Source organism: Haliotis asinina, chromosome 8, assembly GCF_037392515.1.
Source record: "Haliotis asinina isolate JCU_RB_2024 chromosome 8, JCU_Hal_asi_v2, whole genome shotgun sequence".
NCBI lineage: Eukaryota > Metazoa > Mollusca > Gastropoda > Lepetellida > Haliotidae > Haliotis > Haliotis asinina.
The window spans coordinates 65,374,354-65,446,442 of record NC_090287.1 but is presented as its reverse complement, the minus strand read 5'-3'; the positions used below and the strand labels follow the sequence as shown (position 1 = coordinate 65,446,442).

Here is a 72,089-nt window from a genome sequence, read left to right as displayed (position 1 = left end):
TCGGTGGATCCGTAAACCAAAAAATATGAAATCTAACGCCTCAACAGTACTGGTGGTGAAATATGGTGGACACCGGGGTGAAGACCTTCTTTCCCAGTACTCTCTCGTCATGATGATTATAGCGTAATAGTACCACTACACCTATATAGACACAATAATAATACGCCAACTGGCAGTATGTAAGTCACTGACTCGTCATTCATTACATTTGTTTACTGATCAGGCGTTTAGTCTGCTATGCTCTGCATATTCTAATGACGCAGGTGAAATAAGAGAAAACGTAATGATGGATAACTTGATGACGTTTGAACTTTATGGGCAGTAATGATACGCCTCAGTATAGGAATACCCAGACTTGGCTGAAGCTTAAAAACGTCGTTTCCACGACGTTTTAGAAACGGCGACACTTGAAATCAGTCGGACAGGTTCAGCCCCTACGGGCCCCTCAGTGTTTCCCTAGCAAAGGTCGAGCAGTACATCATATACTACCCATCAAAAGTTGAGCTTCACTTAAAGCACACACTATATGTTATGTATACATATTTGGTTACACCGAAAATGAATTTCTCCACTATCTTAGGGACTTCAACTGCACACTTTCTGCAGATGAACTGCACGAGGACCAAGCATCAAATTGACAAGCATGTGCAAATATCGTGCATAACAACAGTTGCATTTGGGTGTAAAATTTCGTTAAGAATTCACCATTTTTCACTGATTTTCATCATTTACTCATCTCGTGACAATAATCTTTTCAAAAGTATGAATTTGTCTTACAATAGGACAGTTCATGTGTAAACATTATCTTAAAACAGCATGGAAAATTGCAAAATGTAATTTAGAACAGTTGACTCAAGAAAGTGGCTACATTTGCACTAGTGAGTGTAATCTTTTGAAGGGTTGTATATATTTAACAGATGGGGTCATGCATAGTACAAGTCGACCACGTCATTAGAAATCAATGATCAGCTGCATCTATACAGAGTGCTGGAGACAAGTATGTCATTAAACATTTGATGGGGCTATTACAGTCATTCTGCAATACACCAATGCTTCTTCATACACATATGACCAGAAACACTTTCTGCGTCCCGATGATATAGATATAGATATAGGATATTTATATAGCGCACATATCCACGCACTAGTGCATGCTCAAGGCGCTGGTATTTTTCCCTCGATCACTGGATGTCAATCTCAATAGCACATAGTATTTCAATCTCAACTCCCTTGAGAGGTTACAACTCTTGCTGCCACTTGGCGCACCGAGTTTATTGTGGCTCTCTCATCCTAACGAGATACCCATTCACAGCTGGGTGGACTGGGGCACATAGACACAGTACTTTGTCCAAGTTCCATGCACGTTGCTGTACCCGCAACTAGCTGTCTGCACGTATTCATGTGGCCACCATCTGGTCATATACCAACGGATTCGTGGGTTCTTTTAAGTGCACAGGTGTGTGTACTGTACACTATGGGTTGTGACAACACTGATAGAGTCTGCACACAAAGTTGACTCTAAGGTTTTTACACCCGGTCATAGGTGGGCTCGATCCCGACACCTCAACCTCGCTGGATCACTCGCCTTAGCCTGCTCGCCCACCATGAACAGTTGAATAGTATATGTACGCATTAGCGACCCGCTCAGACGCGCCATCATCGCCTCCCTAGACTGTCGTGACTTCCTTACCTTTACATAGAAGTGCAGCATTTGCAGCACCATATGAAGTCACTATCCGGTATACCTATAGCAGCACCCCTAAAGGGCCCCTCAACAAATACAGTGCTGGTTTTGAAGACATAATATACGAGGTGCGACCACAACATATGAAACCTGATGAAAACTTAAATGACAGTATAGAATGTATACAGAAGAAAGACATAGATTGGGTTTTCCAGATGCCAAGACGACCATGGCCTTATCCCAATAAAGGCCTTCATCACTGTCGCACGCCCATGTGTGTAAAAAGCAATGAATCTGCCCTCAAGCTTTGATCTCCTACAAACAATATGGTCCATGAAGTTCTACAACATACAATGGTTATAAACACACACTCTACACAACGTGTTAGGCGCATATGTACTCGTAATACTGACATGTATGACTAGTAATACTTTTGTATGATCTGTCATCAATACTCAGGCTCTGATTAACGCTATACTGGCTCTCAATATCTATGTTAACATCACTTCATTGACACAGTAATATTGCCACTCCTGGCAAAAATGCAAAGTTACACAATGAACTTACCTCAACGTATCGCATTTTACCTGAAACCTGGCCGTCGTCTTGCGGGAAGACGATATTGCTGAGACGCTTTACTGAAGATTTCATTGGGGCTGTGCGCAAGTGCAAAGAAACCATGTACTTCCGGTCTCATGTCCCACATTCAATCCATTTCGCCACCATTTTACAGCACATTTGCTTCTATAAATACTTTGATTATTTCCCTCCTAAATTCTAAATTTTCTAGAACAGTCCCGGGATCCGCCACATCTGACATCACATCTCCGTCCATTTATAGTATTCTCTCCCTAATGCTGCGATCATTTTCATTTTTGAAAGGTTCAGTGCAACAAAGATAAAATGGCCGTTTTTGTAACACGACAAAGAATAGTGACACGACAACAGCCCAGTCATAAGAATGCAGGTAGGCCCGTTCTTTGGTTTTATGACCGATACATCTATAAATTCTTGCAATCAAATTTTCCGTTAACATTTTTCGAAACTGTAAATGAACAATATTAACATTTACTAATAACTGGCGTTCTGGGATAGGTAATGATTCCCTGAAACTGGGTCAACTGCACCAGGAGCAGCTACTCGGTGAGATCGCTGTAGTCCAAGAAGTTCTTGAGAACATGAGGCAGTTTTAGCTGCCTTATCTTGTTGGTGATGATCTTCCCCGTCCCTAACTCTGCCCTGATCTGCTTCCGACAAAGATGAAGCAGGGACTGTGGCGCCTGGAGTTGCTCTTGGACACTGGACAGGAAGGTCTTGCTCATGGACGCTAACTTATCCGACTCAGACAGATGAGATCGTAGAACATTGCCAGCCTCCTCGCAATATGTACTGATTAGCCAGACGATGACTTGAAGTTTTTGTTTGTGCAGAGCGTGCTCAATTGCGTTGCATGGGCCACAGGAATTACTGAGCGTGGATCTCATGTTGAACCTACAGTTTGATCTCAGCAATAACTTCAGATTTTCCATGGAAGACTGGTCGACAGCGAACCACAGCGGCAATGTTCCTGCATCGTCCTCAATATCCGGGTCGGCTCCGTAATCCAACAGCATTGAGAGCAAAAGGGGGTGGTTGTAGAAGACTGCCTCGTTGAGCGCCGTCATGCCGTGAAGGCCACGATAGGTTGTCTTGCAACCCGCCTGCAGCAGCTGCCGGGCAGTCGTCACCTGCTTGGTGTGCACGGAACTGATGAGTGGCGTTATTCCATCATTGTTCTGGGCGTTGATGTCAAAGCCTCTAGTGATCAGTTCTTGACAGCAGTCCTCGTTTCCACCAGCGGCAGCATAGTGTAACAGACTGTGGCCATTGTTTGGTCTTTTGTGGAGATCTGCACCGCTGGTTATCAGATACTTCATAACCTGTACATGCCCCTTGAGCGCAGCTATGTGTACTGGCGTACATCCCAGAGAGTCTTGACTATCGATGCTCGCTCCTGCGTTCAAAAGAAGACTACAACACTTGAGTTTGCCTCGTTCTGCCGCCAGGTGGAGGGCGATACGCTTGTTGTAAGCCACCATATTGACATTGCACTTCCAATCTATGAGCATAGCCACAACATCATCGTGACCATTCATGGCAGCCATCATGAGAGGCGTGAAGCGGCGGATGTCCTGGGCGTCTATCTCTGCTCCGTTCTGCAGGAGTATCCCGCAGCAGACGCTGTCGCCATGCTGAGCGGCGTAGTGGAGGGCGGTGGCAGCACTGTGGCTCATGCGGTTCACGTCACACTTGTTGGACAGAAACAACTTCAACAGCTCCACATAGCCCTTCTCGGCTGCACATATCAAGGGAGTATTGCCAAATGTATCTTCTTCCTCTAAATCTGCCTTGGCACTCACTAAAAACCTGCAAACACTCAAATGTCCATTTTCTGTTGCACAGTGTAGGGCGGTTCTTTCGTGGTATCCTCTCCGTCTGACAGAGGCGTGGAAGGCAAGCAGTCGCTTCACGACAGGCAAGTGGCCATTCATAGCTGCGAGGATGAGTGGAGTGTCCTCTTGCGTGTTTCTTGCATTGATATCTGCATTGGCATTGATAAGGCATTGCACACAGTCAACATGTCCGTCTGCCGAGGCGTTGTGTAGCGGTGTGTTCCCCAACGGTCCACTAGGAGACGAGGCATTGCAGTGCCACTGCAGCAGCTGTTCAACAATGGGAGCTGAGCCCAGTTTGGCTGCCACTGCTAGAGGTGTGAAGTGGTCAGCATCCCGAATCTCGGTTGGAACCCCAAACCTCAAGATGGCGGCCACGCATCTCGGACACTCCTGGTTGATAACACTGAAGAGTTCTTGGCGCAGCCCCTCCTCACTGATGCCACTGTTGATGACGGAGGCAACCAGTCGACAGTCATGTTGTTCCACATCACTGAAGGCACTGGAAGAGAAGCTGGAGGTCAGACGGGTAAGGTTATGTATATGTATAAGCGTCTACAGGGGTACCCACGGAGGATCTATATAGACTCAAATACCTGCGTGGGCTGCGTGTAAAGGGGTACCCACGGAGGAACTATTTAGACTGGAACGCCTACATGGGAGGCGTGTAAAGGGGTACCCACGGAGGATCTATTTAGACTCAAATACCTGCATTGGCTGCGTGTAAAGAGGTACCAACGGAGGATCTATTTAGACTTGAATGCCTACATGGGCTGCGTGTAAAGGGGTACCCACTGAGGATCTATTTAGACTGGAACACCTACATGGGCTGCGTGTACAGGGGTACCCACGGAGGATCTATTTAGATTAGAATGCCTGCATGGGCGGCGTGTAAAGGGGTACCCACGGAGGATCTATTTAGACTCAAACACCTGCATGGGCTGCGTGTAAAGGGGTACCCACGGAAGATCTATTTAGACTGGAATACCTACATGGGAGGCGTGTAAAGGGGTACCCACGGAGGATCTATTTAGACTCAAATACCTTCATTGGCGACGTGTAAAGGGGTACCCACGGAGGATCTATTTAGACTGGAATACCTACATGGGCTGCTTGTAAAGGGGTACCCACGGAGGATCTATATAGACTCAAATACCTGCGTGGGCTGCGTGTAAAGGGGTACCTACGGAGGAACTATTTAGACTGGAACGCCTACATGGGAGGCGTGTAAAGGGGTACCCACGGAGGATCTATTTAGACTCAAATACCTGCATTGGCTGCGTGTAAAGGGGTACCAACGGAGGATCTATTTAGACTTGAATGCCTACATGGACTGCGTGTAAAGGGGTACCCACTGAGGATCTATTTAGACTGGAATACCTACATGGGCTGCGTGTACAGGGGTACCCACGGAGGATCTATTTAGATTAGAATGCCTGCATGGGCGGCGTGTAAAGGGGTACCCACGGAGGATCTATTTAGACTCAAACACCTGCATGGGCTGCGTGTAAAGGGGTACCCACGGATGATTTATTTAGACTGGAATACCTACATGGGAGGCGTGTAAAGGGGTACCCACGGAGGATCTATTTAGACTGGAATACCTTCATTGGCGACGTGTAAAGGGGTACCCACGGAGGATCTATTTAGACTGGACTACCTACATGGGCTGCGTGTAAAGGGGTACCCACGGAGGATCTATTTTGACTAGAATGCCTGCATGGGCGGCGTCCACAGGTGTACACTGGAGGCACTATTTAGACTGGACTACCTACATGGGCTGCGTGTAAAGGGGTACCCACGGAGGATCTATTTAGATTTGAATGCCTACATGGGCGGCGTGTAAAGGGGTACCCACGGAGGATCTATTTAGACTAGAATGCCTGCATGGGCGGCGTCCACAGGTGTACACTGGAGGCACTATTTAGACTGGACTACCTACATGGGCTGCGTGTACAGGGGTACCCACGGAAGATCTATTTAGACTAGAATGCCTGCATGGGCGGCGTCCACAGGTGTACACTGGAGGCACTATTTAGACTGAACTACCTACATGGGCGGCGTGTAAAGGGGTACCCACGGAGGATCTATTTAGACTTGAATGCCTACATGGGCGGCGTGTAAAGGGGTACCCACGGAGGATCTATTTAGACTAGAATGCCTGCATGGGCGGCGTCCACAGGTGTACACTGGAGGCACTATTTAGACTGGACTACCTACATGGGCTGCGTGTACAGGGGTACCCACGGAAGATCTATTTACACTAGAATGCCTGCATGGGCGGCGTCCACAGGTGTACACTGGAGGCACTATTTAGACTGGACTACCTACATGGGCTGCGTGTAAAGGGGTACCCACGGAGGATCTATTTAGACTGGAATACCTACATGGGAGGCGTGTAAAGGGGTACCCACGGAGGATCTATTTAGACTGGAATACCTTCATTGGCGACGTGTAAAGGGGTACCCACGGAGGATCTATTTAGACTGGAATACCTACATGGGCTGCGTGTAAAGGGATACCCACGGAGGATCTATTTAGATTAGAATGCCTGCATGGGCGGCTTCCACAGGTGTACAGTGGAAGCACTATTTAGACTGGACTACCTACATGGGCTGCGTGTAAAGGGGTACCCACGGAGGATCTATTTAGACTGGAATGCCTGCATGGGCGGCGTCCACAGGTGTACACTGGAGGCACTATTTAGACTGGAATACCTACATGGGCTGCGTGTACAGGGGTACCCACGGAAGATCTATTTAGACTAGAATGCCTGCATGGGCGGCGTCCACAGGTGTACACTGGAAGCACTATTTAGACTGAACTACCTACATGGGCGGCGTGTAAAGGGGTACCCACGGAGGATCTATTTAGACTGGAATGCCTACATGGGCGGCGTGTAAAGGGGTACCCACGGAGGATCTATTTAGACTCAAACACCTACATGGGCTGCGTGTAAAGGGGTACCCACGGAGGATCTATTTAGACTGGAATACCTACATGGGCTGCGTGTAAAGGGGTACCCACGGAGGATCTATTTAGACTCAAACACCTGCAAGGGCTGCGTGTAAAGGGGTACCCACGGAGGATCTATTTAGACTGGAATACCTACATGGGCTGCGTGTACAGGGGTACCCACGGAGGATCTATTTAGACTAGAATGCCTGCATGGGCGGCGTCCACAGGTGTACACTGGAGGCACTATTTAGACTGGAATACCTACATGGGCTGCGTGTACAGGGGTACCCACGGAGGATCTATTTAGACTAGAATGCCTGCATGGGCGACGTCCACAGGTGTACACTGGAGGCACTATTTAGACTGGACTACCTCCATGGGCGGCGTGTAAAGGGGTACCCACGGAGGATCTATTTAGACTTGAATGCCTACATGGGCGGCGTGTAAAGGGGTACCCACGGAGGATCTATTTAGACTAGAATGCCTGCATGGGCGACGTCCACAGGTGTACACTGGAGGCACTATTTAGACTGGACTACCTACATGGGCTGCGTGTACAGGGGTACCCACGGAAGATCTATTTAGACTAGAATGCCTGCATGGGCGGCGTCCACAGGTGTACACTGGAGGCACTATTTAGACTGGACTACCTACATGGGCTGCGTGTAAAGGGGTACCCACGGAGGATCTATTTAGACTTGAATGCCTACATGGGCGGCGTGTAAAGGGGTACCCACGGAAGATCTATTTAGACTCAAACGCCTGCAAGGGCTGCGTGTAAAGGGGTACCCACGGAGGATCTATTTAGACTGGAATACCTACATGGGCAGCGTGTAAAGGGGTACCCACGGAGGATCTCTTTAGACTAGAATGCCTGCATGGGCGGCGTCCACAGGTGTACACTGGAGGCACTATTTAGACTGGAATACCTACATGGGCTGCGTGTACAGGGGTACCCACGGAGGATCTATTTAGACTAGGCTGCCTGCATGGGCGACGTCCACAGGTGTACACTGGAGGCACTATTTAGACTGGACTACCTCCATGGGCGGCGTGTAAAGGGGTACCCACGGAGGATCTATTTAGACTTGAATGCCTACATGGGCGGCGTGTAAAGGGGTACCCACGGAGGATCTATTTAGACTAGAATGCCTGCATGGGCGACGTCCACAGGTGTACACTGGAGGCACTATTTAGACTGGAATACCTACATGGGCTGCGTGTAAAGGGGTACCCACGGAGGATCTATTTAGACTGGACTACCTACATGGGCTGCGTGTAAAGGGGTACCCACGGAGGATCTATTTAGACTGGAATACCTACATGGGCGGCGTGTAAAGGGGTACCACGGAGGATCTATTTAGACTGGAATACCTACATGGGCTGCGTGTAAAGGGGTACCCACGGAGGATCTATTTAGACAGGAATATCTACATGGGCTGCGTGTAAAGGGGTACCACGGAGGATCTATTTAGACTGGAATACCTACATGGGAGGCGTGTAAAGGGGTACCCACGGAAGATCTATTTAGACTGGAATACCTACATGGGAGGTGTCTACAGGTGTACATTGGAGGCACTATTTAGACTGGAATACCTACATGGGCAGCGTGTAAAGGGGTACCCACGGAAGATCTATTTAGACTCAAATACCTGCATGGGCGAAGTGTAAAGGGGTACCCACGGAGGATCTATTTAGACTGGAATACCTACATGGGCTGCGTGTAAAGGGGTACCCACGGAGGATCTATTTAGACTGGAATACCTACATGGGCAGCGTGTAAAGGGGTACCCACGGAGGATCTATTTAGACTGGAATACCTACATGGGAGGCGTCTACAGGTGTACATTGGAGGCACTATTTAGACTGGAATACCTACATGGGCAGCGTGTAAAGGGGTACCCACGGAAGATCTATTTAGACTGGAATACCTACATGGGAGGCGTCTACAGGTGTACATTGGAGGCACTATTTAGACTCAAATACCTGCATGGGCGACGTGTAAAGGGGTACCCACGGAGGATCTATTTAGATTGGAATACCTACATGGGAGGCGTCTACAGGTGTACATTGGAGGCACTATTTAGACTGGAATACCTACATGGGCAGCGTGTAAAGGGGTACCCACGGAAGATCTATTTAGACTGGAATACCTACATGGGAGGCGTCTACAGGTGTACATTGGAGGCACTATTTAGACTGGAATACCTACATGGGCTGCTTGTAAAGGGGTACCCACAGAGGCACTATTTAGACTGGAATGCCTACATACGCGGCCTCTACAGGGGCACCCAGGGAGAACTGTTTAGCCTGGAATGCGTACATGTGCGGCGTCTAAAAATCATATCCCTCTTACCAGGACTTTTACAGTAACAAATTACAGAGCAGTGTCTGATACCACTTTCCTATCACTCTGTTTCCCGCTATCACACATACTCGCATGATGTCCGTGTCCCTGCTGTCCTTATGTGGATCAAGGCCGACTCTAACACTATATCTAGATGCGGGAATATGACGGACGCGTCGTGTCTCGCTTCAACATAAAGTATCTAGATTTTAACACCACACGATGTGTCATGAGTCAAACTAGTTCCCTGCCATGCACTATTACAATACAGAACATTGCTGTTGTTGTCACACATGATTGTCATATTCACAAATACTTACCAGACATTAAATAATATTAATCATATGGGTTCTTTCTTCGACACAGTCCGCCACTAAACGGAACAAAATTTTGTTTGTTTGCTGAATGTAGGCTATACGTCGGTCGTCTTTTTATAACCGAGTCTCCACCAGACCGATCTCTTTACGGCAAGAATGGGTTACTAAAGACAATTCAAACCCGCATGGGTTTCATCAAGGGGTACACGGGATGGATGTGATGCAAGGATGCACACATAGATGTCCGGGCGCATATTTTATAGTAAATTGTAGATATAAATGAGAGAAGGTGTCAGGACAAAAGAGTAATATGTATATATGTGTGTGAGTGAGTGAGTTTAGTTTTACGCCGCACCCAGCAATATTCGAGCTAAATGGCGGCGGTCTGTAAATAATCGAGTCTGGACCAGACATTTCAGTGATCAAGAACAAGAGCATCGATCTGCGCAATTGGAACCCGATGACATGTGTAAACCAAGTGAGCTAGTGTGACCACCCGATCCCGTTAGGCGCCTCTTACGACAAGCAGAGTAAGTTTTTACGGCAAGCATGGGTTGCTGAAGGCCTTTTCTACCCTGGGACCTTCACTTTTGTGTGTGTGCGTGCGTGCGTGCGTGCGTGCGTGCGTGCATGTGTGGATCCCTGTACATGTACATAAACCGACATACAAACATATGGATTATATATTCGTATATAAATACAAAACTAAACAAGTCTTCTTTTCATCAATGAGAAACACGTCCCTGTGATGAAACGTTCGGAACGCTGAACTATTTACAAGCGGTGCGTACATAACATTTAACTATTTAACATATATACGCACACACATTCAACACCAAATGTCTACAGATCTTACCTCATACTGTCAGTAAACGTATCGAATGAACTGTCAAGAATCTCCCATACACCGAGAGTGTCACTCTACGTATGTACATGTAATGCTTGAAGCACGCGACCTCATCTAATATTTTTTTTAAAAATCGCTCTGTGGGATGGGTACGTGTAGCTGTGTGTACGGCGGAGTGGTGCAGACGGCGAGTCAACGCTGACAACGGCCTCCATCCATCCACCGTCTCACGCAGATGTAAGCATGTCTAGGACGATGCATTATTCAGGTCGAGAAGTATTTCCCCGTAATCCAGTGCGAGAAGGTATCACGATGCTTTAATGACAGGATACAGGGATGATATATCAATATTTATCGGACTGTTATCAAAATGACGCGACTAAAATATGTAGTAGCTAAATTTACACACGCACATTCCTGAGTAGAAGTCTGTGGGAGCTGAGATGGTAAACAGGCTGATATAAATAGCATTTCGTCTGGAGTAAACAACACTGACCCGGACTGAGAACACGGCTCGGCCATTGCTATACACGATGAAAATATCAGTTAAAGGCTGATGTTGCACAGTTTCGAGCACAGCGTGCTGCGTGTACACTCACCTCATTTTGACACACAAATGGAAGATTCACTGTCACTGCACATTATGTGCATTTCCAGTCAGGTCGAGCGTGTCACTGTAAACACCAGCCGAATCACGGTTCCTCGTCATAATGAGATCATGTGATCAACGCGATTAAGGGGGCATAACTTCATGGATTTTATTGTCAGTGCAGCAGTCTGTCCGTTGTTCGTGTTGGTAGCACATAAGAGGATGCTGACCCCGTTTTCATGAATCCTGAAAACCAGATAAAAAAATTCCACTCGTTTTATTCCCCTCCGAGTCCTCTGAAACATACTGATGAGCACGACTTTCAACACTTCAGAATTAGGTAACCTGAGCTTATGAAACTTCAAACACTTACAACCAAAGCACAACTTTTAGAGCTGGTTAAATGTAAAACTTGTCTGACCCCGCAAAAAATACTAATTTACTCATTTACTTTATTTTTACGAGCGAATTAGCCATGATTTACTATTCTGGATATGATGAACATCTTCATAAACATGTCTAAATTTTAACCTGACGCCAAGCAGGCGGATTTGAGAATTCGGCAGTCCGTGTTGAAAATAACCCGTCCAGAGCGGTTGAGCAGGCATGTATTTCATCCGATGAACCGAGTCTGAATGTCGATCACAGAGGACACTCTTCCTAGGCCAGGAATGGGTAGCAATTTCAAGTTACAAATAGCTGCAAAAGTTTTTTCAATGCGAAGGAATTGCTACGTACACCATTTTTTAAAAAAAGATAGTTGAACCCTCGTATACGTGTTTAGAGCAATTTTATTTGCGTCCCACTAGTCACATCAAGTTATTCCATAGTATGTCATACCACAACATGAACTCCGAATCCCGCATACCTGCAGGGAAGGACAGCCTTAACGCAATCAAAATGTCGCACTATATTTTTGAACACCATTATGAATCTTATATCCGACTGAATGCTACAATATCTTATGCCTTCGTTAATTATAGCCTTTGTATATAGTCTGTGGTACAGACCCTGAAGTATATATATCCAAGAAAGCCCACGCAAGTCTGGAAAATGTGCCAAGTCTAGATTTCCATAGCTTCAGAAAATGAGGAAAGTCTTAGGGCTCCATTTCATTATACTATTTTTTTTACTATGAACGTTTCTTCAGTAAAATATGTTCATTTCACAGACTAACTGTTAGTCTACCTTTGTGTACTGCCAGTTATCATTCATTTCTTATTTAAGTAATGCACTTCGAAATATGTCACTTTTAGCAGGTCAGTGTCGTGTACGGTTTTATTGCTTAATATTGTCAAATTTTTACATCATCTCAAGTATTTATTATTATAAGCATTAGTGTTCATTCACAAATGAAGGCTTGATCACTTAAAATAGGTTAAAAAAACTTAATCAGTTCGACGTTTGGTTGTTTGTGCTCTTGACATATGTACATCAGAAATAATATATCACTTTTTATATTGCGACCAACAAGTGATTACTGGTTTATTACCTCCCTTGAAGGAAGTTTTGGAGTTATCCCCCCTTTTCGACCAGACGTTTAATTTGTTTATTCAGATTATTTTTTTACGCGTTAGCGCTCCAATATACTTCGTAGTAGATCTCATCAAGCCAGATTAACTGTAAGTTTGATGTTATTTTCTTCTCTTTCTTTTATGTTAAATCATTTACTTTTTGTTAGTTACCTTTCGTCTCTACCCAGCATTGCGACACGTATAAACGTAGGGTTATAGATAGCCAATAACACTAGACATGAGTAACAGTTATATCCTTGTGTTATGGTTGTCATGCTCTTAAAACATCCAGCATGTCGTTTCGTTTATAGTAAAACATGTGAAAAAAAAATCTTTTAAAACATCACTGTATTGTAGACACAAGCCATCATTCAAGAGTTCACAATGCCTCAACACTGCTCGATACAGACCGAGTGAGCCCTACCCTCCGAAAACCTTGGTCCGACGATAGTTAAACTGTGTGTGTATACGTTATCATACATGGAATATATATTGATCAGTTTATTTTCTAGAACACGGACTGATTTTTTGTTAAAACAAATATGCTGATGAATCCCTGAAATGTTACGTTTCAAAAAGAAAAACCCTTCAATGTTCGTGTGAAATATCCTGCGGCCTGTATATGATTTAGGTGCAGAGGGTGGCAGTTCGTTTCTTTCTCATGAAAACATTTCATAGGAGTGAAATTGTTTGCTCATAGTCAGAAGACTGACAAGCACACAATATGTGTCATTTGTCCAGACTCAATACATTGTGATGCCTGTGTGGTGGCTTTCCGCTATGCAGACAATATGGAAAAAGTTAGAGAGGCAATATTATCTTAATAACTCATAAATAATATTATCTGTCGATTTCTTATCCGTGAATACGACACGCAACATTAACATGTGTATATAATTTTCCACATGCAACATCAAAGCTTTGCAATAGAGTCAATCAGAATATGTGAAACAAAACAAAACTGAAGTAGGTGTATATGAATCCACGTGTCAAAATTATGACTTTATAGACATAGCTTACAACTGGAAATCCCACTAAAGAACCAATGTCTCCAACAACTGAATTATTCACATCGCTATTTAGACTATTATGTCTATGTTGTAGGAACCAGTTGAAGGAAGCAGTTTGAGTGTTTGGACTTGATGCTGGTCATCAGGCATGCTGGCATGCAACATCTCCCAATTTATGAATCAGTTGTTGAGGTTGTATCTACAAGCATCCTATAATTAATTTGTGAACATATGTTCAGCAAATGTGCAGGGCTTAAGTTAGTAAAAGCTTTGTTTTAACTAGATTATTTTTCAAACATAGTTGTGTATGGTGGGATAAGTGGCAAGACAATATATCCCGATACCAGTTATATGAGGCAGACTCTGTATCATGAATGTATTGGCATGGTACCTGAGAGAGAGAGAGAGAGGGGAGAGAGAGAGAGGGGAGAGAGAGAGAGAGAGAGAGAGTGAGTGAGTTTGGTTTAACGCCGCTTTTAGCAATATTCCAGCGATATCACGGCGGGGGACACAAGAAAATGGGCTTCACACATTATTGTACCCATATGGGGAATCGAACCCGGGTTTTCGGCGTGACGAGCGAACGCTTTAACCATTAGGCTACCCCACCGCCCCAGAGAGAGAGAGAGAGAGAGAGAGAGAGAGAGAGAGAGAGAGAGAGAGAGAGAGAGAGAGAGAGAGAGAGAGAGAGAGAGAGAGAGAGAGAGAGAGAGAGAGAGAGAGAGAGAGAGAGAGAGAGAGATGCCACAATAGTGGCGATACCATACCCATCCCAGGACTTGACAAATTCTAAAAACTGAAGAGATATGGTCAAACTTCCCCATATACATATTCTGAAGTATCACCTACATATATTTGTGTGGATGTACTGGCATCATATATTTGAAACTACTCCAATCATTATGTTTCTTTAATACCTTATACTGTTTGCACTAGGTTGTACAAGCTTTGTTGCTGTCGTTTCCTCTTGCTGAGGTTGACACCTCCAGTTGCAATATAGCTGTTGACATTAAAGCCAAGAAAAAGGTTAATCCCGACAATGACAGACAGGTGTTTTATGTTCGGGGTAAGTCCGTTTACATCACACATCCAGGACAATGGGCCTGTCATGTACAACATTTTTTCCAGACCTCTAGTAATTGATGAATGTAAATATAAATTCATGGTACAATCAAAACAAAACTGACTCATAACTTAATTTTTCAGTTTCAAGCAGTCAAGACTTGGATTTGCAGACTCTTTTCAAAGGTATTATGTTACTGTTTCACACAAGTAGAATTTACCTACTTAAATTCGAAGTCCCGGTAGTAATACAAAATTCAAGGTGCAGAAATGCTGTTTTATTATGGTGAACAATTTTCAGGTCAAGTTTTCATCCCTATTCACCATGTCCTCTATGGACCATATAGAAACACAGACTGACGTGCAATGCCATGAATCTTTGTTGTGATAGAGAAGGCCCTGACACGATTTGCGGAGGTCCTGCTGTACATGCAGTTTGGGACAGAGGAGGGTCACTTGTCAGTACAGCGCCCCTGTCGGGAGGAATCAGGCAGCTATGTACACGATGTCTTCAGGCTTGAACAAACAGATCTTGGAGACATAACCCTCAAATGTCAGCATTCTTCTCAACAAACAGACTTCGTGGAAACACCACCCCGTATCGTGATACATTTCAGGGTATGTATGTCAGTCCTGAATAGATGGAACGTAACCGGTTGTTGCCTGTGAATGTCACAGTTTCCAGCAAGCCATGATTGTAGTAAGAAGTGAAGAACATGGTCGGTTGGTCAGAATCACTGATCTGGTTGATGCATGTCAGTGTACACCAAACCTGCTTAGATGGATGTCCATCACTCGACTGAATGCTCCAGACTCGACCATTTACAGACTCGGGGCATATTGCTGAACTGTTTGCTAACCAACAAACAATAACATTATTTTTGTTCCAGTAAAACTGATGAGATATTTGGTATATCTTTAACCATTACGGGTACATTTTCTTCTGTGATTATAAGTCTGTTCCACATGGATACTTACTTACAAATCATTGACATAAGTTTTAAATCTATTTGTGTTTCATGCACATATATTTCAGATTGTTCAGAGTGAAAGCCACATCATGTCAGAGGGACAACTTATACACAGGTTCTTACACAAAATGAAATTACTACACGGAAAGGTTTGCTCTAATTTGATATTTCTAAATACACAAGAATTACAACCCTTGATTGTTTGTTTATAAACTGTAGCCAAACACATCAACGGTTCACTCATGATTGGAGTTAACTGGCACGTCTGAAATAACTATAATCTCCTGCAACAGGTGAGTCATGGAGATGAGTGAGTCTGGTAGATACAGTACAAGAATATGGTTAAACAGTAGCCAGATGTTGTTATAGATAGTTAGGGTATAAAAGGGTTAAATTTTCAATATATTTTCATATTTTAACAAATTACATGCGTGTTGAAATTGTCTGGTTCCGTTTTTGTTTGCGTCAGTAATATCTGTTTTAGCTGGACACTACGTTTTCCATGAGAGTTTGTGGAGCAGTATGTCAAACCGATTTCAGGTAAGGCTTCAGGTGTATAACTGGTATATAGAAGCAATACTTTAGACTGTGAACGTCTATGTTTTGCGTAACTGACGCAATTCTTTCCTTGGCTTACACAGTCAGTTGTAAGGTTTATGATGCATCGAAAAATTATTTTATTTCGAAATAGAAATGATTCCATATAGACGAGTCGCTAAAAGATTTCATATTTATCCCATAATCAGTCGTTAGATATATTTGAAATTCATATTGTACTTCTGAAATTAAATTAAACGACAAATATTTTTAAAGAATATTTCAACTACGCATGAGAGATTCGACAAAATCAAATATTTCTCTTCCTTCATGTTGACAGTGCGAGGAATTTCGTGCAAGTCAAAGGCATATCTTTGGTTGATGACTTAAGATTCTTCTTCGGGTGGGTTTTCATTGTATATACTTCTTATCACCACGTATGAAGGTACACCTTACCCAATCCAGTCAGCATGAACTACGATCTGGTTAGCAATGTCTTCAGCAGCCTGTGCTCATGGTTAAAAACGCAACTAATGTTGTCGGGATACATGCGACTGATGCATGTGATCGTATCCTAATTATGTTAATCGATTAACTGATACTACTTTTGTGGGCTGAGTGCCGGCTTCTTTGTGCAAGTATTTGGTCATAAGTTTGTCCTACAACAAATCTTATCCCTCTTAATGTTCCAGCAAGGGCTGTCTGAAGTCTATGTGTTGTGGAACTGCGTGTGGCTTCATGGGAAGAAGCGTTGCAGCTGGACTGAACTTTGGAGGCCCTCTCTCTTCCTTCCGCCTCTCTGTGTCCACCCTGGCATGCTTCTACCCGGTCACAGAGCGTTACCCGCAGCACACGGGCTCCCATGGCATGAAAGGCCAGGTCTTCGTATCTTTTAGCACAAAAGCCATAGAGTCCTGTTGAATTAGTTTTGACCTCAACAATTGTATTGCTTGTAAGAGTTCCTTTGGTATTTGAATGGGAATCCAGCGAGTTTGCATAACAGTTGAAAACAACTTGAGTGAGTGAGTGAGTGGGTTAGAGCTTACAGTCCTTCAAACAGTCTTTCAGTTGTAACCTAGTGAGCAAAAAGAAAGTCAACACGCTTATTAATGATCCATAAAATCAAAGCAAAACATATGTTTGTAAGTTATAGTATATTTGACGAAGCCAGCATTTGGGACAATGCACCAACAGTGTCTTTCAGAAACATGTTATGTAATGGACAGTGGGGTAGGAATAGCACAATTCACTGACTCAACAAAAGTCAGTCATGAAATGTTTCAGTCATTTCAAGTCTCTGGTCAAGCACACACATCCTTCGTAAAGGTAAGGCGTGTGATAACACCACATTCGGAATCCTCTTCCTGTGTATCATCACCCGTGGTCTGCCTGATTGTGGCCTCTCTTGGATGCTGCCTGTAACGCTGAACAGCCTGATGATGGCGCCCATCTGTCCCATACCTGTTGTCCTCTCTCTTTTGCGCTGTTCGCCCTGGCATAATTTCTGTGATTTTCTGTCAGCTGAGATGTATGGCCACCGATGCGCTGCCTTTTTATACCAGTTCTCGACAAGCATTTTGCATCTCCCAGATGCACGTTTAGCCATTTGTTTCCAACTCGCTTGCTTCTACACAGCCAACTTGCTGCGTTTGGGCGCATGATTAGTCAGTGTGTGGGCGAAACGTTTCGGGCTAAAGGGATTTTATTAACTTGAACTTTTACAAAAATTCAGAATAAAGAGTGTTCACCTTTTTGCACATTACTTTATGTCAGATTCTTTCAGCCCACGAACATGGTGCTCACAAAACTAGAACCGTCAGGTAGGTAGAAGAACCTACAATCACAGTCATAGGTGTCTGATGTACCAATAGTACACAACTCTGAACAGGGACTTGCAACACCCAAAGTGTCTGGGCAGTGATAGTTGTTTCTTCTCAGACCATATACATGTATTCCTTGATTAATCCAGATCAATTTTTATGGTCCACTCCTGACCCCACTACTCCTGAGCAGTAAACATCAGGAGATGTTGGAGCTGCAGAAACTTACAGATTGGAGTACAGTGTCGTTGCGTGTGACAAGTACAGAACAAAGGATGCAGAGTAGGTCGTACATAATTATTCTAGAAACCATAGTGTTCGTGGGAAAGACTCCCTAAGAAGCGACACTTTCATTTCTAGGAAGGTTTATCAGACTGATCAGATAAAAGTATCATCAAGGTTCATCAAGTCCCATAGATTATCTCAGTGGTTTGAAGGCAATATTGGGTTGGATGTCGAGCCTCTTTCCACTCATTCCCCAAAGTCAAATACTGTTCGTAGTGAAAGTGAAATACTGTTCAGGGCACTTGTTAGCCCAACACACATAAACTTTGAAAACTGGAATTACCTCATCATATGTTAGGGGCATGATACCAAGTTAGGGGTCAGTCATTGCTTCAGTCGTCATGGAGAATGCCAGCAGGCTGAGTGGCTCAACTATCTGGAAGTCTGGCATTGGTACCTTCTTCAACATCCGACATTATTTGTTCGCTGGTTCGAACTCATTTCTGTGCTCATCTCACAGTTGGAGTGCTCTTAAGTGGTCTCTAACTGTATAACTAGGACATACAACCTCTCTGTTTTCTTTGTTGACTGTTATATTTAACCTTTCTCATTGTGCATACAACTCTTATGTCTATGTTCCTTTCCAACAAACAGATTATTTTGAGAAAGTGTTGGAATGTGAATAATTTATATTATATCAATTGGTGTTATTATGACACTGTTTGTCTGGCTTGATTTGTAGATTGTCACGTGTCTCTTCTACATAGGTGATATGACTGCTACTGCAACACTGATGAATGAGCGCTACATGCCACCCTGGGCCGCCGGAGCCACAACCTTCCTCTTGTGTCTGGCTGTCATTGTCTCCGACCCTCGTGCAGAAGACGACACAAACAGAAATCGAGGTACGGAAGTAGCAGAAAATAGGATATATGTCAAGAAAAGATAATGTAATAAAGAGCATGTATACAGCAGTTATGTAAACTGTATACAAAGGGGCACATGTACAGGTGGGCAGCGAACATGTACACTGTTTACAAACGGAGGTATTAGACTGTATGTACACTGACACATACACTCTGTACAAATAAGCATATGCACTGGTATACACGAGCATATACACTGTTATTGACGAGCATATAGACTGAATACATATAAGCATATACATTGTATACAAATGTGATTGGCATGGGCTCTAATCATCCAGCCCATGTGCTAGATTGATCAGTGACATTCTGTAGGGCGAGATCAACATGTGCTGCGTTTCAGCCAGGGAGATTTCCATGACAAACGTAATGCCACAACAGAGTGAAAACACTCTTATCCTCTTAGCTGAAGAATGCCAACCTCTGATTCAGGAGCAGAGTATATGTCAGTGTAGAACCACGTATGTGAAACGACTACCACTAAAAAGGATGAGAGACCTAGACAAAGAGCAGATTGTAGTCAATCCATTTGGCATCATACCAGCTAGTGTCGCTCAAGCCAGAAACTGTATTGATATTCTGGGTCTACGGGATAAAATTGAACCATGTGAATAATTCTCTCCGTTCTAGCAATTGCAGCCAGCTGTTGTTAATTCCCTAACGAGCCAACTGTTGCACCTCATAATGCTGTGATCGATGTTTACTTGCTTTGCATAGAGCTTTATGCCGTTATAATATCTCTATGTTGTCTTTATACTCTGACGCATTATTGTATATTTAGTACTGTTAAATGAGTAATGGGCCCCATGTTGTTGTTCCAGATACCATCCACTTTAGACGTGGTTTTAGGGAATTGTTAATTGCCAATATTTATTCTGTTTCCAGCAAGATCAGTATCCGACTTGTATTGTCCATATATGGGAGAGATGCGCTGTCACTAAAGCATATAGGGCGAATCTCACACTTTGGCAACACATTTAGCACACAAGAGCAATTATAACTGCTGTATATTCGTGTATTCTAGATAATATTATTGGGTAACTACAGGTTTCTCCAAATGTAATTCACCTGATTATACCAATAGCTGATGCAGTGTATTTTATACTTAAATCTTTAATGACATTTCCAAGTACCTGTAAAGTTCAGCTCGTAGCTCCGAGTCGCCCCTTAAAGAAGAAAGCGTGGCCTGACAAAGGTAATTTTCTACAGGATGGTCCTTTTATGATGCAAAACGGTACTTTCTGAATGTGATAATTACAGAGATCATCAAACATCTTCAAGGTGACGCCAACTTGCTTCCACATCTGTACCCAGCCATAGGTGAAAGTCTGCACTCATCCCTACAGCACATCTTTGTTAACAGAGTTACTGAATACGAGAAGATGGTAATAGGTTCTAGGAATGAGAAGTCTGTATATATGATTATATGATCAATATTTTTATTGTCAAATAGAGACCTTGCTTGAAAACGGTATAAATATCTATACCGAAACGTATTTCTTAAACTTTCTGTGAGTATTAAATGTGACTTTTCCGGATGTTCCTTTGAGTACATGTACTTGAAAGTCACACAGCACAGGATCAAATTATGTTCAGTTGATACACATCAACATAAAGGGTAGGCTTTTTGGAACAGATAGGTTTTCAGATATGATCGGAATGCTGAGTATGATGGTGCAGTTCTAAGAGTTTGGGGAAGGCTGTTCCATTCCGTGGCTGCAGAAAACACAAAGTATCTTTGGCCAAACCTGACGGTTCTGACTCTGGGTACACATCAAGTAATTAAATATTTAAGACAAGCACCTTCCTGCAAATATGGGTTTTGTCCAGCCCATTTCCGTGATCTTCCAAATTCTTGGTGTACATTTCAGCACGAGAAGACGTACATCCAGTCAATCCAGATGATAACATCTGCCATTTGTGATGTCTTCAATCACAGCACAAATGTCAGCTTCAGAAATGAAATGAGCCATTTGTTACAGGTTTGTTGGGCAAGCAACTTCAATTGGTGTTGGTGTATAAGATTTGTAAATGCCATACAATACACACAAATATACTGAGTAGAGAAGCTTGAAGCCACTTACGCCGTGTTGTTGAACCACGTCCCATTTATCTGGTAGAAGACATTAGATGTTAAATTATATTTCATATATTTCTTTCAAATATCAGGTGGACACCAGTCAGGCTCTGGCGAAGGCGCTCAGGATACGACTTCAAGAAATAGCCCATGTATCAGATGCCCAGACCAAGGAGGTTAGATACAACCTGACAGATGTTCGATTCCTTGAATAAGTGGAAACTGCTGTTCACTCAGAATGCATTCATAAGTACATACAATGACATATGATGGTGTTTACAAGTTAAAAAATAGGTCACGAGGAACTTATTATCCTGATGGCTTTGTAATGCAGTAATGACAAAACAAGTTACTTAACAGCTGAAGCAATATGAAAACGCATCTCAGACAAACCAGTGGTTGACATTAGGAGGGATGGGTGTGTTTGAAGCGCCCTGACTCGATGTCTGTAGTTCGGCTGAGTTCACGGCGTGATGCCCTCAGAGATCCACACGTTCTGCCAACAACATTGGGGTGCTATCCCCCGGGTGAGGAAGGCTTTCTATTGGTGGGTTACATTTGCAAAACAGCAGTTGCATCGTCATTTGCATAATTCTTACCGGCGTGTTCTTCACTGTTATCGAATTTGACAGTATTAAGCTTGTTGAAGGATGGCACAGAGGCCATGAGTCAGTTAACCAAGTCTGACCGTTTTAGTGGCCTCTTACAATCATAGGTTAAAGGGGTCTTCTGTCATTATATGTGGTCAGTGGGAAATGAATCATACCGATGAATGCACTAAATACATAGATGATTTCTATAATATATAAGTGGTTTAGGATTGCATGGTTCCCTGTGTAGGCCGTGACTGATGATGCAGACACAGACATAGATGAATGGGGAGAAGCTACCATTCCCAGACATGTCGACACTACAGGTGCTACAGGTGACCTCGAGGACCCTTCAGACGCCATGGCAACCTCACGGGTATCATTCCAGTTTCATCTTATGGTACTAATGTCAGGTCTCAAACTATACACTCATTTCTCATCTGCTTAAACCACAAGCATGAAATGTCCCGAATTCATCAAAACGTTTGTACTGTGTGGCTACAGGCGCGGGGGTGTAGCAGGCAAGCCTGCACTAGCCACCGGGCCTGTACAAACTTCATTCCCTATTTTGAAGGTAAGGTAATGGATTCTTATGTCTCCGTTCACGATTATTGCACATATATATTGCATTTAGTGAATTACGTGGGTGGTTGCATATTGGATTGTACAGTTAGGCTGATTTTATTGTCCACCAGATGCCAAGTCACACTTTAACATTGTTCACCCACTAAGATACACCTTGCAGACTCTGTTTGGACAAGTCATTCTCCCCTCGCCCAAATATCACTCAGTTTAACAAGAACAGACTTATTTTTTACCTTTGAGAGAAAAAACGCAGCTTATATATTTGAGCTTTACTCTAATGTCCACGTGATCTTTTACCTCTACATGTGTACTTCTGGAATCTGAATCTGAAGTTGAGAACGTTTGCGTCATATCTGGTTTCAGGTTCTGTGGAATCTGCCTTCAAGACAGCAAGAAAACCTTGACCAAAATACGGCCCAAGATGTTTACCACTTGGATGAAGGCGATATCAGCCGTTCCCATACACCAGCCCACCAGGACATCAGTTTTAATGTGAACCCAAGATCGCCCAGCATGATGAGTGACCAGATGCACTCACAAATGAGTTGGGATATTCAGGATACAGATATTTTTGAAGATGACGCACGATCATGGGCTCTCACAAGCAGAGTTCAGAATACAAATCAGGCCTCAATGCAAGAGCCAGATTTGTACCTAGGTAAGATAAACCAGGGTGAACACATAGATATACATAGACACAAAGATGACTTTCATATTTCAGTGAAATGTTTGGGATATGAACTGTTGCGTCTCTGATTTAGAGAACCAAAGGGAAGATGATGTTCTGCTTGTTCCATGGATGTCCACCGCCACACTCACACACCCTGGCAGACCAAAGGATAACCCGCAATCGGTAAGGAAACCTGTTTTGAAAGATAACTTATATCCTTCAGCGAGAATGGGTTAAGCATTAAGATACATTACTGATAACTGAGATGGATAACTGACACTGTCACATATATATGTCATAATATTAGAAGTTCAAATCTAAAGACATCAGCCTAGTTAAAAATCCAGTTCTGGTTCCTCGTACCCCATGTCTTTAAGAACTGGCTGATCACAGTATGTGCTCCACTCAGTGCCTGTCGCTGTACCCCGCCAAGGTTGTGAATACAATTAATTAGTAAATTAGTAGCCAGTCTACGTAAACTTAGCCCTAGCGTTATTCGTTACACTTCTACCTTGTGAATTTACTTACACTGAATTAGTAGTGTTTGTGTTTTCATGCCTAGTGTACCTCTCAAAGAGTGTCATTATTCCTACAGCAGTTCAACACAACATTTGCCCATTCACTTTAATCATCAATACAAAACCCAAGGACCATCTAATTATTATTAGCCATTTTCTGAATTTAGAAAAGGCCACAGCCCTTGTGTCAATAGTGAAATTCAAAAGTTTAATGGGCCATTTTTCATTCTAATGTGCAATATGGCCCATGGCCCCTGCCTTTTCTAATCCCTGACAACATATTGGTGTTACTTTGTTCCAGACTGACGACTGGTTGAATGAAGTAATGATGGACGTTGCAGACTGGCTCTGACTAAACCAGATACACTGTTCACCCCAGTCTGAACGTTGTTAAGTAACACAGTTTAGTTTGGTTTGCTGGCAAAGTGTCTACGATTTTTATTAATACATTGTATTTACTAGAAATGTACCAGTGACATTGATGGTGACAGTTTATCATTTACAAGTTGAAATAAAATGTTATCATTCTGACCTCTTCTGCTTCATGGCAAGTTACCTCCATCTCTTCTCTGTCTTAGATGAAGCTGCAACTGAGCATTAGGCGCCCAAGAGGGCTGGTGAATAGATATTGTTAACAAACTGACTCCCCTCGAGCTCTGTCCTGTCTGGTATAATATATGCAGAAAAGATCAGTCACCCCAACACTTCCCTCCACTGGCTTCCCCTATACATTAGTGAGTGAATCAGTTGATGATGCTGCAGCCTGTAACATCAGTTCATTCACGTCTCAGCCCGTCCTGTTAACGTGGCAGAGTCAGACCTGATGTAAGTCTTGCACACATGTGCCTCCAATCTCCAGGGCTTTGAGTGTGTCTACATTGTGTTATTCTGCATGGTGAATTATGTTGCATTTCTGCATTAAACCAAGCATTTATCAGAGAGTGTAGCCTCTTAAAATGTCATTTCATGAATCCAAATAACAAACATGACACACTTTCGAGCAGATTGACACCTTGCAAAGTAACCTAATATTCTGAAGGGCGTTCAGAAAGACAAGGGAGATAACTCCATCAGTCATTACAAACAAATCCTTTGTCAATGCCCTGACAATGAACAATCAGTCTGTGTCGCTGTGAATGTTTATCCGAGAATAACAAAACAATGAGATATACATGAGCTCTCTGTTAATGCAGCCATCCTGTGCCATGTCTCTTCAGTTTCAAGGCTGACTGTAACACTTGTATCCTATCGTCTATATCTTGCAAACTCATTTCCTGAAAAAATCCAAACAGATCATCGTATCTCATTATAACCACATTAAATTCAGATCTAATACTCCAATATGATACCTCTTTGCATGAAGATATTCTGACCTCACACCTGCTATGTGTATACTCAGATAATCAGACAGACGTACTGTTCAGATAAGGATATGATACAATGTCAATGACTGTGAGTTTACTGATATGATTATTTTGTAATCACTACAACAACAGCAATCATGTTACTCAGTCTGAACCACACACATAAGACCTTGTGTATACAGAAATCTAAAAAATTACCTTGATGTATGAGCTGGTTGATAATTATACATTTCGCTAACTGGCAGTAGTAGAAGACAAACAACCATGCTTCACAGTGAAATCATGCTTCACACTTATAAGTGTTCACCAATTCCAGCTTATTTCTACTCTTATAAGTGTTCACCAATTCCAGCTTATTTCTACACTTATAAGTGTTCACCAATTCCAGCTTATTTCTACACTTATAAGTGTTCACCAATTCCAGCTTATTTCTACTCATAAGTGTTCACCAATTCCAGCTTATTTCTACTCTTTTATAATGAATTTCCTATGTTTGCAGTACAGATACTTGCACCTGGCCTGATACAAGTTCTACATTTTATAGCAACACATGGCAATATCTGATTCATTTGGAACTAGTATATAACCAAATCTTGCACCTCGGAAAACGGAGGATGAAATTCAGAATAGGTCATAATCCAGCCTTCTGTCTGGTTTCTATTCATCTTATATTTCCTAACTGTTGGTATTATAACTTAGGGTTCTAGAAGTGACAACACTGGAGGGTGTAAAAGACATCAGTGATTGTTTTTCTCAAATACGTACCTGAAGAGGGTCCTTCACCACAGCAGGTACTTCTTTCTGTCTTTTTGGCCCTGGCTGTTTGTGAAAAACACCATGGATTAATCAGATACCAATCACACGTGTGTATGTAATACTATATGGCAAGATCACAACAGTTTGTGACAAACACCATGGATTATTCAGATACTAATCATATATATGTATGTTTAAATTTATGACCAGATCACAGATGTTTGTGACAAACACCATGGATTATTCAGATACTAATCATATATATGTAAGTTTAAATTTATGACCAGATCACAGATGTTTGTGACAAACACCATGGATTATTCAGATACCAATCCCACGTGTATGTGTAATAATGAATGGCCAGACCAGTTTGTGACAAACGCCATGGATTATTCAGATACCAATCACATGTGTATGTGTGATACTAAATGGCCAGATCACAGCTGTTTGTGACAAACATCGGGGATTATTCAGATACCAATCACACGTGTGTATGTATGACTACATTACAAGGTCACAGTTGTGTGTGACAAACACCATGGATTATTCAGATACCAATCACACGTCTGTATGTAACACCATATCACCAGATCACAACTGTGTGTGGTAACCAACCAGGTTAATATAAATGGTAGTTGGCAAGGCTATGTGTGTAATTAACAGAGACATAAAATCCAATGGGTTTTGTAGCTAAGCCAGATAGAAACCCTGCTACATCCTAATAGGTGTGAAACAAGGCATCCAAATATGAACCCGTTGTGTACATGTTTACTCAGCCAATATGCTGGATATTTGTCTATCGGCTACTGATTGTTCTAACCCTACTCACACCATGACAATGCATCACACCATCCAGAGTGACACAAGCTCTCCACTATCGAGAAGCTAACTGTATAAGAAATTGGGGGTCATTCATGAATAGTCTATTAAACAACTTACGACATTTTGAAAATATTCTGGTGACAATCCTTCAAGGAATAATATCCGGTCCTCAAGTGCTTTTAGTCTTGTGTAGACATCCAACTTTGACCCATCTAAACAATCACAAGAACACAAGTATATACATCCCTGTCCATTGTCTGATCCTGATCTCATCATGTGCAAAGGAATGTAATATTGTCATTATATTGACTGCTTTGCCCACCTGCCTGTGGAAGATGTTGACTACTGCTTGGCATCTGCGCTAATCTTTGTACATGTATCTGCTAGAGTAAGATTAATGAGATTCAAATAGTTTTACCAGTAAAAGGTAACTTCAGGTGAGCTTCAATATTCCTCATCCTTTCTTCAAATCCATGTGACTGGGACTTAAGGTTCAGATCAAACCTCTGTCTGGGTCCTTCCGGAATTAATCTTGTCTGTGGTCCATATGGATTGACAACTCGGGATATCTTGATATGACTTTTACACCCTGCACGTGGCACGAACACTGCATCTGTTCTGGCACACGAAGACTCCACCTCTGCAACAATAGTTAAAACAAAGTAAACATTTGTTCTTTAAAGCTGCGCTTGAAGTCCTATGATTGCAATGCTTAAATAAACAAGTCAAGACCAGACTTCCAGTGATTGACATCAGGAGTATCCATCTACAGCAATGGGTTCTTGTGACATGCATCAACTGAGTCAATAAGACTGACCAGCAATTCCCCATTTGTCAACTCCAACTGGTGCTATTTCTTTGATTGACTGATATCAAAACATAGTCAGTTCTGTTAAACAGATTTACACAGCCCCTAAGTTGTGCTTCGAATCCCTGGTGGTATTATTGCAACTCCATACTAATTTGCATCGAGTGCGGGGTGACATCATGTGATTTATTATCACCAGTGATCTTGCTCCAGGATATGATCTGACTGGTGGACATATTTTGATGTGCGTAGAAGGCCAACTCTAGCCCGCATCTTCATGAAATGATAATTTTTTTCTTGACATAGCTTGAAGGTGTGTAATGCACATGAACCTCTGCTAAATAAAGCAATAACATATGAAGGGCACAGTGCCAAACACAGCACACCATGCTGTATACACCAGGGGAGGTAAGCGGAACTGACAACTGTTCTGATGACAGTTGGAGGTTGACCTGGGCATTTTGTAATGTATTAGTGAGGGTTCTTCTGTAAGGTGAATCTTCTCTGAAAAGAAAACTTATCAATGTCTTACCTGTGTCGGGGGTGAGGACGCTACAGAATTCACGATTATTTTGCTGGTTCACCTCACTCTGCTTCTTCTCTATAAATGCATTGATCCTCCTGTCAACCTGGGCACAACAATAGGACACACTCAGTTCATTCACAACTGTAGAGTGAGACCCTCATTAAAGAATTTATTTCCATCAAACATGTCTTCATGTCTTGAATAAGAAGACACAACAGCGTAATTAGAAAATGTGTTTGTGGAACATTTTGTCGTTAATCTTAAATTTGGCCTTTGGAATAATGAGTTTTGTTCCTAAATTCAAGTCAATTGACCTCAAAATGTAATCTATTGAGCAGGACACCCACTTCTTTCAAGCCCAGCACACTAACCTCTTCTTTGGATGCCTTGATTTGCACATTATAGGGGCTGATTGTTGTTGCTGGCAGTTTGTAAGTCTTTCTACAGTCACTCTGGGGAAGTGAGGCTGATTCTGACATATCTGAAGTAGTGTCTGTAACCATGGGAACAACTGGTGTATCTGTGAGCTCCAGTCCTGGACTTTCAAGAACTGATGTTGCCATTTCAATATCTTTGTTGACCTCTTCTGTTTTATCTTCCTTATTCTGTTTTATCTTTTTTGCCAGATGTGCATGGACTGCCTGAAAATAATAAAGTCAAACTTAGGCTATCATCGATTTTTCATGCATTGTAATGTGTGATATAGGCGTTGTACCATTATGTAACAGATTGAAGTAAGCCAATATCTAAACATGTTGAACACATATTTGGACATTGTAAGATAATAACCGGCTAATTGTTTTTTGCCATCATTTTTTTCAATGATGGAAGATGTAGATATACCAAGGTATGAGTGTGGATGGTTTGATGCAGGAGAAAAACCCTGTGATGCTGTGCTCCTAATTTGTAGTGTAACTTTGGTACTGTCATTACATAACATCTCATGCAAATAAACACAATATTCCTGGGTTCTTTTATTTAAGACACATCAGACATGAATACAGTAGTTCCTGTCCAAGTCCTAGAGGGAACAATTCTTGTCATAGAATCGAACTAGCCAGCTCTGCCTAGGGCTTGTAAACAGAGTGTCTGATAATGAAAATCTTGTCTAGGATAAATGCAAAACCTGAAGCTGTCCAATGAGCTTCCCCATAGACAGCATTATGTCCTCCACCGACAACTGTTGGACTTGGGACACTTTCAATAAATTCTTCATGTCAAAATCATCACTGACGCCGGCCTGGAAGCAGAAATGATAACCTGCAGTCAACCAGTTGTGGAAAAGGGCATTACAACATTAGATATCTTGGTGTGGAGTCATAGTACCATGTGTTGTCTCCAATTAAACTAAAACAGTAAACTCAGCATCTTCACCTACAGCATGATGAAGCATATATTACGACACCTACCCCGCTGGTGCTACTGTCAGCTTAGCAACTGTATTGTAAATTTGTACTTATGTGTAAAACATTGCAAAAGAAGTATGAGATAAACGAACGTATGTCCCTCCCCCCCCCCCCCCCCCCCCCGATTTTTTAGAGGAAATGAGATATGTATACAGTCTACAGTGTGATTTCTCACAGCTACGATGAAAAAACCCCGATTAATCAGCTAATTCAATTTGTTGTATAACTTCAACAATTCACTACGAAACCTTGAGCACCGTCTTCAAGAACACGGACAAACACTCAAACACTTCTTCCAAGTCACCCATGTTGAAAAGTCCAAGGGAAGTAACTCTTGTCAACGCTGGATTAAGCGATGACCACACAATAAAACATAGATTGTGTGACGAAACTTGTCATCAAGTGGTTAGCTATTAACTTAACGGCCAAGACCGTGGACCCCAGAAACGTTTTGTTTCCAAGTCACATTATAATCTCGTTTTACTACATACAACACGAGAATTGATAAACATTGGCATTATCGTTATCAACTTGAAATCTTAAAATGAAATCGCTCTTTAATTTATATTAAAACCCCGTATTTTCAGGAGTTATTTCCTTCATCTGTCATAATCAATATCATCATTGCTTGATTTGTATATTTCATGAACATGGGAGACAAACAGCATCATGAGCACAGTGGCCATGCTTGGGCTAAACAGTATAATTTGTAATTCTAGCTATTCCTATTCCTATGTTTGACCAGAGACCATATAATATTATATGGTCTCTGGTTTGACACGTGAATGTCCCGGGTCTTCAGCAACCCATGCTTGACACAAAAGGTGACTATGCTTGTTGTAAGAGGCGACTAACGGGATCGGGTGGTCAGGCTTTCTGACTTGGTTGACACATGCTATCGGTTCACAATTGCGGAGATCGATGCTCATATTGTTGATCAGTGTATTAACTGGTCCAGACTTGATTATTTACAGAAAACCGCCATATAGCTGGGATGTTGCTGAGTGCGGCCTAAAACTAAACTCACTCACTCACCACCATGCATATTTGTAGGGGGACGTGGAAATAAGGAAATAACTATGTATACAGTTTGACAACGTCAACGCTGACAACAGCGTCAACATAAGCTTCATCACGGGATCCTGCTACTTCACATCGATCAATGTGACTGAATACCATTGGGCCCACATTGTTTCCTGAGTGAACTGTGGTCCCATTCTGGACCAGATGACGTTGACTGTTACCCATGCTGTCGATCACTGGGCCGATTATGGCTTGGGTGTTATCGGCCACAACGTCAAACAACATTCCCTCGTTTACAACCTCGACGATAAAGAACATGAAGTGAACAGGTTACGATGTTGTTCCCACAGTGATATAATGGACATACAGTGGCATAATATCGTGGACATACAGTGGTATGATATCATGGACATACAGTGGCATGATATCGTGGACATACAGTGGCATAATATCGTGGACATACAGTGGCATGATATCGTGGACATACAGTGGCGTGGCATGATATCGTGGACATACAGTGGCGTGATATCGTGGACATACAGTGGCATGATATCGTGGACATACAGTGGCATGATATCGTGGACATACAGTGGCGTGGCATGATATCGTGGACATACAGTGGCATGATATCGTGGACATACAGTGGAATCCGCGTATTACTGACTGGTCGATGACCAAGTTATCGGTCCGGATTGTAAAGCAGTCTGAATTAGACCACTTTGTCCGCCAATATGTTTACTGCCACGATGAATTACCTCCCTTTGTTAACGACAAGCAACAACTTGAAACGTATACTCAATATACCATTATACTTTCACTGGAAAATGTCTGTTAACATGAACTGTTTCTGTCTCCGTAAATTTCCACGTCATGTTTACTGTCATAAACCAGTGTGACCATAAGTTACAGAGATATGGAGTGTTACTTTAGTCAGTTACGGCCGAATTATACAAAGCATTGTTCTCTCAGCAAGGTGATTGTCGGGACTTATTTTACTCAGCTGCGACCGGACTACAAAGCATTGTTCCCACAGCTAATTAAGAGAGTCTGGATTATGAAGCACAGTTTTGCCGTCACTCAGAGAGTAATTCGGATTCGGAGAAAACCTTGTCGGTAGCCCTGTGAATGTCGCCAATGTTTCCTTCGTTAACCTTCGCTTACATAACAGTTGTGAACGGTCTGGGAACCAGTGCCCAGAGTACAAGTTCCGATGGATCTCCACCAAAGTGGAGACTTAACGTAACATATACCTTGGACATATCGAGGATGCTCATTTAATTGCTGGTGGTGAAATGAGGCACACGTAGTTCTGATAATTGTTGACTGTTAGATTGATAAATATATATCAACAAAGTTCTATAGGAGACCCGTGAAGGTCCGGTTTAGAATATTGATCTTCAGAAACCCATGCTTGTCGTAAGAGGCGACAAATGCGCCCGGGTTATCAGGCTCGCTGACTTGGTAGACACATGTAATCTTACTCCAGTTACATGTCGATGCTCATAGTGTTGACTGTAGTGCAAGGTCCAGACTCGATTTCTTACGGAAAACCGCCATATAGCTGGAATATTCCTGAGTGCGGCGTAAAACTCAACTCACTCACTCACTCACTCACTCTATAGTTGAAGGCTGTTTGTTCTGTCTCACATGAATGCACACCTGTCAATCTATGAATCAGTCTTAGTGAACTAAAATAGGATTCCATTTAAACCTTTCAGAGGAAAATGACTTGATCAATAGTACCTCGAACATACGTGGGTGGCACACGTGCCACGTGTATATCACACTGTGTGATGACGACCCGCTGGGTGAGAGTTGGCAGCCCAGGTGTGAGAGATGTTGTGCGAGACGTTTGATGCTGTTACTGATATCGTTACAATAACGAACGACACGTTTGAGAGTAAACAACAGGTATTTCCTACTTGCCATATCTGGACCTGTACATGCCGATATGGTGTCACGGAAATGAATCATTGTGATAAGCTGTAATCATATGCACTCTTTCCTTTATACGATGAAATATTTGTAGATTCGATTTTTCAGTGTCGTTGTCGTATACCCACTCAACTTGCAGCATTACCGTATATCCCAAAATGCAGTGTTCCAGAAATATTCTTTAAAGTCATGCAGTATTCCAGCACCATTCAGCGATATTCTAGCAGTATTTCAGCACCATTCAGCGATATTCTAGCAGTATTCCAGCACCATTCAGCAATATTCTAGCAGTATTCCAGCACCATTCAGCGATATTCTAGCAGTATTCCAGCACCATTCAGCGATATTCTAGCAGTATTTCAGCACCATTCAGCGATATTCTAGCAGTATTTCAGCACCATTCAGCGATATTCTAGCAGTATTTCAGCACCATTCAGCAATACGAACACAAGGCATGTGCTTTTCAAGAACTGATAACAGGTTTAGCGTGGCGAGCGTCTAACTTTGCCAAATTTTCATCAGAGAGCTCCAACCGCTGCAACTATTCGAACTCTTGGCACTCTTGACAGTGATAGCTATTATCGACAAAATGAAGCCGGTGTTCCTTGGAAGATTATGCAGAAACAGTCATACATGTGCCTTTAGAAAGGTGTTCTAGTGTAAGTGCGCTCAATATATAACAGCCAGTTATGCAAATGAATCTAACACCGCGATGATCCACTCAATGTAGCAATGTGACTTTTGTAATAAAATCGGTCATTTCATGAAAACTAACCAGAATCCGTCCAAGAAGGCATGGGCCAAACCAACACAGGCCAAGATAACAGGGCATGCAGCTGCTCATTAACACAGGTGGTCCACCTCGCGAGTTGCTGGTCCTCTCGAGTTGCTGGTCTGTAGTAGTCACCGCGCGAGGTGCTGGTCTGTAGTGGTCACCGCGCGAGTTGCCGGTCAATAGTGGTCATCGTGCGAGTTTCTGGTCCACCTCTCGAGTTGCTAGTCTGTAGTGGTCACCGCACGAGTTGCTGGTCCACATCGCGAGTTGCTGGTCTGTAGTAGTCACGGCGCTAGTTGCTTGTCCACCTATCGAGTTGCTGGTCTGTAATGGTCACCACGCGAGTTGCTGGTCTATAGTGGTCACCGCGCGAGTTGCTGGTCTGTAGTGGTCACCGCGAGAGTTGCTGGTCTATAGTGGTCACCGTGCGAGTTGCTGGTCCACCTCTCGAGTTGCTAGTCTGTAGTGGTCACCGCACGAGTTGCTGGTCCACATCGCGAGTTGCTGGTCTGTAGTAGTCACGGCGCTAGTAGCTGGTCTGCAGTGGTCACCGCGCTAGTTGCTTGTCCACCCATCGAGTTGCTGGTCTGTAATGGTCACCACGCGAGTTGCTGGTCTATAGTGGTCACCGCGCTAGTTGCTTGTCCACCTATCGAGTTGCTGGTCTGCAGTGGTCACCACGCGAGTTGCTGGTCTATAGTGGTCACCGCGCGAGTTGCTGGTCCACCTCTCAAGTTGCTGGTCTGTAGTGGTCACCGCGAGAGTTGCTGGTCTGTAGTGGTCACCGTGCTTGTTGCTGGTCTGTAGTGGTCACCGCGCGAGTTGCTGGTCTGCAGTGGTCACCGCTCTAGCTGCTGGTCCACCTCTCGAGTTGCTGGTCGGTAGTGGTCACCTCTCGAGTTGCTGGTCTGTAGTGGTCACCTCTCGAGTTGCTGGTATGTAGTGGTCACCGCGCTTGTTGCAGGTCTGTAGTGGTCCGCGCGCGAGTTGCTGGTGTATAGTGGTCCACGCGCGAGTTGCTGGTCTCATCCAACTGTACATGATAAAGATCTGTTTTTCTGAGTGATCATAAACTATCCGAGGGAAGTTGACCAGCAAAGTTGCAACTTTGTAGAGAGAATAACGAATCATGCGAATTGCTTGTTTTTGTATTTAGTGCTATGGCATTTTATGTTTTTAAAAAAAGTAATGTAATGAAAGTGTGTGTTTCTAAAACAAAACTCTTTTGGACCTTGGACTTAAAATGGCAGTTTGTCTCACAGTCATTGAACCATACTATATTCCCTGCTTCCAAGCCTTCTCTGAAATGCTAAAGACTTAAATTAAGAAAGTCTATCAAAATTATATATATTTAGAGAGTAAGCTTTAATCTATTAGAATGGTAAAGGATACAAACTTGATCTCGTCACTATATGGCTGGAGTAGTGCTGGTGTGACATAAAACCCAACTCAACTCATCCACACGCAAGCCTTGTGGGGCCTGTTTCACTGCAACTCAACTCATCCACACGCCAGCCTTGTGGGGCCTGTTTCACTACAACACAACTCATCCACACGCCAGCCTTGTGGGGCCTGTTTCACTACAACTTCACTACAACTCAACTCATCCACACGCCAGCCTTGTGGTGCCTGTTTCACTACAACTCAACTCATCCACACGCCAGTCTTGTGGGGCCTGTTTCACTACAACTTCACTACAACTCAACTCATCCACACGCAAGCCTTGTGGGGCCTGTTTCACTACAACTCAACTCATCCACACGCCAGTCTTGTGGGGCCTGTTTCACTACAACTTCACTACAACTCAACTCATCCACACGCAAGCCTTGTGGGGCCTGTTTCACTACAACTCAACTCATCCACACGCCAGCCCTGACGGGCCTGTTTCACTACGACGAAGTGTTTATGTCAGATTCGATACTGAAGTAGACCTGGCTAGACACGAATCTTCATATACAGTGATAACGGGATGGAATACGTACGTCACTTTAATACGTAGGTTTATGTTTTGATGATATACAAAAGTCAGGTCTTTGACAAATATCAGAATTTGAAGAAATGTGAACAACGTAAAGTGATCACTGAAGTGGACTGACGAGTTCAGCGGGTGGCAATGGTATTCCCGTGTGTTATATCACACTTCTACACATGCTTACTAACTGTCATGATATCATTATGTGACCGCGTCTTCGTCCCCGCCTGCAGTGTGCACTGTTCCACCGACGTCGGGGCTAGACCGGTTAAGCCCTGCGTACAGAGGCGTGTCTGTCTAATCCTGAGTGTTGTGCCATATATGGAATGCGCGAGCCCACTGTTGTTCTAAGTGACGCGCGGATGCCGGCTTCCTATTGCCGGCTATTTGCCGTTACTTCTGTGGAATGTCACAACCAGTCACTATTACTGACAAAACAATACCATTATTTTCCTATCAACAAGCAGCCAAAGCCGTATATCCAACTGCTACGGACCTTACACTAACGTACCCGGCCATTACGTCATAACAGTGATATCAGGATAAAGCCATCACTAAGACGCCCGAGTTACTCTGTTCAACACAACTTTTGAAAGAGAGAAATCTTTTCGCTGCATTCAGAGCGTTAAGAGCACACGAGGTTCACCAAAACTATATATCCATCTGCAATTGCCAGACGATGTCAAACCCTGGCAAGCGACGAGTTATCAACAGGAACAGAACGCTGAAGGTGACCGTGGTCGGAGACAGTCAAGTAGGCAAGACGTGTTTGTTGCTGACCTACGTGACCAAGAAGTACCCAGCATGCGTCCCGGCGTCGTTCGAGTGGCATCTTGGTGAGTAGACGGAGATCCAGTCTGACTTGGGATCACACCTGAAACTACTGATCTAATGATTATGCGTCATTCAGTAGACGCACACTCAGTCTAAGGCTCTCTGGACACTGTACATATAGAGAGGGATACCCAGTCTGACATGGGACCACATCAGTTGCTCCCTCAGTGGCTAATATACCCCGAGTAGAAGCGTACCCAGTTTTAGGATGCCACACCCAATACGTATATAGGAACAACTTCGCTGGTACGGAGATATATATATATATGAAACAGGACACACAAGGCTGGCGTGTGGATATATATATATATATGAAACACTAGTTATTTGACTAGAAGACCCTAGTTGTCAGATGCTGGTCCGATGTGTAGTTCGGAGCACGGCTTCCCCTTTGCACCAATTGATCGATCAGATATTGTTGCATATATATTCATGAATGCTGTATAGAAGCATGGTACGTAGCTATGATATTATGATTGTGGAATCTTATCTTGGTATATGACTGTGGTATATGAGCGTTGTGTAAGACTGTGGTATATGACTGTAGTGTATGACAGTGGTATATGATCGTGGTGCACGGCTGTAGTGTATGACCGTGGTATATGACCGTGGTATATGATCGTGGTGCACGGCTGTAGTGTATGACCGTGGTATATGACCGTGGTATATGATCGTGGTGCACGGCTGTAGTGTATGACCGTGGTATATGACCGTGGTGTATGTCTGTAGTGTATGACCGTGCATATGGCGATGGTATATCATCTTGGTATATGAACTGTTGCATATGATAGTGGTATATTGGTGTGGTGTATAATATGATATGTGGTATATGGTCGTGGTATATGACTGTTGTATCAGGTTGTGATATATATGACCGTGGAATATGGCTATGGTATACGATCGCGGTGTATGACTGTGGTATACGACCGTGGTACTTGGCTATGGAATATGATCGTGGTATATGGCTTGGGTATATGACTGCAGTGTATTGCTGTGGAATATGACCAGTTTATATGGTTATGGTGTATGATCGCGGTATATGTCTATGGTGCATGGCCGTGGTATATGGCCGTGGTATATGTCTATGGAATATGATCACGGTTTATAACAGTGGCATATGGTCGTAGTATATGCTGTGGTATATGGCTGTAGTATGGGCTATGTTCCCTTGAAATCGGAACAGAAACGGCTTTGTGTGAGCATTTGTTGACTGTAGTCAATACTTCGCCATATCCAAGCCAGGCCCGGATGTTATATGACGAGTGTTGATGTGTGATGCATGCTACTAGAATGTCCCATTTAGACGTCACTCGGTCATTTCCCTTTGCCAACACACAATCTACACGCTGCTTAGCATCTCTCATCCAGTCGATGGCTGACAGAGGTGTCGATCCATCACATCGCTTGTATAAAGATTCTCCTTTCACAAAACAGCTCATATGAGACCAACATGATTATGTAGTAGGTCGCTATGTACATTAACAATCCTTAACCACCTACATCGAATGATACATTAATATGTTGTGTTGTAATGACCAGTTCTAAATTGACAGCCGCCTGCTGATTCTGTGACATTTCCACTGTAGTCGATGCTGCTCGCCCTGTTTACATTGCCCTAGAACAGAATACAGCAGCCGACATATTCTCCATTAGATCAAGCAGTTAGGGTTTCGACAAAACCAGATTCCCCTCCCTTACACATTTTAGTGCCCTCGGGATTTGAAAACAAGGACACCAGTGTTAGCGAACAAAATCAATTCAGCGGACCTGCCCTTTTCGATATGAAAAACGTCATTTTGGTTCTTATACATCTTTTATACTTTTTGTTGACACAGTTGAACATAACGTTTGGGAAACTCTCTTTTTATGGAGCTAAGTTTAAAGCGTGTTGACAAGAATGGTTTTATTTATCTGATTTCTCATGTCCGCCAAGTTAGCATGTCCACTGTTCATATTATATCGTGTGATTACACATTGTGTAATACTTTGTCGCATTAAACACTGCATAGGCAATGTATCTTCACAACATCAATACATATCAACAATCCCTTAGCTTAGTCTTTAGACTTTCATGGTTTATTTCTCAGTTTATATGGCTTATGGTAATGTTCCCCTCAAATATATAAAACATGACATTTTTGACCAACAACGTTCATTAATTACTATTAATTGCTGAAATGTGTGAGAGGTGACGAATGCCAACCGCTGTTACCCTTATGTCACTTCTGTTCCAGCGGGCACCGGTTTCAGCCAGAGCACCTACCCTAACATCCAGGTTGACGGACAACGTTACGATCTTGACTTTACCGACACTTTGGGACTGGTCAGTACCTCGGACATTGGTTCAATGCTGTGTTATACACATGATACACCAAGAGTGGTGTTTTGTGTTCGCAGGATGGTGTGGAGTGTGTACAATCACTGCCCCGACATCTTCAAGGGAGGGCCTGCATATGTGTATCTGCATGTGTCACAGAACGGGTGTCAGTTTCTCTTGTCTGCACAGCTCGTGCAGTCCTCACATGCTTTTGTTTATTTTGACAAAGAAAAGAAATACGCAGTTGATTTTTTCAAACTGTTCAAGGAAACATGTCTTTTATGTGGTATTACATTACTGGAAAAGGTTAGGTCCGTCTCATGACTCGTCCTTCTGAAGTAATATTAGAGAACGTCATCAGTGGACTGCCACCGATCCCGCAGTGTGATGACATTGGCGTCCCTGGTTTTCAGTGGACTGCCACCGATCCCCCAGTGTGATGACACTGGCGTCCCTAGTCATCAGTGGACTGCCACTGATCCAGCAGTGTGATGACATTGGCGTCCATCGTAATGACTGACTGTTGTTCTATGCCGCGCACTGTCAGCTGCATATGATCGATTCATGACCACCGTATCAGTCCACAGAGTCGAACCACCCTATCCTCATTCTAGTCTGCGATTACGGCTAGCACAAGGACGAAAGGATATACAGAAGCATCTTTACTTTGGTTGCCGTCGTTACATGATCAATTCTTTCTTTTAAAAAATTAAGATAATATTCTCGTAAGAAACGTCAAAAATGTTTTAAAATTTATGTAGGGGCCTATTCGAAGCATTTGTTCCAATCTTAAACGTATTCTCTTAACTATATTATTTTGATAGATACAAATAATTCCATCAAAACTGAAATGTCAATTGTGCTATAAAACTGCAGAACGTGACAGGTTCGATTCATACAGGACAAACTTTGCAGTAAGAGTGGAGGGAAACAACGTGGTTTCGGAACTATCAGACAGACTGGAAACAGTCTATGTAGGCATTGAACTCTTTGGTTCTACTTTAATTAGTGTTTCTCCTTTGTTTCAGGACAGTTCCTTGTCCCTGCGGTTGCTGAAGTATATGACCACTGATGTGTTCGTCGTCTGCTTCGACATTTCCTGTCCTGAATCTTTTGAAAATGTGCGGGAAAAATGGATGCCTGAAATCAGGACTGCCCAGCCCGAGATCCCAATAATCATTGTTGGTACCAAACTAGATCTACGGAACAATTCAGATGTAAAGTCGGGTTTAGCCGAGGTCGGGAAAAAACCTGTTCTGCACGAGGAAGGTCAGAGGTTAGCACGTGAGTTGAAGGTCGTGGACTATGTCGAGTGTTCGTCTCTCAATAACGACGGCGTCAGATCAGTGTTTCTGACAGCTGCGCACGCAGCATGTATGGCAAAGAAGAGCCGAGTTGGTGGATGTGAGAGTGCGAAAGATGAAGAATGCTGCACATGTGTCATACTATGAAAGGGATCGTACGCAGGTATTCTTCTTCAGAAGGAACATATTCTACAGCAACATTCCGTAGCCCTTCCTGTGGAAGTCGCTTACGTCACCCTGCGCTACTCATCCAATGGCGTGCTAACACAACTAGATGATCCAGACTTTCTTGTTTAGGATCGGTTTCTGGGCTTGCTGCAAGAAGCTGTCCCAGTTAAACATCTAAGAGCGATAATCCACATTGTCGAATTTCATAACTAAAGTAGGTAATATCCTACGTACAGCCAATCATTTGGATGCGATGCTACAGTAGCATGCAAAGTACTAAACACCGTGTAAATAGTGTCTACAAATCTTGTGGGTTCGTCTTTCGGTTGACACTTACAGTGAAACTATTCCCATTGCTTCCGCGATCCCAACCCCTTGATTTCATCAACCAGTTTAATTTTAAGACACTAGGTCCAACGGACCAATAAGCTAGGTGCGAGTTGCAGGCCTCAATGACTACAACAGGCTTTGAGATAAACCCCGAACTAATAATTTCATAACTAATGACTGACACGCCAACGAATGCCCTCAATAGGTTCCAAAAAGAAAGGATGTGTTAAAACAAGCTGGCGAGTCCCTTTGCTAGGAAGCAGTGTCAGTATCATACGCTTTACCTCTTCTGCCCTTATCGGCGCGTGGTTGGTGAAAATCGAGGGAGGGTAATGTGAGAGCAAGCGGCATGGATCCACGCTTGCTGGAGATTTACCGAAATGCTAGCCCTGAAGATGTGGATGTTCTTATGTGTTTGAGGTTATATTTTCATATTATGTTTGAATTAATATTGAAACCAGGAACTGGTTCCGGTCTTGTGAATAAGCTTGGTATGTCCTATTACACCCAAAGTCTGTGCGAATGAACACCTCAACCAGGTTCTGAAAATTTCGTATGGCCAATGTCAACATATAGCGGACATCACTTTATTCTAAATTGTGTCAGCATCGATACCACCGTAATCTGTTACACCATCGATGTCATCGTGACCTGGGTCACCATTAATGTCAGCGTAACCTGTGTCATCATCGACGTCACTGTAACCCATGTCAATAACTCGCATCTGAGTGAGTGTTTGGGTGAGTGAGTTGTGTTTCACATCGCTTTTAATAATTACTTAGTTTGGATGCGACAGGTCAAGTTTTTAAAAAAGCGAAAGTGATGCAGATGTGGGATGTTTACCACGAAATAGAGCATGGTGCTAGTACAGTCAGACAATGATTTGATTTGACAAAAGGATTATGATGCATCTAAGGGACACAACTCTGTACATAGCGTTTATAGGTCACCGAGCTTCATCCAAGACAATATGTAATTCATGTTTCACATGAAGAAACGTCTGATTTATGTCAAACCGATTAAACAGTGAGATAGATATATGGTTTCCTTGTTTGTTCTTTAAATTCTGTCAGTGGTCTACTTATCTTTTGTCATAGTAGGCAAATGCAAGACCTGTGTGATACATCAGGTACATATATGTACCTGATATATTCATACACATGCTGTCGGCTGTCGGATACTAGGACTGCAGCTTTTACAGGGAAGGACCTTTACCCACAACAGTGATATTAGGCCCACGATAACAATACATTACATAAAAAAGTTTTGAACTACACAGTAACGTCATATAAATTGGTACAATGAGAGAGAAAAAATGAACAGAATTTCAGCAGTTTCTTAATTGATATTTGATCTCTTTTAAAAATATATCCTCAGCAGTGTGAGTAATAAGGCGAGCATTAATGCAGGCAAAGTTATATATATGTATTGTAGGTCCTACCCTGTCAGAATTGTCTTGGGCAGAGTTCCAGTCATTCTCTTCCCACGTAGGTTATTCAAGTCACATCTTCCCACTTTATGTGACTACGTGGCTCCGGCTATATGGCGGTAGTCTGTAAATAATTGAGTGTGTTTGAGATAATTGAGGTTATCCAGTGATCAATAGTATGAACATCGACGTACACAACAGGGATATGATGACATGTGTCAACCATGTCAGCGAGTCGGACCACCCGATCCCGTCAGGTCAATTCAGTGGCCCCAGGTACTGTAAGCCTCCAGTCACGCCAAACTCCACCCACGCCATGACTTTAGCATCTGTTTTCCTGTCAGCAGGAAACGTCTGACCGGAGGACGTCTAATCAGGGGACATCTGATCGGAGGATGTCTCACCGGGGAACTTCTGATCGAGAGAGGTCTGATTGGGGGACGTCTGACCGGAGGATGTCTGACCGGGGGACGTCTGATCGGGAGACGTCTGGCCGGGGTACGTCTGACCGGGGGACGTCTGACCGGGGGACGTCTGACCGGAGGATGTCTGATCGCGGGACGTCTGACCGGGGGACGTCTGATCGGATGACGTTCCGTCACACCAGTGTTCCGTAGCCTTCTTCAGACGGCACTGGTCACGGAGAACAGTTCTTCGGCCGGGATCATGTGGCAATGCATCTGGCCATATGGCCTACATGGCCAGGCTTCTTCCTCAGCCTTACAGGTCTTGGACGATTCTTCACTTCACGTCGACATATAACCGAGTGGTTAATGTTCAAGTTGGAACAGATGTTGAGAGAGGACAAACCTGTGGCGTTCCCGCCATCGTGTACTTTCTAAAAGTGTACATCTTGTCACGACATGTTCTAGTACTACGTACCGTCTATTAAATCAGTTCAGAAAACTGTTGTGCGCATATTGCAATGTTGACATTTATACCCTAATGTGCAATGTGCCTTCACAGCAAATGAAAACACGACTAACAGCTTTGGAGATTTTGTGTGAAACACGTATTATGCATGTGCATTCCAGTATTATACGGTATGTGCACGTGTGTGGACCATCATTTTTACATTGACCTTGGATTCGGGCAACGCATTATCTAATTTATGCTCGAGGGTAGATCTTAACCTTATGTGCCATGTTTGTGTGTTATTCCACATCTATTCAAGCCATCATTAGTTGTCGTGCTTGCAGTATTCACCAATACGTGTTTAGCCATGAGATCGAGTTTCCTCGGGACGTATTTCAACTCTTCTTGAGCAGTGTCTGGAGTACTCCGCACTAGATAACAACATCTAGGCAGAGTGAAAGCTGGGGAGTGGAGCGATTCGTCACATGGAACCAATGTGGTGATCAAACATCAACATGGCCGCATGCTGCACTGTGCCCTGCCATGTTATCCTGCAACTCCCAACGTAACACTTATTTATAACACTGCTACTAAAACTGCCATAGACGGATCTGTGGATGTGTGTGTGTGCGCGTACGTTGCCCCCCGACAACAATGTGTGCCGATATTACGGGGTAAGCGCCATATAATCCCCGTTTGTCGGCTTTATCCCGCGGGCTCGTGCTGACTGCTGTGACGTTTCCTTAGGATAAATCACCTTTCCATCTCCTTCATTACACATATTTAACAGATTACTATTGTCGTTATTAAACTGCCTTCAAGAGTAGTTGTAGCGAAGTTCGAGTTTAACTTCTCATTCTCAACAGGAATATTTCAGAATCTATTTTGGGAAATACTCTCCCTGTGTTGTCTACAAACAAACGTTTTTTCTACCATGTTCTTCTCGTGACCCCTTTCTGCACGTTCAACTTTCCCAGGCCACAGGTACTCGCGTGATAAACTAGAATAGGATGTCTGTGTACCCAATAAACACGTAGTCCCATTATGTTCACATCACCTTCTTGTAAAAGGGGCGTGGCCGATGTATCCATGGCGACTGGGATGTAAATGAAACAACTACCATAGTGAGAGCCCCTGTTGTTTATGATGCATGTATAGGTGCGTGTGCCCCTACTTGTGTTTGCGCGTGCGTGTGTATGATATTCGTGGTGTGTAACATTATTCTGTGTTGTTTGTAGGTTGAGCGGTGGAATGCTAATCCCTCTGTTTGTGAACCAAAGGGAGGTGAGAAGCTTCCCCGCTTGTCCCGGAGACACTGGCGTGGTGTGAGATCTTACAGAGGGCACCTGGTTGTGTTTGTCACCGTATTAAACCCAGCGCCCGTCTTGGTACAATTTGTCTCACGAAAAGCTTCTAATGTATTAAACCTTCCCCTTTGTTCAAATATGGCTACAAGTGCGGGTGACATGTTACCCAATATCCATTAGCAGCTGGAGGAGAAGAAAGAGTATTATATCGGCAGATACCGAACAATTTCCCATTGTGGCAATAACAAATATTTATTATGAGTCGCGCCAGCTTTCACTCTTCTTCAGCTGTGGTTGTAATGGCGCAGACGGAAACCATGGTGGATGTACGCCCCCCGGTGAAGTTGATATCGGGAACGCACGTTCACCATCTAACTGCCTCTCCCTCTACACACCCCCATCTTACTGGTCCTCCCTCTACAGGCACCCATCTCTACCATCTACCACCCCATCCTCTACACACGCCCTTCCCCCCACCCTTCTACCCCTCCCTCTACAGACCCTCACCAGTATACTTCCCACTCTTTACACCCCACCCCCAGCTTCTGCCCACCCTACTACCCCTACCTCTACAGACACCCACCATTCCACTACCCCACCCTCTACACACACCCATCTCCACCACCCTACTACCCCTCCTTCTACAGACCCTCACCATTATACAACCCCAACCTCTACACACACCCTTCCCCCTACCCTACTACCCCTCCCTCTACAGACACCCACCACTATACCACGACACCCTCTACACACACCCATCTCCATCACCCGACTGCCCCTCCCTCTTTAAGCTTAAAACCCCTCTTCTGGAGAAAGTAGAATGCAAAGCTGATTGACATAACAACAGTTAGTGTAACAATGGTACATGAGCGTTGGTTTAGCGAATGATCAAAGCGGTGAGCAAATGTTTTACAAACTGAATGAAGGATTAATTGTTAGAAACAGTCCATCTATGGAGAGTCTGATATAGTTGAATACACTCCTCAGTACTGTGCCCCACTATTTGACAACACATGCTCATTGCCTGGACCCCTACACCGTCTCACAGCTCAGCTGTAGTCGCGTCATAACGCCCGGCCTGAAGTATCGCGAGACTGCGTCACGACACAAGCCTCAGTCAGTCACTCAGCGGCAAGGGACACAGACGGAGGGATGGCAGCAGACAAGCAGTACACAGTGACATGCACGGCGGTAGGGGACGGGGGAGTCGGCAAAACATGCCTCATGCTCACTTTCCTAACTGGAAAATACCCGGAGTCGTATCTCCCTGGTTCCATGGACTGGCACAACGGTAAGTTGAACTTGCCTCTCTAGATTTAACCATTTTGACTTTACCAACTTTCTGCATGTTTCCTAAATCATGTTTGTCCTTATTCAAAGTTCCCTGAGTCACTGGTGTCGCGGCGTTGCTAGGTCCTTGTGTACTGATTGCTGATTATCTCTTTATTACAAAAATGAAATGATTTATTAAAACATCTACAGAAAGTGGGTATATACTGAGTTCCCCGCGCCCGGAGTTATAAACATCATAAACCTGTTTATATTTATACATACAAATCACACATGAACAACTCCACTGAGAAACTCCCTTTAGAAAAATGTAACGCTTTATAAACTTCCCGTCCGCAAACATACATTAGCATAAGGATACAGCCGCGACCGGTTGTGAATTGTAATAAGATGGGAAGTAGTCATGCCGCATAAAACCCCGAACAGCTGGTCTGGCGCTCAGTGTCGAGTTATTGGCAGGATAAATATCAAAGCACATCGTCATTGATTTTACTTGTATAAACGTAATCCTGTGGCTGTTGTACAAAGATTTTATCAGCACAACTGCGGTGCGCGTCTGGTGACGCCACATCCAGTCTGTTAAAATATATATGATTAATCCATTATGTTGTTTATGATGTCAAAGGTGAAAGTGCCACTAACCGTATGGCTATTGTTTATGTGTTGCAAACACTCATGTTGTATCGTTCAAATGCCAACGAGGCACTTGTTGACATGTTGTATTAATCCAGCATCCCACGTGGCATGTTTGACTATTGTATACATGAAATATATATAAGACCCTACACATGGTGGAAGCAAGCTCTGACCAGTTTACAGACAAATCGTTCCCACCAAGTACCATGGTGACCGGATCTAAGTTTGCTCACTATTGCCTAGTATTTGCCCTCCGACCATGCAGGAATGCTAATAGCTGTAAGTAAAGTGGCCGACAAGCTCACATAACGTGGCGTAATAGCCCCGATTCGGGCAAAACCAACTGTGTGACTAACATGTTTTGACAAACTGACATATTGTACATTCTGTAGTGTCATGTATGCCTGTTCTGGCTGTTGCAGATAAGCCTGTTACTGTGTCATTACATGCTTGACTTGGCGCTGCATGGTAGTGTGGATCACGATAAGAGGTTTTCGATAAATGTTAATAGGTGTTCATACACACAGAACATTTTTGTGTGTGTTAATACTGTTATTCAAAACGTTCCTCTAAAAACGGGAAACTACTTTATTTATCCCTGGGAGATAAAACTGGCAGATTACATGAGGAATTTCCGTACAATCTGTTGAACAAGTCATCCCTTTTTAACACCAAGTTTGTAAGTTAATCCAGCCGTTGTTTGTCCATGCTACAAGTGTCACTGTCCGTCTAATTTACCAGTCAAATATTGCATCATCCTTCGCAGCTGCAGACTTCAGAACGATTTCCTGTGTGATAACAATTTATAACCCAACATCCCCAATCAATATTAGGGAGATCTCTGAGGGTGTTCATAGGAGCAATCTGATAGCATTGCCGCCAATTTGGCCGACAACAGACGACAGTTTCCGGCGAATGGCCACCTGTTGCGGTGTCTTGCAGTAAGGATGCTCCCCACAGTAGGGGATGTGTGTTTATCTGTCAAACCCTGCTGGGCCCAGGTTGTCGTGTGGCGCGTGTCCCTCGAAACCCAGCTGGTAACTGTCGCGTGTAGTCCGGAACACTGGTCCAATTACACATACGTGACCAAAAGCATTCCTGAGTATTTAATGATATGGCGGTTTATAAAAAAAAAACACAGGACGTCATTTTGTCGAACAATGGTTGGTTGTTACTAAATTACTCTGAATGAAATAGCTCTTAATTACACGGTGAAATGCGTCTTAATGAAGTATACATCTAACAGACACTGCATGGTTCATTTCTCAAGACAATGTCTGAGACAATATATATCTAGTTTTTTCGCATCCATGAAAGAAGAAAAAAAACAGTTCTGTAGGTATTCAACTTCTTTATTGTAATGAGTGCGAAGTTTCGGCGCAGGTACCAACATCGGCATCAAGACACGTCGCACGCATTGCAACAGACACGTTGACTGTCCATAGAACTTGGTTTTCCTTCATCTTTACAACTTCTCCTAAACTGCCCTTCAAAGAATTAACGAAGATCAATGTCTGATCTGCGAGCATGCTACACTTTATACCTTAATAATGTTGACATCGATTTGCTGGGATCTAACGTCGCATTCTTGCACTTTTATATCGATGTGTGTTTGTGAGTGAACATGTGTGCGTGTGCGCCCTGGAGCTAGCCCTGACTAGTGCCATATTTATCCTACTAAGACACAAAGACACAGGTGAACATGGGTACCTCAGTCAGACATGGCTCCGACTTTCGCTACTAATATATTACAATACCACTGTGTCAGCCTCTTTGGTTTGATCATATCACTGCATTTCATTATGTTTCAGAATTTGCCCACGTCACTCGAGAGCCGGTCAAGTTTGAATATGAAGGGACATCTGTCTCCCTGAATCTCGTCGACACAGTTGGACTGGTAGGTTGTGAATAGGGAATGTCCGTTGTATACAGCAGGTTGTCCGTTGTATATAGCTGGGTGTCGGTTGTGTATATCTTGGTGTCCGTTGTATATAGTTGGTTGTCCGTTGTATATAGCTGGGTGTCTGTTGTGTATATCTGGGTGTCCGTTGTATACAGCTGGGTGTCCGTTGTATACAGCTGGGTGTCTGTATATTTTAGGGCGTCAGTATCCATGCATTCACGGTATACAATCAGGTAACCATCACAGAGGACAGGGTACCGACAGCATATGGTGTTTTCCCCGGGAAGACGACATTTGGTATTACAGTGAAAATCGGTGTTCATGTACATGATATCAACCCACTGCTTTATTGATTGGACCCGTGAAGGTCCCGGGGTAGAATAGGCCTTCAGCAACCCATGCTTGCCATAAAAGGCGACTCAGCTTGTCGTAAGAGGCGACTAACGGGATCGGGTGGTCAGGCTCGCTGACTTGGTTGACGCATGTCATCGGTTCCCAATTGCGCAGATCGATGCTCATGTTGTTGATCACTGGATTGTCTGGTCCAGACTCGATTATTTACAGACCGCCGCCATATAGCTGGAATATTGCTGAGTGCAGCGTAAAACTAAACTCACCCACTCACTCACTTTATTGATTGACACTGATTAATTTCAACTCACTACTGATCGACTGCTCTTTACACTGAGTTAAAGTCGCCAGTTATTTGTTGAGGTTTACTCATTAATTACTATGGGTATATATCCTGCTTATCTGAATACAATGCATCATTTTCGAAATGGCAAACCAGCAGTTAGAGTACAAGTTCATTCCAACTTCACGTTACATCTTGGAAGCTGGACCCACGAGTGTCATGATAAAAGCAGATGCAGTATTGTACCTAATGGCACTCCAGTAGAATGTTTGATCGCTGACTTTGTATGCTGACCAATTGGTGCTTGACTCTTGAGAATGAGCGTTCGAATCCCGGATCTGACTCAAATGTGCAAAATTCTAGAATCTGTACTTTACTGAGAAAGTGTCATCTAAAATATAATATATGTTACATGGAGGCACTCACACATGTAATATCTGCTGCCTGACCGAGTCGCGTGTACGGCGAATACACCAATCTGTTTTAAGGAGCATGAATATTAACTCGGTTACCTCCCTTGCATGTTGACGCCCCAGATCAAAGGCATGTCCAGAATGCTTGGGATTATTGCATGTTCAATCAGACTGCCACCACGCAAATCTGTCTAGCTGCATCATGCTGGCATGCTCCGTGTTCAGGGTGTCTGTAGGCCAGCTGACTCGGGTTCTGACATCCGTACCAAGTCATACCAATGAACCCACTGTATGTAAACAAAGCTCTCAAACACACAGTAGAATCTAAACAGGTCATAACTAAAGCATGTACAACATTCTACGACACCAATTACTGACAAAATATACACGACATACGGACCGAATACGTGTGAATGTGTGAAGTTGTACATACAATGCAGCTGTTAATTTTACAGTAGGTCGTTAGCAGTCGTGTGAGACCCCTGTCAATCAGTTGTAGTTGATATGTACGATGACGTTGCGGTATGTCGGTAATGTGTGGTAGTATTACGTTGCGATAATTTTCGGGTGATTGATGGTAGTCCCTCACTGACATACCATACAGTCTACTGCACTACAGGTGGGTCTCACGGCAGGTGGGTAACTCGGCAATCATTATCACGTCGTGTGTGGCACACATCTGCTTGAATCGAGGCCTCACCACGTCGACGGTGCCGCTCTCAGTATGAGGGAATTGTTGTTACGTCACGATATGACGTCACGAAGAATCATGTTTTACCCACCTGAAGAATCAAACTTAGGCCGTGCTACCTATATTAACCCTCAGTGGCGGACATGACTGTTTCACATTCAATAACCTGCATTATTTTCCCTTCCTTTAAGTCTTAGTCTGAAATGTACAAGATGTGAAAAAGTAGTTCTTCTAGATTTTCTCCAGGTTACAAATCTCCCACCTCACTTGGTCTCCTTTCCAATGAAAATGCACCAAGTGTTAATGTGACGAACATAACCTGCAGCTGTGTTGCTACGATACAGAAAACTTGAAATAGCAGTTATCCATCTTAAGAAAATAAGGTGACGCCCGAGTTGAGCAGCAGTATAATTCTCGACGGCAGTTCCTGTGATGTACAAGGGTTCACGTCAACACGTATTTCTGCTCTGCATGTGCACTAGATAGGAACATTCGCCTGGATCCGGTCTCGATTGTCCAAATCTTAATGTACAAGTAATCCTTCTTTATACCTATGTACCTCCATACTTTCCACCATGATGATACAGGTATTATGGGCGCTCTCGCTCAATGTATTTTTCATAACAGTAAACTAGTGATACAGACTTTTTAATCCGGTGTATTTGCAGGACGAATACCAGAAGTTGCGGGAGAAGGTCTGCCACAACACTGACGTCTACATGGTGTGCTATGACGTCACCAACCCGTCATCCCTAGACCGTGTGGAGCACCACTGGGTGCCAGAGATTCGTGACTATTCCCCATCTGCACCCTTCCTCCTGGTGGGCACCAAGACTGACGCCCGGAACACCATCACCAAAGATGCCGACCCCAAGTGTCGGTCCATCCCCGCGGAAGAGGGCATACGAAGGGCGGAAGAGCTCGGAGCGTTTGGGTACGTGGAGTGCTCGGCCAAAAGCTCCGTGGGATTGCGTCGAGTGTTTGAAAGTGCAGCGTTAGCCTACATGGACAACTATGTTCCTTCCGATACCAAGAAAAAGAGTTGTGTGATATCGTAGTCGACGATGCAACCATCTGTCACGTCGACCGCCGTTCCAAGGTGCTATTCATGCTAGTCCAACACTGTCTTTCTGGTTCTGTGCTGGTTTGACCATTCAACGGGCTGCCGTTTGTCCATGACATCTTTGGCTATGACGTGCCAACGAAGTTGGTGTATCGAGATACCCTGTACCGTCCAGATCGCACCGTGATGGTCTCTATGCATACAAATAGACACAAGGAGGATGTATTCGCGTAATGTAAACCAGTTGTCCAGAAATATTTCCAAACTTCGCGGCAATGTGTTCCGCCCTTGAATTTTAATTTTTTTCCCATGGTTTGATAAACCAACCCATCCCGTGAGCATCTGTTTTCTCCACTTGGAACTATACACGTCGTACCTGGCACAGGGACAAACTGCATTGCTACCTTTCTGCCATCCACGCGTGTGCGTATTTGGGTCACCCAAGATTGTTTAGTGAATTTTATGTTTAAAAGTATATAATAATGGATAATTACACACTGGATAATCGAGGATGTATCATTACCTGTTTATTGAGTGTCTTGTCCTGGTGTGGGTTCCACATGTTTCCTTCATGGGCCGATGGAATACTATCAACATGTTCATGTAATACGCTAGGCGACCAGATGTGTCCCTGGACCTACTTACCCCACCATGTAGTGTCTGGCCTCGCTACAAGTATTTTAGATACGCTTGTGTATATATTTCAGCGTTTGGAATGTACTCGGTTCCAGGCGGCTGTTATATTGCTTTTTACTTATGGACGCCGAAAATTAACAATCCAAGATGACATCGCCCGAAATGAGTAGTCCGCCTGACAAAATGCTGACACTGAACTGTAGTGAGCGTTTGATTGTTTATACACCTACCGACCGGCCCAAACCCGACCTGATTGTTTTAGAACTGAAAAGATCCCTCCCAGATCAATTTGATTCTTTAAGAACCAACCCGACCCTCCCAGGCCCGACCTGATTGTTGAAGGAACAATCCGACCCTCCCAAGTCGAACCGGATACATGAAACAAGCCCGACCCTCCCAGATCCAGTCCAACGCACGAGGAACAACACGACCCTCCCATAGCATCCATGTTACCGTACCAACATTATCGGGACCAAAACGTGTAGAGCTTATGCAAATATGTGCCCCAAACGCGGATCCCATGATGCTATCTAGGTCCGTCACAGGGCGTGACGTGGTTTGCGTTACCAACGCAACGGCCAGCGTGAAGCTGTAGTATATTGTCACTTGAATGGGACGTTTCCTGATAGTCAGTGCTGGCTGACATGACATCATAGCGTGCAATGGAGACAGGAAGCCGCGCTAGTGAGATCGGAAAACCTGGTCACAAGTTTGATTTGTTGCATACATATTCGGGACACATGCAACACTGCGATGAAGACAGCATGTGACGAAGAGTTAAATTTTAGTTGGAACTGTGTTATGATAACGAATACGTTATATTTGACTTTATATCGGAATAACTTAATGTACCGTGTTGTACATGAAACATTTGTAATAAATATGAAAACTCCAATAAGTCTGTGATTTGCATTAGTTCTTTAGGTCACGTGACCAATAGAGAGCAGTATCAAGGGAGCATGACTAGCTCCAGACCCATATCGTGTGGTAGATATGTTATAGGTGTCTTAAGCTCGCATTAGTCCTGTATTTGGTAAAAGGACCTGTTACCATAGTTACGGGTAATGTTATCGTATGTTGCATGTAAATGGCTGCCATGATAGTCGTTTGACGGAAAAAAATATAGTCAACTATAAATCAACGCAATCGGTCTTCATCAAACCCTTCCATCAGGTTGTCCGTGTATGTGCGGCCTCACGAGACCCCTCATGATTCTATATATGATCTGTACAGACACATACACAAGATAACTTTGTTGCAGGCGCTAAATGTCGGACAGCTGAGAGTTGAGGTCTCTGTACGGACTTATGTCCCTTGTCCTACACGCTCCGTGTGATGCGCAAGTCCGTACTTTCCTGTGAGCTATATAACTCGGTCAATAGACATAGCTTCAAGACATGTTGCTCTATGAGTAGTAATTGGCATCTCGAAGTCTCGAGATCAAGTGCCGAACAGGGTCTGTTTTTACAAATATGGACGAATGGCTGCCGTATACATTGCCAAGCCTCTACTATACCATGCCGTTGTTAAAGGTCACATGCAACGTAAAATACAACTTTGCAGACTCTGATATCTTGCACTTACCGAAACAAATCATCAAAAACGACAATTCAACCTATAAAATTGAAAAAAAAAACGATGAAAAAAAGCCGGCGAAATCGGAGTTCAAACGATTCACTAAATGTCCCCCAGCACAGGGGGAAAAAGTGGTTTCAACAGCTGTGCTGCGCTGCACCCATAACGCATGCGCAGTGGATATGTTCGCGGAGTTTGTAACGTGCATGCCCGGAGTATGAGGTAGTGAGCAGTGGTTAATCTTGGTTGTCTACACAAACAAGTAAATAATTAAACGTTACATAAAGAGAACATGTTGATTGTGGTAAGCAGCGTCTTGGACAGAGAAAGCTCAGTGTCGGGTTTATTGACACCTATATGACTGCCTGCCTGTCTGCTAAACACAATACGCAATGCACAGCTTAAATCATTGACCACATGCAATTTGAACTTAACAATTCTATGTCTGCGGGCTGCAAACAAACTACATCCATTTTTTCCCGGATGACTGGATCTGATGGACACCGTTGCAAACTTAGATTGTCAGTTTCAAGTCCTGCTGTGTACTTGGACGAATGACAGTTTCCAGCCACGCAGTAGTTCATTTCTACTGAGATGATTTTTTATTGGATCGAACGCAACTTCAGAGAACATGTATTTACAAAATATCTCTATACACCCTCTTTATGTTATCAACTTCTTCTAGTGTATCTGACTTTATTTGACAACGGTATATGGATACTGAAACGACGCATCAAGCACAATAAAAGACGTTGTTTTCCAAAAAGAATCTTACTTACTTGTGACTTCTAAAATGCCAGTCGAACAGATCATCTGTCTACACACACTATGAACCCTCAGCGTATCGGCAAATGAACCAGCCAATAGGAAGCATTCTCACACTTGAGTGCACACCCACCCACTGTGACTGGGTACGGTCTAACGGTTGCTTCGTTTCGAGGGAAGTAAGCTGAAGAACAACATATTGCACTTTTGATTCGCGATTGTACACTTATAATTTTGTTTATATGTATATTATATGTCATGAATAAGTATATTATATATCATGAATAAGTGATAATTGTGTTTTAATTTTGTTTGATTTTTGTGTTGCATTTGACCTTTAAACATGGACACCCGGTCGAATGGCTACCACACGACCAGTGCTTGTTTATGGGATAGATAACTATAAATGGATGAACAACTTCACGACAGTGGGAACGACATTACATGTTATCAAGCCAGTGATAGACAGATTTTTTACGTATAAAGAATCGAAGCCAGAAACAATACAAGTATGAAGATGTGTTCCTGCAGGTTTTGGATCTGGCTGCAAGGGGAATCCAGGAATTACATCTAACACCGGAATACATACGTGAAGCCTGTTTTATCTTATATAAAAAATACAAGCATTGTTTTGGGTCGATGCTCGCACACATATATTCAACGACAGTTTTATTGGAGATGTGTCTGTAATCGAAAAGCAATTAATTCAATATTTTATTTACTTGAAAGGTTGTCATAGTTTTGACCGTTTTCAAACAAAGAACATTTTTACTGAACAGGGTGTTGTTACTGGCCGATGAAAGACCGATAATGGGGTCAGCTTGAGTCCACAACCAGGCATTTGCATTGCTCATCAGAAGATTGACGCCGATCCAGTGGAGGTCAAACATAATGTTCTAATACCATCACAGGGTATAAGGGGTAAACTAGTGGTTAGGTTCAAACGGTTCATCAGATTCCAGTGTAACTATGTAAAGCACTTGTTCCTGGGTTCGAGTCTGTATATGGTTCTCGGTGATAAACCTATGTGTTGTTTCTGGGTTCGATTCTATACAGACTTCACAGGCAGTCGTGATACACATGTACTTCTTGTCACAGACGGTCTTCATACCGGCTTAATGCATGATGAATGACATACCTGCTGACAGCCAGCCGTGAAGACTTCCCCCATTATCCATTTACTGACAGAAGCGTACGTACAATGACTATAAATATCAGTTGCTGCTGCTATTACAGATTTCTTATTGAAGGAAAACGTCAAATGTGAAAATGTGTGTCCTGTCTTAGCACGGTGACCCGGTGAGTCCTTCTGTATGCCTTCAGTCTTTACTCTCAGACTGACTCATGTTGGTCTCTTTCAGTACGGCCTTGAGCATGGCTCCTGGTCTATGTACACCATGCCCCCAGGTGAAACCATGTAACGTTACACTACCTGTATCACTAATTACGTCTAAATTAACTATGACCGTACTATGTCAATCTTGGATTTGGAATTACACTCACTAAACAGTTTAATGTTGCATACTTTGGGCGTCACAACTTCAACTAGTGTTAATGTTTCCACAAAGGCAGCGCCAACGACAACCCACTCACTGAGAGCCATACTACTCCAGCATACATCAAAGAACCAGTCAGGCGCTACGACATACTGTCTCCTCACATCGACCTCCTTCCACCAGCGCCAATTTCAATGTGAATCAATTACTGAATATGTGTCAATGAAAGTTATTAACAAGGCATATATGGAGAATCGCTCGTCCCCCGCGTCTGATGACGGCGGCCGGACCGCGGCGGCTAATGGCGGTTGTGAAAGACAGGTTCTGTTGAAGGAAAACGACAAGTAACAAAATTATGATTTTCGACATTCCTCAATGGGTGATGACTGAAAGCAATGGACGGCTCTCGAATCGTTAGAGTTCTCTGGCAGGTGGACTTGTTCTCACATGATTTTCTTGAAGCCAACGAGCTGAAACAGGGAACAACTATCTAGCCATTTTTGGTACATTATGCGAATAAGATCTAAAGATGGACGTTTTAAAAGCGACATATACCAGTGCGTTGTATGGAAGGTCGTACTTTCAAGACTACAAACTCCTTATTATAGAGTTCTCAGTAGTTATCGGATTAACTGTGTCCAGTGTGGCGAGGTTCCAGTGTGTGCAGTGTGGTAATGACGGCCACCACGCGCTCAATAGCGAGCTAGGTTGACCCACACTGTGGCCGATATGGCCAGCAGGACATACACCACTGTTACAGCTATTTAAGCCCAGCCGTCGTAGTAATTTCCCATAAGGGAGGACAGTAATCAGATGCTTTATTGTAATTTGCTATTACGGAGGGCATTAATGTCCACTAGAACACCGGGCTCTGCAGCAGCCCTACAGACATCGCCAGCTGATGGAGAGGCTGCGATCTGATTGGTGAGACACACACGTGAAGGCATGTACCCCCGGGCTGTCTCATGCAGAGCGTCACATTCAGTGGTACTATGCGTCTTGTAATGCTGGCAAAAAAACCCAAGGCATCATATCTGACATGTTGTTAGATATATTGAAGAAGTGCTAGAGTGGTCGAGTGGTTGCAGTGGTCGCTCGAGGTTCTGCTCCGATTCTCTTGATGTATTTTCGGTAAAGCAAATCAGTGTGTTGGACCACTGTTAGACTAACTGCTAGTTTCTAAATTCAACATATTTTGGAGAAACCAAATTATAAATCAAAATGAAATAAATACAATAAATAGGAACTCAGAGACTTTATTCATGTTGTGGTGATCTGGACTGGCCACACATTTTAGCCATGCATGGCCTACACAGGGTATATTTGCTTGAGGGTGTGTTTGGCAGGCTACAACACTGTTAAAAAGTCGTGAAGCAATAATCACCAGCTCGATCCTGTTGTTGAAGACCTCTACTGGGAGGGGAAAAATAGACCAACACAGCAAAGTAGCAAGGAAAGGTGGTGAGAGCACGGAACGGCTGTCATCCTCTCAGTGTGTTATTATTTTATTGTTTGAGGTTAGTGTCAAGATATACGGTCTGCTAGAGATGGGAGGAAACCCCGATACAGGCCTTAAACGTTTAACACCTGGGTGACACCTACTGTGTGGATTTTGTGCTGACACAAACATAGATACGTAACTGCTATCAGAGGTTCTGGGCATGCTTACTGGACGTAACCCCTGAGGGAGACTATAGGCGCCCTGTATGCTTACTAGGTATCCCTTGCTGAAGAACAAACACATGAACATTATGTAGACTCGTGGCATATTCCAAGATGCTGTCAGGATACAACTGTCACAGATGCAAATAAATTTCGAAATTGTAACTTTCACTTTCCCACCGGGCGTGGAAGGGCCACGTCGGTTGTACCACCCGGTTGTACAGTGCTCCACTCAGAACTACAGACAACGGTGACCTTGACCCTGATCATGTTTCGGAGTCATTCATATCTCTATAACCGACGTTTTCGTTATGTCAAACAGCAGAAATGAAACCCAAACGGTCGGCGTTGAAAACTGAAACTTCCATGGATAAAGGAAGTCGAGGTGGCTGAGCGGGCTAGGCGGCTGACTTTGTGAGCTGGCGATTAGGTGCCTGACCCTGAGGGTGCGGGTTCGAATCCCGGATGTGGTTCCTTTCAACCCCCTAAAAGTACTAGAATTTGTACTTTACTAAGAACGTGAAATCCCAAATATGACATATGTTGTACAGAGTACTCTGCCTGGATCTCTGTTTCTGTATTTGTAAATCATTGGTCCCGGGTCGTAGGTGAGCAAGGCTCTGCGTACAGAATGTATATCTGCTCAATATGATTTATATTTAATGGGTATAGACTTGTATGAATATGTATTTGTCTCAAAACACCACTTACTCAATCTTCATGGTATACAGTTTTGAAACTCGACAGAGTAGGCATGTGATCAAAGCGTTCGCTCGTCAGAACCCGTGTTCAATTCAATGCATGATGTGAAGACATTTTCTAGTGTTGGATTATTGCTGTAAGCGGCGTTAATATAAAGTTACTCTCTGAACTATACATCCAGTGTTCTTTGTATACTTCGATGTTACTCGTGCATTTAACAATGTTTGACATGTAAGTTGTACCTACTATTTTATAGTCTTTAAAGTTTGACCAGTGTTCTAAATGTTGTGACAACCCACATCTATAAGCTACAACCAATATCTACCGCAATGTGCTACTGTTGTAAAATATGAAATATATGTTCCCCAACATCTCAGCTACTGTCACGTGACTCCCTCCGTGGTCTTGTGGATACAGCGCCTGACCGGAGTCTGCTTGATCGGTGGTTCGATCCCCAGTCGCGGCATACAAAAAAGGACGCCACAAGACCAAGATGAAGATGGTACGCGTGCCCTCCCGCCGCTCGACGATAAACCAAGGCCGGAGAGGCAGTAATCAGTGCCGAACTTGTCCATGTGAAACCTGTGCCCTGGTATTCTCTGGTGCAGCACTATCAAAACGGTATCGTCTGCAGTCATCTGACAGGTTGGGGCAAGGGATCTATTTATATCTGCATGTTAGTTACCGTGTGTTACAAAAAACCCTGTAATAGAATGCTTATGATGATATCGGTATATGTGCCTGGATAAGTAGATAAGTTTCAAAGTACAAGTCACCGAAGTTATCTTGTAAACCTTATAACCTCGGGAACTTAACGTTTATGTACGACCTACTGAATGTGAAGGTGTGTCAGCTCGTGAGCTTTACAGCAGGACAGTTTGTGTGATTTTTATATCACCAGACATCTTTTGAACATAAGCGATAGTAAATAGACAATTGTAAAATCACATTATTTGTTTTGATGAAGCACTGTTCCACAGTTACTGTCCAACATTTCAGCCATGTTGTTTTATTCGATGTGGTGACTGTTCACTGGGCCAGCTGCTGATTGGCTAGTCGGACCTCCTGTAGTAAACCAGGTTGATAGGGCCACTATGTCGTGCAATACGTGTCACATGTTATATAACACGTAAAGTCCCGGACGCCACTTGTCACCCTGCTGGACTTCATGTGTGAAACATTGTTTTTTCTTCTCACCTGTCCACTATCTTGGTACACAAATATAGTTGAGGCGATATTTTACATTACATTCTCTAATCTGTTAAAGACAATTGCCTAGCGTTATATCTGCTGACGCTGATATTTATCTCTAAATTCCGTTAATCTAAAGAACAACAACAAAACCTTTGATAGTGTGCTGTACGGTTGACGTTAGATTTCTCAGTAACTGGTTACAGTTGATACAAGCATGCGTGAGCATTCATCAGGAGCAAGTCGATTATCTGGACTGGGCACCGTGAGAGTGTTACCTGTCAGTCGTGGGGGGGGGGGGGGGGGGGGGGGGGGGGAGCTGGGGCAACCGAGCCCCTGTACACACAAGCAACCAGCAGCCTGACGGAATATTGATACAATGATTGCAATATTGTCCCGGCTCTGCTGTCTCACCGTGCTGTGGATGTGATGTCTAGTACAGCAGTACTTCGGCTTCCTGGTCATGCGAGCAGTCAGATTGTTGGCTACAATGATGCTACCTGACACTCCACCATTAAAACATGCGTTTTAAATCGTCTTTGAAGTTTTGTCGATTTTGACAACAATGTCCGGTGATCTGCGTCTTTCATATTGAGCGTGTTCCATAAGGAGACATATTTGTGAACCATTTAAGTGTATTTGGAGAACTCCAAACGTAAATGACGTGGAAACATAGACAGAGCATGACTTGTGTTTAAAACATGGGGAGTTACCTTACATTTACGTTGAAGGCAAACGCTTGTTGTTTATCGTCTATTCATGGGCGCGGCAGCCCTGCCTTAGAGATTAGAGGATTTTACCCTTGTTTACCTGCCATTGTTTATTCCGTACTAAGTCCAGTCACGGCCATTGTCCTTGTATGTACAGGGAGACCTCGTGAATCCGGACGGTGTTGTGGATCAAGGTATACCAATCTCACACATGGAGTAATGTCCCTTTGTATAGATTTCCACGGTCTTTTCCACATTTGATGTTGTCTGTTTTCTTGAACACGTAGCGTTTCATGACAGAAAACATGTTTTCCTGTTTCTCTTAACTTGGGAGCCGACATCATCAAATACTGGAGTATACCCTGAAAACTCCTGGTGTGTTATCGAAGGGTGAAGTTATATATGTAAATAAATCTCCTAGCTTGTATAACGTAGTAAATGCTATATTTGGGATTACACTTTCTCAGTAAAGTACAGATTCAAGAACTTTTGTTGGGTTGAATCACATGCTGGATTAGAACCCACAGCCTCAGAGTGTATGTGTAATCCCAAATATTATAACATGTTACATTTGAGCAGTTTCTAAATGGTATTCATAGCTTGTGTCAGTTTATCAAAGATGCAATACAATTCATTAACCTCTCCACTTTTCGGAGAGGTATTAATGATTCTGTTATTGATGAAGCAGTGATGTTACCCCTCGGGGTATGTTTGTGTGTCAGTGGATACAGAGCATGTATATTGATGTAGGTGATCAGAGCTGTCTGCAGACTGACGCTCAGATGAACGATGTAAAACAGTTAGCGTGATTTACTTTGACTGTAAGACATCACGTGACACTTGTCTTACATGATGTAGTGTATCACCCTGAGCGGAAAGCGACTGATGTAATGCTTGCTTACAATGATATGGACAGTACATCTCCACTCTACCCCAGGGCGAGAACCTGGCCCCAGGGGATCAACCGTCCTTGTAATTCAGCCGTAGTTAATGTGGCCTCATTCACTGACCTTTCCCTGGACCCACTTTGGCGGGAAGCCATGTTGATTTGCTTACATGAGAATCGGTGATGGTCTGCTCGTCCCGAAACAACTATATGTCTTGCACTCGGTATTTGTTTGAGATCTCATTAAACAATGCATACAAAGTGGTAAATATTGTCCGCGAATACACATTTAATTCTGTGAAGATTTTGAATCAACATCTTACACGTTAATGCATTTGCCATTGATCTGTCCAAAGGAAAATAAAGTATATAACCTAGAAAATAAACAAAGGAAGCAGCGCAATGTTCATTGTGGAACCCAAACACATACACGAGTCGAAGCAGCTGTAAGTGACACTGTAAGCACCGCCTGTGTCGGTGACCAGCTTCAGTGAAAACTAAAACAATTAATAATTCAGCGAAACCGAAAGGACCGAGAACAATGTTCCATAATGCAGCAGATATAGTCTTGTGTAGGTAACACTCACAGCAGATATAGTCTTGTGTAGGTAACACTCACAGCAGGTATAGCCCTGCATGTGGAAGTGCAGAAATTATAGCCCTGTATACAAAAGTATATAGCCAGGTATAGCCATGTGCTCAGAACTGCAGCAGGTGTATCCGTGTGTACCCTAGTCAGTTTTATATACGAAAGGTACATCACTAAACACGACACTGCCATTATACGTGTAGTGTAGCGATGTCATGGCATTATTACTTGATCAGGTTTATGCCGTCATCGTATTGTGATGTCATCATGTTTTTTAGGTCATAGCATTGTGAATCATGAAATTGATGATGTCAAAGTATTGGGATTTCATGACGCTGAGGCAAATTCTACCGTCAAAACGATGTATCCAGGGAGATGTGTTTAATCTCACACAAGCAATATCTCCAGTGGAACACGGTTTTGCATTATAAATCGCCCTGCCCAGGCCATGACATTGTTTAACATTATCGGATGGTTCAGCTGTTAAGGTGGATGTCTGTGTTGTGTGAGTTGTAATGTCAATCACAGAAACTAACAAAACAAACCACAATCCAAACATGGCGATGTAAAATCCCTTCAGTCGCTACACAGCCATCTCCCGTGGCGTTAATGCGTAAATAAACTTTGGATCAGACAGTCCTACAGGTTGCGACACACATCGATATGATACCGCAACATCCCCGATAGCATGGAAAATACCATCACATAAGGAAATAGATTGCATGTACTTTGTTGTGACATCCATAGACAGCAGTTCCTTGTTATTGTATAGAAGTGTATATTCAACACAAGTCCTGCAGCTAGACTTTAATTGCAGATAGATCATCTCTAAATGTGCTACTATTCTACGTAACAAGAGGCAACCGGGGTATTGAGAAATTGTCCCATCCTAGGTGAATCACGGCTTGCAATCCAGATCTAAATATAGCCTACTTTGTATGCGATTGGCTGTGAGGTGACGTCATGTAGTGGAGCGCCACTGACAAGTGCTCTACAATACGGAGAGAGACGAAAGCTGCTCGCTTTGGAGCGAGGCAACTGTTTGTAATGGCGGAGCCTAATTTTATCAAGTGTGTGGTGGTCGGCGATGGTGCTGTCGGCAAGACGTGTATGTTGATGAGCTACGCAACAAACAAGTTCCCCACGGAATATATACCCACAGTGTTCGACAACTATGCAGGTAGGTCCCGTAAGGTGTTTCACACCTGCCGCTTGGGGTCACAACGTTAGGGGTTACCATTCGGGAGGGGGGATTTCTGTCCCCTCTTCCTGGTGGAGGGGGTAAGGGTATCGTACATCCCATTTACTGAACTGGCGTTACATATATGACAGGACATCCTGAAGATTATGTCGGAATACAACATACACATTTACCCAGTTCAGCCGAGTTGGTGGTTGTTCCTTGAGCTGGATTCATCGAGAGGTTTTCAGGAGATATTTTAATATTTAATGTAGATATCGGTATCCTTTGTTGAGAAGTAGTGGCAGTGAAATATAGTGGTAGTTGATAGTCTAGACAACACAATAACCTCTGTGACTTGACGGTGGAAGGGCACGTGGAGGAGAAATCAACAGTTGTGTTACCACAAGTCGACCTAACATGTACGGTCCATGTTATAAACTGTGTAATTACCCAAAACGTTTTGCTGTCGTTTATTGACCTGTTTGGTAGTAATGACTTCCATGGAGCAGACGACACCATCAGTGAATCCTCGATGTTCAGTCTCGCTCGTGTAGATCACCCATACAAACAATTTGTCAACAAGGTGTATAATCGAGTCAGGGAGTATCGATTTTCTAGCTGCCTTCAAAAATGATAAATGTTGCTGAATTTGTAAATATTACAAGGATTAACTTTACTGGTTGAGTCAGCAATTGTTGTGATCCAGGAAGAATTATGTTGAATTTAACTATGATTTCTTTCATTGAGCGGTTCATTTATAGTTAATAGTAAGTTTCATCGGTCGACCGTAACGAATTCGTCCATTTGATACACTGGCCCCGTATATAAATTGAATATTTATTTTGGAAAACTAAACTTCCGAGGTGAGTGTCCGTGACGAACTCTGTAGGTATGTATCTATCTTTTCATGTGACATCATCACACACCCGCGTTACAAGGATGTGCCTCCAGCTCACGTCTCGGTAATTCGCCAACAGTCAGTTCCCGGTGTGCGAGTCCACTGATAGTTGCCAACAGTTAGTGAGTGTGAAGTGGTTAGCATACTTTTGTATGACCCAATTATACTTGGATCGGTGAACAGCAGCTCAGCAGACGATATACTCGATTCCGTGAGATTAGTAAGACAAATCCTGACCCGTCCTCTAACAGGATTACATTAGCCTGTGTCGGTGTCAGACGACAATAGTCGCCGTCGTGAGAAAAACAACTTCTTGATTATGATATTCTGAACGGAGCAGACTACAGTGGCCATGAACATACGGAACCAACTCAAACAACTAAAGTGTCGTCAACAACCAGCTGCTTCTGCTATCCCGCCTCGGACTGATATCCCTGAAGAGCAGAAACATTACACCGGATTACTTCATTCTCGGCTTCTTGAAACAGCTTATATCTGTTCGTTTCTGAATGGTGATTTTACACACAGACTAATTAACATCACTTCCCTCCTGATGCGGGTTCCCAAACATGGTATAAATACTTTTAAGAGGAGATATCAGTTCGTCCTTGTTGCAGTCGGCGTGTGATGATGATACGCGAGTCTGACGGGTTCAGCTGCACATGCAAACTTGTTGGTTCCGGCAGAAAATATTTAACAATGTGCTCAGCAGACGACAGTTAGCAGTGTTTTCCCAGCAGACGACACAGTGTGTACAAGCAGACGATTGTTTGCTGTTTATTCCGGGCGGTGTGGGAAATCCATTAACTATCTGACCCTCAACTAGGACGCCTCTTTAGAGCAGTGTCGACGTGCTCTTGTGTAACTTTGTCAATCTCCGAGCTGACGACGCTAAGGAGGGGACGGCATTCTTTATTTTTATTAACCCTCAAAGCAGCACCGTTGAAGGCAGCTCTAGAACACAGTACATCACCCACAGATCTGGCAAACCCTGCTAGATCAATGAGACTGCCCGTCTGGTTTAAAATCGTTGCGTAGACATTGCATGTTGATATTTATCGATTCCTAACGGTGTCAAATTAACATGGGTAGATTGATTGATTGTAGAGTGCATTGCCTTCTAATCAATCTACAATATAGTTCATCCAACACACACACTATTAACCTTTCACCCCCAAAATGACAACCGCATCGACTGAGAGACGTTGTACCTACCAGAGACTACACACCGGTATATGGTTTCTGTTCATACGTTTCACTAAAGCAAGGGAAGTGGATTATCTTATGTTGTATATTGGCTGATTTAACAGGCGACTATATTTAATCACGTGGTCAGACTGTTTGATCGACTGATTGCGTGTTTTCCCTTACAACAGTAGACATTGATCATTACGTCAACTAAAGGTGTGGATTTTGTAACACTCGCAATGCCAGCTGGAATATTTGAACCGCGGTGTTAAACAATATGCACTCCATCACACGTGCTGTGAGCTACTTATTCCGAGGCCATACGCCTCCACGCGAGCACAGGCCTGAAAGTATCGTTGAGATTAAGAAACACGCGACAACTCGGCAGCTTTCAGCTCCAGTCTGTTCTATGACCTACATTGCGAGAAGTAGTGAAGTCAGCACCTTACTTATTTCATCAGAACCGTCGATAACAAACAACAACCGAAATGCCCATCGGGGACAAAATATTTGTCTTTTAAGCAAACATCAAAAAGTTGTTGAAAGTATCCTGAACCGCGACAAGTCCTCTGGGTCGTTCCCGCAAAGCGCCCAGTAATGTTTAACTGGAGCAGTGACATCAAAACCTAGACATTGTGCAGCTGAGGCCGGGGATGAGGGCTGGCCTGCAGTAAGGGGGAAGGGTGCGTCATTCCTTGTGCAATCGTAGATGTATGTACTTTGTAAAACCAACACCTACTTAGCTATTAAAAACAACTATTACAAATCAGCATCGGAAATCATTTCCTATCACCATATACTCCAGGGACGGGAATATAAGTAAGAACATGTCATACACTAGACCATCAAGGCCGAGCAGCACTCAAAAGGACGCACGCCATTTTGCTGTCTCACCTAAGGAAGTAGGTTAAAATGTGTTGTGATGAAACAAAATTTCTCAATCTGTGAGTCAATATTTATAGAAGCAACATTCCAACAACATTATGAAGATAAATGGACGGAAGGGATGACTGTTGAATCAAATGTAAATTGTGCCAGTTTGAGCTCAACTCAGTTGTTAGTAACACACAGTATTTTAATAGCTATTGTTTTCCAGAACAACCTTCGAGCAGTAAATGTCAAATTTGAATAATGTATTGTACTGTATATAGTTCGGCTGAAGCCGAGTAAAGAGATTATTACAAATCTGGACGTGTTTAGCATTGACTCGTTTAACCCAGAACAACGATCATGGAGGTGACGAGCATGCTAATTCTCCCCTGTGACATTTGAAATGTGCATTACCATTATGCCGTGACACATGTCAGCTGATTCCCCAACTGGCCCTGGACAGGTCGTGCAATACTGCTGGGTCTGTCTGTCAGCGCCGCTTGTCGAGTCCATAGCTGAGGCCACAGCGGAACCCTGGTGACATGGCGATGCTGGTGCTTGTCTATGTTGACTTATATATATACAGATCAGTTTGGTAACCTCAGTGGTGATTCATAAGAACTGTAACAGGTTGTACATTGCACTTGGCCTGATGTATTTTACAATGATGGTTTCGGGCTTGACGGACACCTGTCAGATCGGGAGTGTATTACGCCGAAGATGTGTAGCGTCGTTGCTGTGGTTTCCCCCAGCGTCACGACTGCAGCTGTTTGATATTTGAAGTGCATTGACATCTTGTAACTTAGTGTGTGTAGCTGTCAATCAAGTTGAACTGTTGTGTCACCAGTGACAAGTATATCATGCGGGCACATGTTGACCAAGTTAACACTAACACACTTTTAAGGAGGAGCAGTTTCCTGACTGTTGATAGTTCTCGGAGTGATTTTGCCGTAGAAATGACACCGAGTAATGCACTGTACTTTTGGTTCTAAGTTTCAATTCAGGTTCTGTTTATGATAGTGACAGTTAACAGTGGAGTGCTTGACGTTTTTGGTCTCACGTGTTGAACGTCCTCAGTCATTCATATCCGTGTTGGTTCCGTGGTTGTCAAAACACCGTAAATAAGTATGGGTGAGTGAGTTTGGTTTCATGACGCTTTAAGCAATATTCCACTAATATCACGGCGCTGGACACCAGATATGGGGTTCACTCATTGTACCCGTCGTATCGAACTCGGGTTTCAGTTTGACGAGCGGACGCTTTAACTGTTAGGCTACCAAGCCGCCCCAGAATAAGTTCGACTGTATTCGGGGCTTGATAAACACAGCCATACCCCGAGACACGTCAAGACGGCCCGGGGTGCATGTAGTGTTGTGTTGTCAAAATATAGTGTTAAGTTATCCTCTGTGAAACAACATGTGTGTAATGAAAGGAAATATTAATTTAGTTCACTTTCAACTTCCATGAAGGATACCGCGAGTTGACCTCTCATCCCATGGGCGTTACTGGCCAGTCCTTTCACACTGACCCTCAATCCCATGTCCGGGCCAACTCGATTTGCAGAATGGTCATTGTGATGAGACTAGTGTCCGGCTGTCCGGTTGAGACAGATAGCCAAGGGCTGTTTTCCTGTCTCTCACTGTCACCACCAGGCGTGACGCGGTCGTCTGGAAGCGACGTGGTCACAAGTGCAACTTCACCGTGACTTCACCAAGTCGCTGACTTCGACATGAGTGAGAGCGGGATAGAACACCCGTCGCCATACAGCGAAGGAGTGTGGGTTAGCGCCCCCTTTAGCGTTACATTATCACGCAAAACGGAATTAAAACATTAGAACCCACGTGAGGGATAACACCATGCTATGGGAAAACATGGAGGCTAACGGTTAACTAACATAAACTCGCTTTAGGAATAGTTCCTGTGGCTCAAGAGAAATGTTCAGATCGGTTCCTGTCCACACACCATCTCGACATGTGTTTAGGACAAGTACCTACCGACCTCCTCAGGGTATCTACGTCCGATCTAACGGTATTGTCAGGGAAAGTACCTACCGACCTCCTCAGGGTATCTACGTCCGATCTAATGACATGTTCAGGGAAAGTACCTACCGACCTACTCACGCTGTCTACGCCCGATCTATCGACATATTCAGGGCATGTACCTACCGATCTACTCAAAGTATCTACGCCCGATATGTTCAGGGCAAACACGATGCGTCTTGGTCACTTAATTCAAACAGGAAGGATGACACACGAGAAATCTGCGTAATTGACGCGAGCACTATCGGGCGTGGTAGAAGCTGTCACCTCGATTACATCACATCCCCTTTGTCGTCGTTGTCATCCACTCAAGGTCATATGGTACTCCCCATAAACAATGACTATAGTCCGGAAGCGCTAGTCGCAGGGACATACCGTAATGCAGATAATAATACTATCGCCGCCATGCTAATTACGAAGAAGCCTGTGGGCGATATAGATCGCCGCAACACCGTAATAATAATGTAGATACTGTGTGTGATCTAACTGAGTTGTATGATACAATGATGGCTCAGTGCGAGATTTACCAGGACCAGACTCCATTATTCCCAGTCTACTGTGCGATAGCTGGATTGTGTGTCATAAAACAACACTCAATCCGTAACGAGTATCGCTGCTGTTCACTTGTGGTGTTCCTTCTTTATCATTATACAAGCCTCCTGGCGATACCATTGTTTTCCCTGCTAATTGTCTGCATTGGTCAAGCGTATACGCATAGCTTATGCATCAGGCTCTGGTGTTGCCGCTCTATATAGTTAAGATGTAACTGATGTTGGTCACCATGGGATAGGTTACGCAGCACACTTGTTAAAGTGTTCACTAGTCACAGTGAGGATCCGGTTCAGTTCCTGAGGTTGGTGAGTGGCGAGAACGCAATGGCTCATGTTGGCCAGAGCGACCTCGGATGTGTTCACTATCTAACATGGATCTTTCATAAACAGAACAACAGAGAGCTTTGTTGACAACATGTTTTGTGCAATTAATGTACACAAAGGTACAGATGAATTTTACTAAACCTGTAAAGTTCATGAATTACTCTTGCGAGAGCTTATAGCGAGTAGATTGAGATAGATCACAGCGTTTCTGCTCCACTGCTGAGCCGACTCAAGGGGAATTTATGTTGACACATGGTGAGGGGCGGCTGATTTAGATGATTTACATCCAGCACATTTCCAGCTCACTATCGACCGCCATCACGCTAGGCGAGCAAACGCCAATGCCGACAGAATACACAACGTATTAATAGGTTGTGTGCACATCATTTAATGTGTCATCTCAGTCACTTTGAGAAGCCTATAGTTAGTTGCACTGTAACTGGGAACACTGCAAATACGATGTAACATTTCTGGCCCAACACTGCCCCCTCCTTCAATTTACACTGACCCAGAACCTGGTGTCGTGTTAATTGTTTTGTGTCGCCTATTAAATATGTTCTGTGGGGATTTGCCATTGTTTCAATATCAAATATGTCGACGTTTAGGGGTATTTACTGAGTAGAATCTGCCAGGAAAGGTCATTCCGACCACCACACTTTCTCAGTAGACGATCCCGTAGGGCATCTAAACCAACATAGGAACAGCTAATTATAGGTCCACTGGAAGCAGACGATTGATAGCTTCAAAGCAGACGATAAATATATACGCATTACATGCTACTAGCTACACAGATCAGAATATAGAACAGACGATGGATGCGGTATTTATAACATGATTCTTATTGTTGATCCTGCAGAACATCACTATATCGTGTATTTAGATGGAGTTCGCTCTGTAGCAGACGACACAGTCGTCGTGGATGCAGCAACAGAAGAGATGTTGAACTGATGATGTTGTTTCAGATGTTGTTGCTCCAGACGGTGTTTCCGACAGGGGGTACAGTGCCATCTGTGAAGAATCATAGACTCTTGTCTTAGCTTTTGTTTGTTGTTCTCTGCCAAAGATGATAAATATATGTTGTTCTGAAATGGGAAGAGGGTATACATAGGGGTTTGACCGTTCTACATACTGAGTGAATTTAAAGGTCACATGCAACATAAAACCCAACTTTGCAGATCCTGATACCTTTCGGTTTGCTCTTACTGAAACTAATCATCGAAAATGCCAATTCAGCCTACAAAGTTGAAAAAAAACCGCGATGAAAAAATGCCCGCGAAATCGTAGTTCAAACGATTCACAAATTTTCCCCCCAGCGCTGGGTGAAAAAGTGGTTTCAACAGCTATGCTACGCTGCGCTTTTAACGCATGCGCAGTGAGTAGTATGCCTGCCCGGAGTATGAGGTTATGAACAATATGATTAAGTTAAAAAATGTCTGGGTTATTAACACCTGTATGTCTGCTGTCTGTCTGCTAATGGCAATATGTAGCTCACTGGAGGTCGGGGTACTCAGTGGGGATCGGAAAGCCCAGTGGAAGTCAGCGGAGGCCATGGTACTCAGCGGAGTCCGGGGTACTCAGTGGGGTTCGGGGTACTCAGTGGAGGTCGGGGTTCTCAGTGGAGCTGGAGGTAGTCAGTAGGGGTCGGGGTACTCAGTGGAGGTCGGGGTACTCAGTGGAGATACTCAGTGGAGGTCGGGAAGCCCGGTGAGAGTCGGGACACTCAGTGGAGGTGGAGTTAGTCAGTAGGGGTCGAGGTAGTCAGTGGGGGTCGGGGTACTCGGTGGGGGGTCGGGGTACTCAGTAGGGGCCCTGTTTGCGATCTGACTGCAAGGCCATGACAACTGGTTGAGTGCACCAGTACCGATCAGCGACATACAGAAGACAGTGTCACTACTCCCTCAATCACTTATCACTGACGAACATGTACGTCGTTGCATTATTAAAGCCGATGTTTCATGTTAGTTCACTGTCGCTCCTGGAGCATGCTTCGTTGCACTTGGTTGGCAAATACTCACTACTGCCTGTAGGGACGCTCTAATCAATACCCGACGAGGGAGTGTAAAGGGCCGGAATATCTATCGTCCTCACACTCCCTATCAAACACGGGGAAGGTTTTGTTGACGCATAGCGCCAACGGAACACAGTGCTGTAACCTCTTCTTTCCCAGCTTCACATTGTCAGCGTTGCTGACGCACCAGTCACAGTTTAAAACCGCTCATATCTAATTATAGCAAATCAAGCCATTACTTTGCCGCAATCAATCACACGTCGCTTCCGGTTTGAAGTTGTCTCTATAAACGTGCGTTGTTAATTAATACAACACCAGGACCTGTCGCGAGTCGTGCAACGGCACTAGACAGCGCCCAGTCTCAAGAGCAGTGCCACCGAATAGCTATACAAACGGTCACGGCGGGTGACGCGAGAAATAAGCTTCACACATTGTAACCATGTGAGGAACCGAACCCGGGTCTTCGACGTGACGAGCAACCGCGGTAACCTCTGGGCTACCCACCATCCCGGCGTACTTGAACCTCCGTGGACACTTACCATCACATATTCTGTCATTGTATATGTACAGTGTAGAATACATGCATGCTGTTAATAAGAATATGTGTTGTACAGCACCCCCTTGAACACTGCGACCCGTGAAGGTCCCGGGGTAGAATAGGCCTTCAGCAACCCATGCCTGCCATAAAAGGCGACTCGGCTTGTCGTAAGAGGCGACTAACGGGATCGGGTGGTGAGGCTCGCTGACTTGCTTGACACGTGTCATCGGTTCCCATTTGCGCAGATCGATGCTCATGTTGGTGGTCACTGGATTGTCTGGTCCAGACTCGATTATTTACAGACCGCCGCCATATAGCTGGAATATTGCTGAGTGCGGCGTAAAACTAAACCCACTCACTCACTTGAACACTGCACTCGTTGTATTCTCACCTGAAGAATTCCTGCCTCGAAGCGGTCCCGGACAGAGTAGGTCCCCGGTACCATGTGCTTGCCCAAACTGGTGGAAGACAAATCAGCTTAAATGTGTGATCTTGTGAACTGACAAAATTCTGATCGTATTGCTCGGTGCTCACGACATCAACCCCCTGTTTGTCCCATCACAGGCAGTCTTGACGTGTAGATTATTGCACACCGCGGCGTTATGCATGATTCAATCGCTAGATGAAGATACAATTTGGTAGATACAGATGATCTTCATACTTCGCTGTATGGGTTCGGGGAAAGCATGACATCATTTTGTGGAGCACGTGCACCTGCCTCGTGAGTCATCACTATCAGGCAGTGGACATACTTCCTGAAACACATAAAGAACGAATCTATGGTCATGTGATGTACGACAGTCACCCCCAGAAACCCCTGTATTAAGACGAACAGGGACTGCCTGTTGTATTGTATGTAATACTATCTAGGTGCAGGGGAAACTACACCGGGGAGTGACAAACAGCTTCATTGTAATTGTAACAAAGAAAACAAATTGTTCGACTTTAACGAAAGACATTAAAACGTTGATCCGAATGAAATGGGGGAAGTGCATTCGGGAAGGTTGCTTAGACCGGTTTGGGAAATTAAACTAAAATATGTTTAAAGTATGCCAACCCATTAACTTTCCTCACATACCTTTGAGAACGTCTATCCAGTTTGTACAAACTAAACCCTTTTATATGTTTGACCTGTTTTCGTTCGTTTTTTTTATCCCCCGGCATGTATACTCCGTGGACGTTTCGGACTTAGTCTCCAAATGGAGGGATGGGCTTCGTTTCCGGAGCAGAACTCAATAACCATTCAATATTTTTTTTTAACTTGGTAGATATTTCAATCAGACCCTAAAGTGGTGCCTTTTGCTATTTACAGGTTTTGGTGATTTATTATTTTCTCAGTTTCAATGGAAACGTTGCGGACTCCGTCGCAAATTAGAGGGATGGGCTTCGTTTTCGGAGCATCTCAATTCCTTCAAATTTGCCGTAATTCCTTCCATTACTTAGGGGTGGGGTGAGGGTGGGTGGGCTGATTTTCCCACTTAGTCTCAAAAGGAGCTTGATTTTCCCACTTAGTCTCAAAAGGAGGGATGGACTTCGTTTCCCGAGCACAGCTCGAAAACTATTCAATATAATCCAGCAAAACTTGGCAGATATTTGAGGCAGACCACAAAGTGGTGCCTTTTGCTATTTACATTGTTTTGGCATTTTTATTTGTCCTGGTTTCCATGGAAACAATTCTGACTTAGTCTCCAAATGGAGGAGCAGGCTTCGTTTCCGGAGCAGAACTCAATAACCATTCAATATTTTTTTTTTACAAAACTTGGTAGATATTTCAATCAGACCCTAACGTGGTGCCTTTTGCTATTTACAGGTTTGGTGATTTATTATTTTCTCAGTTTCAATGGAAACGTTGCGGACTCCGTCGCAAAATAGAGGGATGGGCTTCGTTTTCGGAGCATCTCAATTCCTTCAAATTTGCCGTAATTCCTTCCATTACTTAGGGGTGGGGTGAGGGTGGGTGGGCTGATTTTCCCACTTAGTCTCAAAAGGAGCTTGATTTTCCCACTTAGTCTCAAAAGGAGGGATGGACTTCGTTTCC

At 43.6% G+C, this 72,089-nt stretch overlaps 6 protein-coding genes across 6 annotated transcripts in view; 4 read left to right on the top strand and 2 right to left on the bottom strand.

The window, feature by feature from the left end:
* The window catches only part of LOC137293972 (serine/threonine-protein phosphatase 6 regulatory ankyrin repeat subunit A-like), a 12,076-nt gene extending 762 nt beyond the window's left edge, over nucleotides 1-11,314 (bottom strand). Inside the window, exons 1-2 of the mRNA XM_067824875.1 lie at nucleotides 11,185-11,314; nucleotides 1-4,618 (exon numbers count right to left, since the gene is read on the bottom strand). The exon at nucleotides 1-4,618 is cut by the window's left edge and continues 762 nt beyond it. Of these exons, the coding sequence (XP_067680976.1) occupies nucleotides 2,821-4,618; nucleotides 11,185-11,189 (1,803 nt within the window). The 5' untranslated portion in view covers nucleotides 11,190-11,314 and the 3' untranslated portion in view covers nucleotides 1-2,820. The remainder of the gene's footprint in view (nucleotides 4,619-11,184) is intronic.
* A 1,373-nt stretch (nucleotides 11,315-12,687) lies between these two features.
* LOC137293795 (uncharacterized) lies at nucleotides 12,688-24,207 on the top strand. Its single transcript, XM_067824537.1, has 18 exons — nucleotides 12,688-12,796; nucleotides 13,793-13,890; nucleotides 14,635-14,764; nucleotides 14,905-14,946; nucleotides 15,152-15,378; nucleotides 15,797-15,880; nucleotides 16,216-16,271; nucleotides 16,609-16,671; nucleotides 16,961-17,153; nucleotides 18,238-18,370; nucleotides 19,081-19,218; nucleotides 20,500-20,624; nucleotides 21,111-21,221; nucleotides 21,409-21,492; nucleotides 22,157-22,282; nucleotides 22,855-23,149; nucleotides 23,253-23,344; nucleotides 23,981-24,207. Exons 2-18 carry the CDS (start codon nucleotides 13,831-13,833, stop codon nucleotides 24,029-24,031), a joined length of 2,010 nt encoding a protein of 669 aa, XP_067680638.1. The 5' UTR covers nucleotides 12,688-12,796; nucleotides 13,793-13,830; the 3' UTR covers nucleotides 24,032-24,207.
* On the bottom strand, nucleotides 24,088-29,696 carry LOC137293796 (MAP3K12-binding inhibitory protein 1-like). The gene is made up of 8 exons (XM_067824538.1): nucleotides 29,610-29,696; nucleotides 29,082-29,195; nucleotides 28,327-28,596; nucleotides 27,962-28,058; nucleotides 27,040-27,261; nucleotides 26,739-26,833; nucleotides 25,809-25,862; nucleotides 24,088-24,953 (listed from the first exon to the last, which is right to left on the bottom strand). Exons 1-8 carry the CDS (start codon nucleotides 29,667-29,669, stop codon nucleotides 24,864-24,866), a joined length of 1,002 nt encoding a protein of 333 aa, XP_067680639.1. The 5' UTR covers nucleotides 29,670-29,696; the 3' UTR covers nucleotides 24,088-24,863.
* A 5,748-nt stretch (nucleotides 29,697-35,444) lies between these two features.
* Nucleotides 35,445-41,057, top strand: LOC137293786 (ras-like GTP-binding protein RHO). The gene is made up of 3 exons (XM_067824522.1): nucleotides 35,445-35,902; nucleotides 38,135-38,223; nucleotides 39,246-41,057. Exons 1-3 carry the CDS (start codon nucleotides 35,746-35,748, stop codon nucleotides 39,666-39,668), a joined length of 669 nt encoding a protein of 222 aa, XP_067680623.1. The 5' UTR covers nucleotides 35,445-35,745; the 3' UTR covers nucleotides 39,669-41,057.
* A 3,652-nt stretch (nucleotides 41,058-44,709) lies between these two features.
* Nucleotides 44,710-51,774, top strand: LOC137294552 (cdc42 homolog). The gene is made up of 3 exons (XM_067825595.1): nucleotides 44,710-44,901; nucleotides 47,348-47,433; nucleotides 49,846-51,774. Exons 1-3 carry the CDS (start codon nucleotides 44,763-44,765, stop codon nucleotides 50,233-50,235), a joined length of 615 nt encoding a protein of 204 aa, XP_067681696.1. The 5' UTR covers nucleotides 44,710-44,762; the 3' UTR covers nucleotides 50,236-51,774.
* Nucleotides 51,775-61,410: 9,636 nt separating this feature from the next.
* The window catches only part of LOC137294026 (cell division control protein 42 homolog), a 19,454-nt gene continuing 8,775 nt past the window's right edge, over nucleotides 61,411-72,089 (top strand). The window contains exon 1 of the mRNA XM_067824945.1: nucleotides 61,411-61,632. Coding sequence (XP_067681046.1) covers nucleotides 61,500-61,632 — 133 coding nt within the window. The 5' untranslated portion in view covers nucleotides 61,411-61,499. The remainder of the gene's footprint in view (nucleotides 61,633-72,089) is intronic.

Bases quoted from the DNA above. Each gene is read 5' to 3' on its own strand.
- LOC137293795 (XM_067824537.1), top strand. From the start codon at position 13,831: ATGCTGGTCATCAGGCATGCTGGCATGCAACATCTCCCAATTTATGAA. The intron at 22,283-22,854 runs GTATCATTCCAG...ATCTGGTTTCAG, and splicing joins ACGCCATGGCAACCTCACGG to GTTCTGTGGAATCTGCCTTC. The intron at 23,150-23,252 runs GTAAGATAAACC...TCTCTGATTTAG, and splicing joins AGAGCCAGATTTGTACCTAG to AGAACCAAAGGGAAGATGAT.
- LOC137293796 (XM_067824538.1), bottom strand. From the start codon at position 29,669: ATGGGTGACTTGGAAGAAGTGTTTGAGTGTTTGTCCGTGTTCTTGAAG. The intron at 25,863-26,738 runs GTAAGTTGTTTA...TTTCACAAACAG, and splicing joins CAGAATATTTTCAAAATGTC to CCAGGGCCAAAAAGACAGAA. The intron at 24,954-25,808 runs GTACGTATTTGA...GGATTTTTTCAG, and splicing joins TGGTGAAGGACCCTCTTCAG to GAAATGAGTTTGCAAGATAT.
- LOC137293786 (XM_067824522.1), top strand. From the start codon at position 35,746: ATGTCAAACCCTGGCAAGCGACGAGTTATCAACAGGAACAGAACGCTG. The intron at 35,903-38,134 runs GTGAGTAGACGG...CTTCTGTTCCAG, and splicing joins GTCGTTCGAGTGGCATCTTG to CGGGCACCGGTTTCAGCCAG. The intron at 38,224-39,245 runs GTCAGTACCTCG...CCTTTGTTTCAG, and splicing joins TTACCGACACTTTGGGACTG to GACAGTTCCTTGTCCCTGCG.
- LOC137294552 (XM_067825595.1), top strand. From the start codon at position 44,763: ATGGCAGCAGACAAGCAGTACACAGTGACATGCACGGCGGTAGGGGAC. The intron at 44,902-47,347 runs GTAAGTTGAACT...ATTATGTTTCAG, and splicing joins TTCCATGGACTGGCACAACG to AATTTGCCCACGTCACTCGA. The intron at 47,434-49,845 runs GTAGGTTGTGAA...GTGTATTTGCAG, and splicing joins TCGTCGACACAGTTGGACTG to GACGAATACCAGAAGTTGCG.